This window comes from Pteronotus mesoamericanus, unplaced genomic scaffold (assembly GCF_021234165.1).
Source record: "Pteronotus mesoamericanus isolate MK-2021 breed Mesoamerican mustached bat unplaced genomic scaffold, CSHL_Meso_final scaffold_582, whole genome shotgun sequence".
NCBI classification, from domain to species: domain Eukaryota; kingdom Metazoa; phylum Chordata; class Mammalia; order Chiroptera; family Mormoopidae; genus Pteronotus; species Pteronotus mesoamericanus.
In genome coordinates, this window is record NW_026555323.1 from 4,311,587 (window position 1) to 4,372,545 (window position 60,959).

The 60,959-nt window shown below is 43.7% G+C and overlaps 2 protein-coding genes across 3 annotated transcripts; one reads left to right on the forward strand and one right to left on the reverse strand.

Moving 5' to 3' along the window:
• Positions 1–497: 497 nt before the first annotated feature.
• On the reverse strand, positions 498–34,118 carry ASB7 (ankyrin repeat and SOCS box containing 7). Its single transcript, XM_054561961.1, has 6 exons — positions 33,818–34,118; positions 33,555–33,651; positions 26,069–26,190; positions 24,050–24,311; positions 12,890–13,495; positions 498–805 (listed from the first exon to the last, which is right to left on the reverse strand). The coding sequence occupies exons 4-6, from the start codon at positions 24,258–24,260 to the stop codon at positions 666–668; spliced, it is 957 nt and encodes a 318-aa protein (XP_054417936.1). The 5' UTR covers positions 24,261–24,311; positions 26,069–26,190; positions 33,555–33,651; positions 33,818–34,118; the 3' UTR covers positions 498–665.
• A 560-nt stretch (positions 34,119–34,678) lies between these two features.
• On the forward strand, positions 34,679–50,799 carry LINS1 (lines homolog 1). Of its 2 annotated transcripts, XM_054561895.1 has the most exons (8): positions 34,679–35,504; positions 39,831–40,391; positions 43,599–44,084; positions 44,196–44,285; positions 45,131–45,272; positions 45,694–46,284; positions 47,455–47,626; positions 49,474–50,799. In XM_054561895.1, the coding sequence occupies exons 3-8, from the start codon at positions 43,701–43,703 to the stop codon at positions 50,348–50,350; spliced, it is 2,256 nt and encodes a 751-aa protein (XP_054417870.1). In that variant the 5' UTR covers positions 34,679–35,504; positions 39,831–40,391; positions 43,599–43,700; the 3' UTR covers positions 50,351–50,799. The 2 variants fall into 2 exon arrangements, with proteins under 2 accessions (XP_054417870.1, XP_054417871.1); XM_054561896.1 differs by lacking the exon at positions 39,831–40,391 and having other exon boundaries at positions 34,684–34,740.
• Positions 50,800–60,959: the final 10,160 nt, after the last annotated feature.

Below are 60,959 nucleotides of genomic sequence, written 5' to 3' on the forward strand. Positions count from 1 at the left end.
TAGTGTACTACAGTTGTTAAAAAAATAAGTTAAAAACAAGAGCACACCATCGGGAAAACGGAGGTACCGGATTTCTGTCGCCCGGAAGCTACGGTCATTAGGACTGTTGAACAGTCTGAAGCAGCCAATTTGTTTTCATTGAAAAGGAATGCAGTGACAGTAGTCTGTCTGAAGGCCTTTTCCAGGGGCGCCCAGGCCCCCCAGGTTGGACCTGGGACTCCCCACTTTACCACGTGCTCTGCTGGTTTATGACAAGGTGCACGCCCGTGACACCATACGATTTGCAAAGGGTAAATTCTCCACGCCAAACCTGCTTAAGTCACTTTGGAAAGACAATTTTTGTAAATGCCATAGCGGGTAGAAAGCTTGGACCTCTTAAACCTGGACCAAGAAACCAAATTAAGACCTTCAAGCATGTGGTGTGTGTGTGTGTATATATATATATATATGTATGTATGTATATATATATATATATATATATAAAATAACCCTCCCCGACAATGAAAACCAAACAACCAACCAAACAAAAATAAACCTAAAGGTGTATACCTGCTTTCTGACTTCACGGCAAATCAGAAATTGCATAGGATATACTTTGTGCAAGGCAAAAAGCCTTTTAAGTATCTGGAATATAACTCCTAATCTTGCTCACAGTTCGGTGTCTATCAGATATCATCGAATTTGTGTTTTAAGTAGTCTTTTATGACCTTGGCAATTGGTAGTTCGTCAAGTAGCTTTAGGTTTTGAAGGCCTATACACTGTCGAATTTTAATTCGGCACAGGTCCTGCAAGTTTCGGGGCTGCCCTAAAAAGACAGAAAAAAAGAAAACGTTACAAAGCTACACAGTAGAATATTTAAAGCAGGCTTTTAGGTTCGGAAAAGAATCGCTTATTTCACTGGCTAAGCGTCTTTCTGTGGACGTAATAACATGCACATGATGAGACAGACTCCCATTAAGACAGTGCATCCTGGGCACCTTCCTGCGAAGGCTCATGGGATCCTTTTCACATCCCCGGGATGGTCGATATTTATTTTCACCTGCACTTTACAAATAAGGACACTAAGTAGCAACGATTTCAGTACGTTGATCACTGTTAGATGACCAGTTGAGCGTTGTGACCAAGATTAAAAGCGGCTGTGATTCTAGGCGCGGTGTCTCTGCCAGGACAAGGCAGAATGCCAGGCTGCACCGTGGCGGGGCCCCTCACAGGCTGGGGAGCCGCGTGGGCCGGTCGCTCTCTGGGCTTCAGCGTCTCCATCTGCAAAGCCAGGGGACCCAATGAGATGCTCTCTGACGTGGCTCCTCCTTAGGACATGAGGTTCAGACACGGACGACAGTTTCTGGGGACCATTCCCAGATGACACCGGCCCAGCTGTTCACTGTGATTCTGGACCCAGGGGAAGCTTGGCCGTGGGAGTGAGGGCGCAGACCGGGACGGCAGGAAGGAAGGTATCAAAGGTACCCCCAAGCTCTCCTGATCTACATCTCTTCCAACATCACACCGCGCCACCTACCCACGGAGAACCCTAACCCTAACCAATGAGCCAACGCAGAAGAAAAATTACAAAACCCAATTTCTTTCACTTTGGAATACTGCGTTTTACCAAAACAATATAGAGGACCACAAGCATTAAGCAAAAACTCTCAGTTTCAGGAGCGTTTCGATTTAGGCCAATTCCGCCCTCACATTAATCAGCGGTGATAATGAAGGCAGCACACGCAGCCCGCTTACACATACCGGCCCCTTTAATCCTTTTATGAGGCTGGTGCTTTGATCGTCACCCCGGTCTCAGACTCCTCGTGTCTGAGAGATTAAGTCACGTGCTCCGAGTCAGGGAGAAAGCTGTACCTCAGTGCTTCTCAAACTTCTCGGTCTAAAAACCTCTTTATACTTTTAAAAACCATCCAGGACCCAGAAGAACTTCTGTTTTCAGGTGGGTGATAGCTATGGACAATTAGATGAGAAGCGGAGAGCGAAGTTTCAGAAATACAGGTTCATTTAGAAGCAATACAAATAAACCTATCCCACGCTAACATAAGTAACATTGTTATGAAAATACCAACATTTTCCAAAAACAAAGTGAGAGGCTTGGCATTCTTTTGCCTTTTTTCAAAGCTTCAAAGCGTTTAAAGGTCTGGCTGTGTTCTCCTCTGTGCTTCTGCATCCAACCTGTTGTGACAAAACCACATCAGCTGGGTTCTGGAAAAGCCCACTCACGCAGCAGAGAAGGAATGGGGAAAAGGCAAGTCATGCCTCAGCGCTGCTACGCAAAACGTTTTGACCTCAGCTCCCCTGGAAGGGTCTCGGAGAAGGCTAGAGGTCCCCAGGCCACACAGGGAGACAACCATCGTTCTACTTAGCACCTGAACTGCAGTTGTCTGTAGCAATCCCCATTATTCAAAATTAATTAACTCTTCATACACAAAAAAGGCTCCTCAAAACTCAGACCTCTGCTCAGGCAGGAAGGCCTGCCTGTAGGGACAAGGGTTTCCCAAGAGTCACTAAACGTATGGGCTCTTAAAAGAATCACAGGAGAAGCTACTGATTCCCTTGAAATGCCTGTCAAGTAGGAGCATGCGTGTGTCTACAGAAGTCTGCACAGGGAGCCGTGTGGGGCTGTGTCCCTGTCCCCTGGCTGGGGCGTCTCCTGGCCATCTGCTGAAAGGGCATTTCGTTAGGGGAGATGAGGTCAGGCTCCCAGCACGTCCGCCGGGAGCTCCTCTCGCGCGCATCAAGACTGCGATCTGACGTCTGTGTGGCGTTGCCCATCAACGCCCATCTTCCCCACTTCACGGCGCGCTCCGTGAGGACAGGGACCCCCTGGCTGCCAGCGTGGGCCTGGCGCCTGACACTGCACTCGAGTACGGGCTGAAGGAACAAACACTTCACAGGCTGTCCCTGCAGGACAGCACAGCCAGCTCTTTGCAAAACACACCCGTGTCAACAGCAAATCATCTTCGAAGCTGTTTTGAATTATTTTTCATCGCCACGCATAAGCTACCATTAGGAAGGGAATAAATTATCACTGCCATTTTTCAATAAATGCTGACAACACTTGATCTGCACTGGCAAGCCAGAATATGAATTAGATGTGAACCTCCTTCCATGAAAGCAAAGAATGTGATTTTCCTACGAGATGGCAGGTTTTTATTAAGTACAATATTAATTAAAAAAAAATATCCACAGTGTGTCCTGGCAAAAAAAAAGATGAGGATCAAGTTGACGTACAGAAGTATCCACGCCCGCCTAAAGGAAGACGTACCATCCAACCAAGTGGAAAAATTAAAGACTGGGATTGCTACGTTATTGGTGAAAAAGAAGGGATTGAGAGGCAAAGGTCCCGTGACAGGGAGCTTCGGATGGTCTCACTGCGTGGTACACGGGTCCCCTGTGCCTCCCGCTCCTTTTCACAATGTGACCGGATGCTCCCGGCATTAAGAGAGGGGAGTCGAGGTCTCCGCTCCTTGACACTGGCTGGGCTTGTCACCGCGGAGGGAGTGATGCCACGTGACCGTGGTGGCTAAGTCATAAAAGGCGATGCCGCTTTCCCCCCACCCGGGGACATCTGCTCTGGAACACGGCTCCCACCAAGCCACAGAGCAGTCCGAGCAGCCTATAAAAAGGAGCTGCGGTCAGTGCCCAGCGGCTGTGGCCGCGGTCCCAGCCCATGGCTGCCACCGACTTGCCCGCCACCACCTGAGTGAGTGGCTTTGGAAGGAAAGGGTCCCAGACGAGCAACTCCAGATGAAACTGCGCAGAGCAGGGCAGTGAAATAACCGACCAGCACTGTTTTAAGCCGCTACGTTTTGCAGCATTCGATGGCCTGGTGAGAGCCTGGGCCCTGGAACCAGGGTTGCCCTGAAAAAAATCTGAAATATGTGGCTTTGCCATGGGGCTTGGAGAAAACTGCTGGTTGGGGCCTGGAGGCGAGTTTGGTGACTGTCCCCTGTGGCGCCATGAAAACTGGAAAGACTCCTCAGGCAGCATGATGGTGCTCATCTCCTCTGGGACAAAGTGCAGGAAGGCAAAGATGAGCTGAGTTTAAATCCAGGGACATGGTTACAGAAATGCCGCCCTCCTCAGAAGTGGTCTCCGCGCGGGCCTTCCCAAGGGTAGAAGGAACTTTCTATGCGTCAATATGGGAAGGGTTCACTCAGTTTGCTCCTGACTCTTCCTCTCCTTCAGCACTGTGCTGTGGCAATCCTTTAGTATCTTGGGAGAATCTAATTTTTTAAAGGTTTCGCAACCATGTGTAATTCCTGTCTGTAGAATGAGCTCGAATTCCAGAGGCACATACTGCAGGTGTTCAAGCGGCCAACTTGGAGCCAGATTCCCCGGGTCTGACTCCTGGGCTACCACTTCGAACCCATGTGTCCTGGGCAAGTCACTTAGCCTCCAGTCTCTGTGTCCTCGTCCGTGACCCGAGGACAACGTCCCCTACACATCACAGGCTTTACAGGCATAAAGAGAATTCATTTTGGTGACATGCTTAGAATAGAACCAGACACACAGCAAGAGCTATATAAGTAGTAGGTAAATAAGTGTTGACACAGCAATATTTAAATAGTTGTAAAAATAATGTTTGCCTCTGCTTCCCAGAAAAGCAGAAGGCGCCTTCTTGGGAGCTGAGGTCCCCACCCTCCTGGTGTTAAGAGCGAAGAAGCTAGTTGAGAGCTTCACAGTCAAGGAGCGATTGGTAATCCATTCCGCGGCAAGGGTCCTGGGCAGACGGGTGGGAACCAGACTGGAAGGCGCCGCGTGGCTGGAGCCGGGTGTGCCAACGGTAACTGTCTGAAAAGACGGGCAGAGATGGCGCGAACCCATCACCACCCCACGGCACATAGAACTGCTCTTGCCAGGTAGTAGCCCCGTGAGAAAAGCGGGCTAAGTAACAGGGTCATAAGGGACTGCTCACTGTAATTACGGTTCTTTCTAAGGCTGAGGAGCGAGTTTTATTTTTCAGGAATACCATTTTGGGACTAAAGAGGGCAAGTGAAAAGTAAGTACTTATTTTCCTGTCAACACATTGCCCAGAAAGGATGTACTGAGCACCTACTATGCACTGAAAAGCGCACTGTGCCAAAGATTCAAGGGAAGAGAAGGAGGCAGAGAAAGAGAATACAGGAAAGAAAGAGGAAAAATCAACACAACACGTGTACACTGTTTATGAGGTGTCTCAGAAAATTATTCCTTCCCCGTAACAGCATGGAATTGTAACTGAGGACTGTCCCCGGGGGGGACATCACACAAAAGAGTATAATTTAAGGAATTATAACACTTTGGGGATGCATAAAAACTACAAGGTATTCATACTAATGAACTACAATGGAATTACGTAACAGTTCAAAGGGCTATTAGTCGTTCCTTTTGGTAAAGAAGCCCGTCATTAGCAATAATTGGGCGGGTATAAAAACAGGAAATCAGCTTTTGAAGGGTCTCATTTAGTGTAAATTACAAAACCAGGGCAGCCGCGTAATTTGGAAAATGAAATATTCTAACCCACCCCCCTACTTTGGATATCACCATTACTCTGTTTAAGAGGCTAAACTTATTTATTTGGATAAAAGACTTGTGAAAGTAGAGAGGCAAAAACACTTTTACGTAACCAAAATGAACAAAATAAAAGCAAAACAGGTTTTTCTTTGGAAAAGAGGTAGGCAGAGACTGGAGGTGGAAGGGAGGGTGTCAAAATAGGGGGGAGAGAGGGAGAGAGAGAGAGACAAAGAGAGAGAGAGAGAGAGAGAGAGAGAGATTTAACTCCCTCTGGATGGCTTTGTAGAATCTGACTTTTCCTTCAAGCACCTTGTCCTCGTCACCATCTGGAATGGGCACCCAATACCTCTTTCTTTGTTTTATCTCAGCTTCCCAGTTTAAAATCCTACCATAATCACATTGTATTTCTTTGTTCTGGCCTCTGAATATCCTTCACAGAGATTTAGTATGAAATTTGTGAAACAAGTCTTATTTGTAAAACAAAGGCAATTTCTAGCTCGCCTTACAATAAAAGCATGATTTTGTAAAAATAAAAAGTCTACTCTGACGTAACCCTTAAGAGAGACTCCAAAGGTGCAACGTCAGCCTCGATGACATTTGTCCATTTGCACTAAAGCCAAACAAAACCACGCACTGCTTCCTAACAACTGACTAGGACTCTCCAGAAGCTTACATATGTTAAAAATAAAAAGTAATATGAATATGATGAAAAAAGTAAGAAGACAACAATACTTTCTACATCAAAAAAACTTAAAATGTGGTATAATTAGACTTAAAACTGTGTACCACGTATCTGTTTTGAAATTTCAAAAAGTGATTTTAATCCTTGAGACAGAAATGTAGGTATTTGGCAAAACCCCCATTAGAAGGAAAAAAAAAAATCAAGAGTGGAAAAAATAACCTTAGTTAAAACGTGCTCCATAAATTGTTTCTTCAAAGAGTTAAACTAGGTTGCACTGTTTTGATAAGCCATCCTACCAAAAAAATTCAAAGAAACCAATTAAAGAATCGTTTGAAAGGAACACAGGAGCACAGGCACCTGGCACAGGAGCGATGGTTTTATGTGGTCACCTGAGCGCAGGCCTGTAGCTGTCCTGGACTTGGCGGCGAAAGCCGTTGCTGAAATACATTTTTATAAAAACGAAAAGGCTGCTTTCTGAAATACAAAGGATTTTGTGAGAGGAGCGGCGCTGTTTTGCCCCTTTGCAAATGCCTCGTAAGGTCTGGCTTTGTGGGAGGCAGCCGCTTCCTCATCCCACCTGCTGCCTTTGCTCTCTGGGCTGAAACAGGTGAAGGAAACACAGCCTCGCTCACAGTTATGTAGTTGGAAGAAGAAGGAATATTTTAGTCGTTTTTTTAGATCATTGTGCATCTTCTTTCATACTCCACCAAAACTTGACAAGTGGCATTTTTTTAAAGGTTATTTGCAACATGGGATCTGAAACCAAGTCAATGAATCAATGAGTTTTCTGTACGCGTTCACGTTAAAATCCGTTGGCCTATCTTGCCCTCTGAAAGAGTCTTCTACCCCCGGGTACTTGGGAAACTGTCCAAGTCACTGTGGCAGATACAGGATGTTCACAATTCTAATTTTCACTGAAAGCTCAAATTTTATGACTCATCATAAATACTGTCAGTTGTTTTCCTTAAGGTGATAAATGAACTTTATTCATTTTTAGGAAATGCGTGCCAACTGCCCAAGACTAAAGAGCCATGATTTTGCTGTCAGCGGATCATTCGGGTAAAAATCGTGTTCCACGAAAGAAGGTGCTGGCTCGGCTCAAATAAATCGCGGAGGTGCTTTCCCTCAATTCCATCACTTCAGGACGCAGTGAGAATGCTTTCAAACTGCATCCGCTAGAATATTTAAAAAGGTACGCAATCACAGCGGTACGACTCCATTACATTGCTTTTACTGCCTCGTTGAAGGCGTTCATAAACGGAACTGGGAACTCTCTCTGGGGTTGGCTGCTGGTGGACAGGGCGACGCCCCTCTGGGCCCCCTGCCGCCCACCACGGCCCTTACGGCGTCAGCACCGTCATCGGCGCAGTAAAAAAGGCAGATGGCATCTTTGGATTGTTATGAAATTAGCTTTGACCTCACAGGCACCTAACACATTCTCGAGGACCCCCAAGGGCCCACACTGCGAAACCCGCCACTGTTCCGCATGAAGCCTTTCAAAACTGTCCAATCAAATCAAGTCACAAGAGCAGGAAAACAGCCCCTTTCAGAGCGGCTACTGGTGAGGGCTTTAAAGAGAGAGGGACCAGGAGGAAACTGAGAACCACAGGGCGGGGGCGGGGTGCACACTGGCCAAGATTATTAGGCGAGTCAGACGCAGGTCCCCGCCCGGACGCCGCTGGGTTAGGGGCGCCTCCCACCCAGGCCCAGCCGCAGAGCTCACCAGGAGGCTCCCGGGGCCACATGCCTCTGAAGCCCAGAGGGCAAATCACTGCTTAGCCCAAGGGGCTCAGAGGATGTTTCTCACATGGTCAGTCAAAGTGATAAAATGAACCAACAGACTTTCAGTTTCAGCTCCAACACGTGAAGAGCCTGGAAGTCGGCACTCCCAGCCTGACTAGAAAGAGTGGAATAAACGGGAAATCACCGAGAGGGTGGATCAGGAGATCGAGGACCTCGGGCTCCCCCGCCCCCACGTCACCACCCACCAACCGGGCTGCGACGCAGTAACAGTGCCATGCAGCTGACAGGGCTGCAGACCTGGGCTTTCTCTGAGCAGCGAGGGACAAGCAGCCCACAGACTAGAGCCCTAAACCATGGGCTCTAGGGGAGCCTGAGGCCTCTGGCACTACAGCTGCAGCAAACGAAACACACACATAACCTGGCATTCAAGGCCTATTTATCTCAGTTCCTATTACCTAATACATCATGTCTGGCTTCAATAAAAAATTACAAGACATGCTAACAGGCAAGGAAAAACACAGTCGGATGAGACAGAGCAAGCATCGGACCAGGCTTAGATATGACACAGATGTTGGAATTAGCAGACAGGCAATTTGAAGTAACTATGATTCCTACGTTAAAACTAAAGAAATTGTTCCATGGTAATAGCAATCTCTTGCCTATCGAATGCTTTCCTGAAATAGCAGCCTCTACACAGGTGGTTTCCACACATAGTGAGGACAGGTGAGGATGTTACTGGCAAAGGTGACAAGCGGACCCCTGCCACAGCACTGGGACCTTGCTGCTTGCACGAGCCTTCGAGTGCACTCTGCCCTTGGACTGCTCCCTGCTTCTCCTGAAGGGTGAAGCCTTATTACAACAAAAGGGTTTCCCAGGCAGGCGGTGCCATGCGGTGCCTCTTCTGCAAATAATCTAGCCCGTCTGACGTGGAAGCGGCCGCCACCCTCAGCGTGCTGTTCTCCAGCACGGGCCGCCTCATCTGCTGCCAGCTCCACTCTGACCTGCGTCCTCTGCTAACGCTTTCCTCCAGCTTCCATACCATCTGCACCGGCACTGCAAGTGGCAGCTCTTTCAGCCCTGCCCCACGCCTGCCGCGGTGGCGGCAGCAGCGGAAGAGAGCCCTTCCCAACCACGTGCCGACTCGCGGGAGCGCTCGGAAGTGGGCTTCCTCCCCAAACTGCGGGTTCCCCACGACCTCTCTCTGAACAAAATTCCAGGCGTGCAGATGATTAAAATCCCATCTTTTATCCTTCCCCCAGAAGATGAAAAGTTCCTCCTGGTTGCCACCTGAGGTTCGGCTCTCTCTGAAATTTCTCTTGCTTTCTTAAAAGGTGTCACATTCTGAGTAACGCCTTCGTCCACAGGTGACTAGGAGAGTTCACACCATGGAGCGGGGAGACGACAAAGGAAAAGAAGCTTCCGAGGTCCAGGGCACTTTCTATCATCATTTAACCATGCCCTCGGGGTAAGCCTGACTTACGAAACATCTTCTAGGGATCGTTACTGTTTCCTTGTACGCACATGCAGACTTTCTCGTTTGAACCGGGCAAACACTCCGGTAATCTGCTCTTGGCCTTGGCCAGAGAACTGGCGCCTTGATCCCATATGCCAGAGCTGCCATGATCCTCTTTGCACCGTGACGGTGTCCGTGAACATGCTGGGTACAAATTATCCTACTTTCATCAGCTGTGTGCATTTGCAAGACCCTGAGACAAGCGCCTCCGTAACGCCGGTGTTGTAGGTACCTCGCCTGCCTCATCCGCGTCCCGGCCCTGGTGCCAGAAGCTGACCTGGGGAACCCTGCCCTCAGGGGACCTCCATCAGCACGTCCGCTGCTGTGTCCTCCCTACCACTTCCTCCTGTCATCCGTCAGGCCTTCACTGTTCTCCTGTTGTTGTCCCTTTAGTTTACTTGTTCCACTTTTATTTTATCTTTCAAGTAAAAGCACTAAAAGAGAAGAAAGTGGCTTCTTATAAACGCTACCAACGAAGCAAGAAACATCTTCCCCTGTGCAAGACAACGCTCATTTTTCACGTAGGGTCTCTGGCCCTTCTCGATGGGTTCCTGGTCCCTGGGCACGAAGGCGCTGCGCCGCCCCTGGCCTGGCTTTCTGGAGGAGCTCCGGCCATTCTGGAAGGCCGAGGTCTGCGCAGGCCCGGCTGCAGGTGAACAGGCAGCCGCTCTCCGGCGCTTCTCCCTCCACCCCGGGCCAACGAGACACCAGAAGACACGGCTTCGTAACTCAGCTGCTCGTCTGCCCGTTCTTATGCAACGTGTATCCCAGCCTTTATGGCAAGTTTTCTAAAAACCCACAGTAGCTTCTACATTCCAGGATTATGATTTTTGTGAGCTCTTCCAATTCAAACAACCTGCTTCTAGTTAAATGGTGCAATGACGGTAAAAGGGCCCCGACTGAAGGCCACTCCAGCCGTCCTTGTACCTCGGGAGCCGGCCTCCTCAGATCAGAAGCCAACAGCTCGGTGCCTGGAGCTGCGGGCCTCAGGGGCGTCGGAGGATGGAAGGCGCTCACGGCTTTGACTAAATGCCCCCAACTCCCCGCCTCCTCCCTCTCCGGCTTTCAGTAGACAGCGCTCCAAAGGCAGCCAGCACGGCTGGTTCTTCTGCCGCATCGTTATCCACCAGGCAGAGAGGCCCGTAAGAAATACTGAACCGCCGAAGCAGAAATACTCCCTTCACTTTTGGCAGGAGACACCGCCGAGAGTCAAGAAGTACTGAATTCTGCTGAGGCACCTGAACACGGTGACTGACTAACTGCAGCCTTCAGAAACAGGCAGGCCTTTGCGTCCGAAAAGCACTCCACGCCTCTGCTCAGCTACCATCTTCCTGAGTCACTCAGCCAGGCCACGCTCGCCGAGGCCAGCTCGGTGCGCGGGCTGTCCTTGTGCACCAGGGAACTCAAACTGGAGCGGGGGGGTCATTCCCGCCTGCCCCGAATTTTAAAGGTACATGTGCATCTTTTTTAACCCAACAGTCTCGCTCCCTGTCAGCATTCTGAGGGCTGAGGACAAAGGGACAGCTCCTTCCATCCCACTGGCTGTGTCTCCGCAGGCAGGTGACAGAAGAGTCTACAGAGTTGAAAACAGGAGGCTCGGGAAGAATGAAGCTCGAAGGGAGTCGGCCCTTGCTGTTCACCCACCCATGTTTAATTACACGTTTTATATAAAACAAACACACACATGCACACAAATATAGCGCTTAAAATGTACCACTGTCTTAAGTACATTATAAATATTAACTCATTTAATCCTCACAGCAAGCCTACAGACAGATATAATTAGCTCCATTTTAAGATGAAGACACAGGCACAGAGCAGGTGCCCGCCCCAGGTCCCAGTTACCCTGTGGCGGAGTTGGGGGCCTGAGCTCACACAGCCTGGCTCTGGTCTGCGCTATTAACCACGAGGCGGAAGGTGGAACAAACAGGGCCGCGGCATTTACGGACGGAGCACGCCTTCCTGCAGGCAGCCGCTCTAGCCGAGGGCCTCTGGTGTAGAAGTTACAACGGCAACAAAAAGAAGCCCGGGAGGTATAATGAAAACGCTGTACGCCATAGGCTATCATGCTTTCTGCAAGGGACCACCTACCCAGCAGCCCCTCACCCCCTGGGCAGGCAGAGCTGCGCTGCTCAACGCGGAAGCCGCTGGCCAGGCACTGCGGCCTTTAAATGTAAGTGAATACACTTAAGGTTCCGTCTCCCAGGGCCATCAGCCACCTCCCAAGTGCTCAGCAGCCACGTGGGGCTGGTGGCCACCATGCTGGGCCCAGAGCAAGACCATTTCGAACAATACAAGGTTCTGCTGCACAGAGCGAGTTGGGCCCTCATGTGGTTTCTTTATATGCTTTAGTCTGAATGCCCTTTATGGTAATAATTTCATCTTTTCTCCCACACGATAATGCTAAATTCAAACGACATTTCATTTTTTCGAAAAAGTCTTACTCCTAAGTTCAGCCCCAAGGGGGAGGGTAGATTATGTATAAGCAGGTAGAGCACACTCCCGACCCCTGAGGACCCGGCGTCCAGAATGCACCTCTTCCCTCATGTTAAAAACCAGGTGAGGAAAAGGGAATTCATTTGAAAGCAGAGCAGACAGCAACGTCTAACATTTTTTTAAAGGCAGACCTTAGCTTTACGTTGGATATTACATTCTGAGACACTCACTCAACTAGTCGCAAGGAAGCTGGGCAAGAGGGTGGCCCCATCCACACAAACTAACGCTCCCATCTCAAAAGCAATCCAGGCACACGTACCACAACAAAGGTGGGCCGACTCTGGCAGGGTTTTTTAGGAAAAAACAAAAAGGCGCCCACACCAAAACAGGTCAGGTACGACGGAAGCTGGCACCTCATTTTCCACCGAGAGCCAATCTCTTCTCATGACAATTTCTAACATCCTTAACCTGCTTTACTGCGGCACCTAAATAAATAACACGCTGCTCCTCTTCACGTGGGTTCACATCGTAATGAATCAGATAGAAACAACAGCTTAGCAATTAAAAACGAACAAATAAATAAAACACAAATACCAGGAGACTTCTATAGGTATGGAATCTAAAACCCAACAAAGTTCTCCCATTTCCTCAACCTGAAGCCTACGGCAACATAGAGAAAACTACGTTTACGACCAGTAGGAACTGCCTTGTTCTAACAGAGATTGTCATTAACTGAAAAAAAACCCACAAAAAAACAAAAAAAGCTCCCCTCTTTCTGTCCATTTCTTCTTTCACCCTGACCTTCTACCCCATCACTTTTAGTAACACAACTGAATTTTTATGTGATCTTGTGATATAGAGCTTTCTTTTTATTTCGGGCGAATGAAGTATTACTTACCAAGCAGCGCTAAAAGGAATCATTAATATCTGGTTATTTCTAGTTGTAAGAACACCTTAAGCTCCTCAGAGGATGCAGACATTTTAAAAAATGCAATAATGGTAATAATTATATTACATACTTGTGACTTCTTGTAAGAAATCCAAACACGGCCGGCCACTTCCAGAAATACTTAGAGAAACAGCCAATGGGGTCTGCCCTTCGTAGTTCCTCGTGTTCGTGTCTGCTCCATAATTATACAACATCCGTGCACAGAGTACGTCATCCCGAAGGGCAGACAAATGCAAGGGAGTCTGTCCGTCTTCCAAGCGACCCAAGTTTGTGTCTGCTCCTCTCTGGAGAAACATTCGGCAATAAGAGTGATTGCTTTTGATCACAGCGTATCGCAGCAGAAAACCGTTCTGGATGTCGATGTTGGCGTTGTGGTCCAGGAGGATCTTCACGCAGCTGGACCTCTCCCGGATGATGGCGAGCTGCAGCGGCGTCGTCCCCTTGTCGCTGAGCGGGTCGACCTCGGCCTTGAACTCCAGGAGGAGCCGGACAAACGAGTCCCTGCCGTAGTGCGCAGCCACATGGAGGGGAGTCCAGCCGTCATTGCTTTTGGCGTTGATGATGTCGCTCCGGTATTCGGACTCCAGCATCAAGCGTGCAATTCGGGCCCGGCCGTGCATGGCTGCGTAATGAAGAGCAGTGAAGCCTCCGATTAAGTCCTTAACCGTGGGATCGGCTAGAGTTAAAACCAAAATGAAAGCGTTAGCAGACTCAGAGACCAAACGACGCGCTCCTACCGTGGCACTGCACCTTCCGGCCAAACCTCACACACCATGGGCCACGATCAGACATTACAATGCACATCAGGCCCTTCTTTCCTCGGTTTCATTGAAGCCAGGTTTTAATGGGAAATAAAGTTTAGTAGAAAGTCATCAACCCCGGTAAACAGAAAGAGAATGGCTTCCAAAGTGTTTAAAAGACATATACAAACAAAACAGGGTTGAGATAAACAGGTCTCTTGTCTTTGCTAATCGAACCAACTGTTTCTGGCGGCTCAGGCTCCCCCCTTGCCGTATTGTTTCATGTTTCCCTTTTGCTTTAACTTTTTGTTTTATTTTCCCTTGTGCTTCTTGGTCTTAAAGAGAAGCATGTGTAGCAACATCTGCTGTTCTAAATTACGGATGTACTGTGGTCTGGCAGACTGTGTTGTTTTAGGGTGTATTAGGTTAAAAAAAAAAGTTATTCTGTGGTCTGTAAAAATTCCAAAGCATGTAAGATATATGTTAAGTGATCTGGATAAATCATGTTTTCGTAAGATAAAAGTCTAGTCTGAATTCTTAGTTTTACAAGAACTTGGGAATCGGGAAGAACTGAACAGCATGTTGTGCGAAAAGTGGAAAGAAACCTCAGCACTGTACAAATATTATTTTCTCCAACAGTTCCAAAGCCCTCTCCTAAATCGACTGATTCCGGGGGGTGGGGGGTGGGGAGAGAAAGAGAAAAACTACAGTGGTTCCTCTGCTATGTGACTCCTCTGTCAAACAGTCACCTGCCCTAGCCCTGAACGCAGGCTTCTGGACTCAAACCGCGGGCATTCCTGAGAGCTGGAGGCCAGCAATTCCTTGTCAAGGAAAACTGGTCAGACCTGCCCCCTTGGCAGGGCTAAAAAAGGCTTTCTTCTTATAAAAGTCACCCTTCAGTTTTGGTTTGGTCATGGAGAAAAATGTGTGTTTTTCAAACAAACAAAAGCCTCCAAAGTTGTGTGGTGAAGCATTTGTGTGCTGTTTAGTAAAATGTTACTGAGTTCCAAAACACGAAAGGTGAGTCTCTTAGAAAAGTCTATGAGGCAGGGAGCTTCATGAAAAATAGTACTATTCTGGGGAACGAAAGTTTCAGTTAAGAAGCAGTTGCTAGCAAAACCTGTGAAAAAGTGACCATTTTTTAAGGTAAGCTGTATCAGTTACATTTCTAAAATAATTAAACTAACAGTATACAATAGTAATATTACTTTTATTCATTTTAAGAAAATAAGGGTATCCTATCTACCTTGGTCTTCACTAAAAAAAAAAAATAGTAACTATTTACTATGACTAAAAAAAAAAAAAAAAAAAAAGCGAAAGTATTTTAACAAAGCGTTTTGCTGCCATCTGCTGGCAGCAAAATGAGCACACGCTACTGACGCTTCCATCATGACAGATGCTGCCGAGCTTCGGACACTTCACTTACCTGAAGCAGACGAAGTGAAGACAGGAATAAAATAAAAAAGAACCCCTTCTAGTCAAATGAAACAGTAAATCTTGCCAAGACGTCCGTTTCTAATCTACACTCGACCAATCAACTGCTTCCAGACATTCTCTCATAATCTGGTAGTGAAATTCAAGAACACCTTCTTTCATTTCTCCCACCGTTCGTCCACCAGGGTGGCTTTAATACACCAGCCAACATTCTTACATGCATCCTGTACTTGATTTAACAGCAAAATTAAAATCATGTTACGTGACACTGCATTTGCATCTTTGGTTTTCCACTTTAGGTCGTTTTTCAGGTTTTACTTACATTTTCGTGCTACACTGAGTTAGGAAAAACGATTAACACATACAGCGATGATGATCTGATTAGTCTCAGTAAAAATCACTTACATACAATAGCTGAGCACATGCTGAACACCCACACAGAATAAAGAGCTTCAAGTAACAATGCACAAAATCTGCATAGTCACTTGAGAAATTAACAAAGGGGAGATCTGCGGCAAACAAAGATACAAACAAAAATGAATTTAGGGAGTGTTATTAGCCAATACAGTAAGAAAAAGATCTCACCTGAAATAGCAACAGACACTACAAAACACCTAGCTATTAATTCACTAGGAAATACACAAGGCACCTATGAAAAAACTTTGAAGTGAACACACTTCATCCGGGTCTGCTCAAATGTCCTGTCATCGGAAATGCCTTCCCTGAATACTTACGGCAGCCTCATCAACCTCATTCCTTTATTCCCTTAGCAAGCTTTTCCCCTCCAGGTACAAACTATTTAAAACAAGCTGCAGCACAGTCTCAAGGCACCCAATAAAATCTGTGGAAAAATTTATAAGTATCTATAAATAAAAGCAAATAAACATTCCCTATCAATATGGTTTCTTTTTTCCAACAGCTTTATTGAGGCACAATGACAGTGAACTGATTTTAAGTGTTCAGGTTGATGAACTTTGACAGACTGTCTATGGCCCTGTAGTTACCGCCACAATTAAAACACGCCCAACATCTCAGATCGTTTCTTCCTGCCTCTTTACTGTCAATTCTCTGCCCAGACTCCGGGCCCCAGGCAGCTGCTGAAGTTTTTGCCTTTCTAGAATTACATAGAAATAAAACCACAGAGTACGCAGAGCTTGTGTTTGACTTACTTCACTTAGCATGACGCTTCTGCAATTCATCCATGTTGTTGCTGTGTGTGTATCAAAAGCTCATCCCTTGATATTGTTGACTGGTACTCATAATACAGGTCTTCAATTATTATTCTGTTCACCAGCAGTGGGTTATTTCCAGTTTGAGGTTATTATGAATAAGGCTACTGGGAACATTCATATACTAGTCTACATGTAGACGTATATTTCCATGTCACTTAATACCTAGATACCCAGAATGGCTAAATACCTGGAATGACTGGGCCACGTGTTAGATGCACATTGAAGAAGCTGAACTTTTTCTAGTGGCTCTACAACAGTACATTCCCACAGCAACACACAGTGGGGCAAGAGGAGATTTATAGTTTTGAGTTCACAACCGTTTATTCTTGTATTATTATTACTGTATTATTTTCCATATGAACTGGAAACTCACTTTTGCCCCAACTTGTACATGAGTTCAAGTTATTCTTCGCTAACACTTGGCATCGTTAGTCATTTTAATTTCACCTATTCTAGAGAGCAAAAGTAGTAACTCATGGGAATTTAATTTATATTTCTCTAATGATATGGTGATATTGAGCTTACTCATAGACTTTGTTTTGTGATGTGTCTATTGAATCATTAGCTTATTTTTATTGGGTTGTTTTCCTTACTGAGTTCACAGCTCAGCTGTGTATATATTCTGGATACAAGCCCTTTGTCAGGTATGTTTTGTAAACATTTTCTCCTAGTCTGTTGTGCCTGTTCATTTTTTATACTGTGTGTTTTAAAGAACAAATTTTAATTTCAGTGAGGTCAAATGTCCTTTTTTTCCCTTTATGGTTTGTGTTGTGTGTCCTATTTAAGAAACCTTTGCCCAACATCACATCACACAAGTTTTCTGTACTTCCTTCTAGAAGTTTCATACTTTTATATGTTTAGGGCGATGACCCACTGCTAGCTGATTTTCACGTACAGTGTGAGGGCAGATGCTAGCTCCTTATTTCCCCTGTAGATTAGATATCCAGTTGTTCTAGTACAAATTCATTGAAAAGAGTAGCCTTTCCCCAGTGATTTATACTGATGTCTTTGTCGAAAGCAACTTACCATACAAGTGTGGGTCCATTACTATACTTTATTTGTTTCATTGATCATTATACCAAGACCAGACTGTTTCAGTCAAGACCACGGCTTTAGAGTAAGTTCTGAGAGCAGATGGTGTATGTCCTCAACCTTCTTTACAACTGCTCTGGCCGACCAATCAAACTTGCCCATTTTTTCAAACAAGCCTGTTGGAATTTTGACTGTAACTCCACCTACTCTAAAAAAAAATGGAAATCTTCCATAACAGGAATGCGGAATATTTATTGGTTTAGGTCTTTTAATTTCCCTCAGCAATGTTTTGTAGTTTTCAGTGTATAGGTCTCAGGCATCTTTCATTACATTTATTACTAAATATTTTAAATTTTTGGCGACTTCTCAATTTTCATGTATATAATTATGTTCTCTGCAAATAAGACAGCTTTCCTTCTTCCTTCCCAATCCACAGGACTCTTATTTGTTCCGACAGCTAGAACCTACAACAGCATGTTGAATGAAAGTGGTGGAAGTACACACGCACCCTTGCCTTATTCCTCATCTTGGAGGCAACAGCTAACCATTTACTGTGATGCGCGTTGTAATTTCTCATAGGAAACTGTCCTTTGGTTTTGGAAGTTATCTGCTTCTGGTTTGCTGAGTCAATTTTATGATGAATGGATATTTTATATTGTCACGTGCATTTTCTCCAACTACTGAAATGGTCATTTGCTATTTCTTTTTGTGCTATTAAAATGGTAAACTGTTCACCACATTGATTTTCAGATTTAAAACTTCCATTCCTGGGATACTCTTTGGCCATGATGCAATGTATACTGATGGGTTAGGTTTGCTAGTATTTTAAGGATTTTTTTTTTTTTTTGTTAATTTATTATCATGAAAGATACTGGTCTGTAGTTTTCATTCTGGCAACAGCTTTATTTGGTTTTCTATCAGTGCACTATAAACCTCATAAATACAAGTTTGGAAGTGTTCCCTACTCTATCTTCTCCAAGAGTCTGGGTATTGTTGTTATTGTTTATTCCTTTAATATTGGAAATAATTCAACAGAGAAACCAACTGTGCCTGAAGTTTTCTTAGAAAGTTTTAATTATGAATTAGATTTCTTAGATAGAACAGGGCTATTCAATTGTTCTACCTTTCATGGGTCAGTTTTAGAAATATGTGTCTTTCAAGAAACCTGTCCACTTCTAAATGGCATAACAATGTTCATTACATTATCTATAAGCCTTTTAATGTTTGGAGTATCTATTGTGAAAAATTTTCCATCAGTCTAGCCATATTCATCAATATTGATATTTCCAAAGAACAAGCTTTAGTTTTATGGTTTCATCAATTTCCTCTATCATTCGCCCCTTTTCAACTTCACTGATTTACACCTTATTATTTATTCCTATTTTTACTATGAGCTTAACTCTAGCAGTATATAAACTGCCTCAACATAGCCTTCTTTCCTCTCCCTTCTTTTGTGCCATTACTGTTGTATACATTGCATCTTTATACATTACAACAGTATACATTGTATATTGTTGTATACATTGTGCACATTGTAAAACCCAGCAACAGTTTTATCATTATTGTTTTATGTTGTCATTGTCTACGAGATGAAAAGGAGGAAATACAGTCATACTCTCTACAGTAGAATGATTCTGAGGAGGCCCCTCCCATAATGCCTGTCTGCTGATGTTTACACCTCTGTGTGATCCTCTCCTGGACTGTCAGCAGGACAGTGACTTCCTTATAACCAACAGGATCTGACAAGGGCGACGAACGTCACTGCTGTGACTGTGTAATGCTCTGAACGACTCAATCTTGCTAGCAAAACACATATAGAGGGTCTCCTTGCTGCCTTGATGAAACTGGCAGTTGTGGTGAGCAAGCCCATGAGACAGAAATCTACAGATCATCCCTAGGGACCACAACCTCCAGCCTGCAAGAAGCTGGACTGTCAGTCCTGTAAGTATAAGGAAATGAATCTGCCAAAAACTGGAGTGTGCTTGGAAGCAAATACTTCTCTGGTCAAGCCTAAGAACAATCTGGCCAACACCTTAAAACTGTCAGGTACTAAATGTGTTCTATATTAAATCGTACTTCTATATAATTTGTTACACAGCAAGAGAGAACAAATGCACATTTTTATGTGTACCTGCGTATCTTTGCCAGTGATCTTTATTTCTGTGTGTGAGTCTGAACTGCATGTTGTCTTTTTCTTTCAGCCTGAAGGGTTTTAGTAGTACTTCTTGTAAAGCAGGTCTGAGAGCCATAAATTTATCTGGGAATGGCTTTATTTAACCATCATTTTTGAAGGACAGTTTGGGTGGGTATAAAATTCTTGGTTGATAGTTGTTTTCTGCAATTAGAATATGTCACCCCACTGCCTTCTGGCCACTGGCTGTTTCTTATGGAAACAAATCAGCTGTTACTCTTACTGAGAGACATTTGCACATAACCAGTCACTTTTCTGGGTGCTTTCAAGATTTTCGGTTTCCACAGTATGACTATGATGTGTCTAGATGAGTTTATCCAATTTGGAGTTCACTGAGCTTTTCAGCTATGTAGTTTAATGATTCTCATCAAATGTAGGAAAGATCTTGACCATTATTTCTTCAAATATTTTTTCTGTTCCTTTCTCTCTGTCCCTCTCTTTTCTGGCACTCCCATCATATCTCATGCATGTGCCAGGTGCTTCATAGGGTCCCTCTGATCTATGGGACTCAATTTTTGACAAATTCTTTTTTCTCTATGTTCCTCAGACTAGATAGTCTCTACTGAGCAATTTTCAAGGTCAACTGATTCCATCTCCTGCCAGCTCAAATCTGCTATTAACCACTCTAGAGAATTCTTCATTTTCATTATTGTACTTTTCAACTCTAATCTCATTCTCTCTTTATTGATAGTCTCTATTTAATGGGTCAGTGCCATCATATTTTCCTTTAATTCTTTGGCCATGGTTTCCTTAGTTCTTTGAAGACATTTATAACAGCTGCTCTGAAGTTTTATTCTTTTTTCCAGGGCAGGGTCTTTTACTAGCAACATCAAAGATCACTCATCACAGATTACCACAGCAACATTTATAATAATGGAAAAGTCTGCCTTGTTGTGACAATTACCAAATGTGACACAGAGACATGAAGTAAGCCAATGCTGTTGGAAAAATAGCACTGACGGACTTGCTCCATGTGCTGTTACCATGAACCTTCAATTTGTTAAAACACACACACACACAATATTTGCAAAGTGCAATAAAATGAGGTATGCCTGTGTGGGGTTTCCGCCCCCCTTAAACTAGTTGCTCTAAAGATTGAATATATATAGTAATCTGGTCAAAAAACATTACCAGGATTTTGTACAGAGGTACTATTATTTGCATCCTATTTGTGTTTAAAGCTCAACTGCTTTGGACATTACAAATCCTACAAGCAAGGAAGTCATATTTTACAAAATGTATGTGCAAGAACTACATATATATTATGTGTAAGTATATACTATAAGTGTAAGTATATACTATACCTAGTATATAGTATATGCATGTATACATGCACAGTTACAAAATATATGTATAGTGAACTGTACCCTAGTTCACTATTTATGTAATTATTCTTTTTCAAGTTTTGGAAAGCACCAATGCAATTAGCTAAGTAACGCAGGCAGTGATTGAAGGTCTAAGAAACAGTTATGCATTGTGCTGTTAAGTGTTAGCAGAGAAAACAGAAGCGACAGTGATCGAGGAGAAAAAATATCTAGACAAACACCTAAAACTGCTAATAATTCACCAGAGAATAAAGAGCTGGAAAGTCAGATGGTATAATGTTTCCAAACAGGATTTCTCCCAGACTGACTATTTTTTCATTAATGAAAAATAAAAAATTTAGAAAAGCAGCAAAGCAAAAACAACAAAACAAAAAAAACCCCCCAGCATTCTCTAATAACTATTATCAACATTAATGATACTATTAGCTTTTTTCTATACATTTTAAAAAGTTACACATAATTATAATCATAGTCTAATCACTTAACATTTTCTCTGTAGCTGGGCACTGAGAATACCTCCATTTTAAAAGCTACATGCAATGAGGGGTAAAATTTTCGTATTAAAAAAAATCCTGCCTTCAAGACTGCTGCCTGGGAATAAATTTATGGAAGTCCATTTTTGAGCAAAGAGATCTCCCATTTCTAACACCTAGCATCAGACTGCTTTCTACATTGCTTTCATAAATTCCTACAATCAATGTTAGTTTCATGACATTTGGGGTTATCATTTGCAAAATCTTTTACTCTGGAGAAGCTGAAAGTCATTTCTCACTCCTCTGCTATGGATTTCTTTATTAATCCCTGACCTCTCTCCCTCGTTTTCATGGGTTTCACCAAGAGGATTTTCCTGCCGTATCAAGAGGAGCCCTGAGGTGCGTTTCTCAGGGACTGCTGGTAATTTGCTTTATGGATTTAACGTCTAGCGCTTCAGCTGACTGGCCTCCACGTCAGTTTGCCTAATACTGCATCTGAAGACAGATAAAGGCGCTATAAGATAGGGTCTTTTAATGTTACTTTCATAAAATGTCTGGCATGGCCTTAGTATTTTTAGAAAAATTCAACTGGAAAAATGAAGATGATACTAAGAATGGGTTTCTTATCATTTCTACTCTTAAAATATTCCTCTCTGTAACTCCACAGCACGTGAACCTGGCCAGGAGGAACACCAGCGTTTGCACAGAGGGACTCTTATAGGCATCACATTTGTGTTTAGAGATTCTAATGATTTCTTGACATTATAAAACCCTAAGTATTCATCATTTTGAAGCTGGATGTTTGAAAGTAAAGTGGCAAGATGCCATTTATTCTACCCAAGCCAGTGTTTTGTTTCTCTGAGATCCAATATGATAGTTACTAGTCACACGTCGCTACTGAGCATGTGAACATAGCTGGAGGGACAGCAACTGAGTTTTTTATTTAATTTAGGTGTCAAAAGCCCGGCGTGCTGTGGATGACACAGGTTTAGGTTACACAGAAGAGCCTCCCATCTCTTCCCTCTGGGATGCGGACGGGATGCGGACAGTGCCCGCGACCCCAGCCACCCTTGCTCGCCCCCTCCATGACGCCAGACTGTTCCCACAGCAGCAGCAGGTACGGCTGGGCATCGCGGCTCCCCGGCCGGGCTTCCCTCTGTGGTCACATCACTGTCACCATGGCACAGTCCCAGGTGGCCCCCTGGCTCTGAGATGACTCATTGGTGGTCTGACTGCGCAGATGCATGGGCTTAACTACGGTGAGACCGGACCCTTTCATATGCCTGACATAAAGAATTTCTCATAGGGTGAGTGGCTTCTATTAAACATCCGCATCCTGTTTTTTAAAAAATGCATTTGGCTAACTTTCCTCTGCTCATTTAACAAATGGAAGCTCTTTTTCCTCCTTATCCGCAGGCCCATAAGCTCAGCGATTTTTGATTTCTTTCACTTTCGCCTCACATCCAATCCGTCGGCAAATCCGGTTGGCTCCGCTTTCAAAATATATGTGGTACCTTTTCTGCATCCACTGAACTTGACAAAGCATTGGCAGAATTTTAAGTCTTCTGACCCTATACCCACCTTTTCGTTTTTCTCAGATCTTTCTCCTGGCAAACCTCTCCCCCTTCATTAACTACAGACCTGAGGTTTTCAAGAGTTGAGGTAAAATGGGCTATGAGCAAGAAATGGCGGACATGGAGAACAGCACAAAGAAAATGCGGGCCAGGGAACGGCTGGGTTGTGTCAGCAGTCAGCTCTCTCAAGGACACAGTTGCTATCTCAGGGCCCCTAGGATACGTGACAAGTGCGGGTCTCAGGATTAGCACTGCCCTGCAGTTAGTCCGGACTCAGGGCCTTCATGTTCCTGTCTTCACACAAGCCATGTGACCCTCACGAGAGCCGTGAGGCTACTGACGTTGGCTGTACAGCAAGTAAGTTTGAAAACCTGACTCCTCCTTAGCAATGACAATAAATGCTGTGAGGAGCGACTCAGACCCTAGAATGGCACCATGTGGGACCTGGTCCCAACCAAGCTCCTTTACAAAGATCATGTGCATACAAATGATAAAGTACGAATAGTCTGTGTTTAGGAAACTAAAGTAAGTGGAAATCCAACTGGAGAAAAAAGTATATATTAGTTTAGGGCAATTATTAGTTGTTGTTTATCACGAGAATGGACAGGTTTTGAAGCAAAAAATATAAAATGTCAAATGCAGTTTACAGCTGCGTATATTTATACAAAACGAGATGTCAGATAACCAGGCTTCTTATAGGATACCTAGGAACTACGCAGAATTCTGGAAAAGACAAGTACGTGCTGTGACACAGTCATAAAAGCGGCCAAGAGCTATTTTTAAAGGAGGCAGACGCAAAACAGTGGACATGATTAGGCCATGGCACTTAAAGGGGCCGTGCCAGGTCAGCCTGCCGGAGCAGTCAGCACCAGGGACGCCTGTGCGATTCTCTCGCTGTGGGTACCACAGCCACTTCCGCTTCTGAAATACAAGCTGCTGGACAAGCTAAGAAGAGCTGCTTTTACTTCAAACGACCTGGAGAATCCTGGCTCTGTAGAAACTACCGTGACAGGAAAAAAAAGCACTTCATCAAATTTTAGACAAGCTGGTTTGAAACGAAACGCAGCATGATTATAACAGATCTTCACACAGGAGAGACAAGCAGCAGCTGAGCATTAACAAAAGCGAAGCATTGAACATCATCACAGGCACGCGTACATTTTAAATTAAACGTAGGTCTGTGTTAAGTTTCTCCTTGGGAAAAAGAGATGTGCTTCTAGTAAACTCACCTCCGTGTTCTAGAAACACACGAACGCATCTCTCCTTTCCTCTCGCTGCCGAGAAGTGGAGCAGGGTCCAGCCGTTAGCGTCGCGGCCATTCGGCGAATAGCCTTGTTCTAGCATCTTCCGCACTGTGTGAACATCCCCGGCGGCCACCGCAGCCTGAATCTGCAACTCTTCCTGGAGCTCAGGGTTCCTTCGACAGTGGTGGTGTAACATCCTAGCTGCGTCCACTTTTCACAAAGGAGTCATTAGGTCGCAGGGATCAGCCTGCGAGGGGAGGCAGAAGGCGCGACATTCAGGTTCCTGGCTCCTGACAGGTGGGTCTGGGAAACATCACAGAATCTTCCTTTGCTACATGGCATGCCTCTTAGTCATGGCGGTTCACACCGCTACGACTCGTTGCCAAGTATCCGTTAGGACCAAAACTTGTGGCCGTTTCCCTAAAATGGCACAAGATTTCCCAAAGAAAGCCAGGCATCAAGCCCTAAATGGCTGAAACAGGACATTTCTTTCGCAACCTTTTGAAAACTCAAAGCAAGCACCCTATGGACCTAACAGCATGATGTGGGGGTAAGACGGGAGGTGGTGGCCAGCCAGAAAACAGGCAACAAAGGGGTCGTGTGAGTGCGTATGGTAGGGGTTCGGGTTTCCCTGAAGCACACGGAGGAGATTTAGGTTGGGGTTCGGGGATTCTATCACAGATCAGCGAGTCAACACACAGTATCAAATGCACGATTCACAGACTATGCATACTGAAGACCTCTAATTATGAGATGCAGTTAAAAAGAAAAACGCAAAAGCCTTTATGCTGCTTTCCTGAAGTATATTAAAAATATTTTATTTTAGCCCCAAAAGGTGGCAGGTTGAGAAGGGAAAGTGGGTGGGGTTAAGTAAACTAGAGTAAAATGTGTGGACTGAATTTACTTCTCTTTGTTTATTTGTGGCTATTTTTACCCTCCCACGTTGTTATTTGATGCAGGATTTACATTTTTTCCTATTTCGGTTTTCTAGAAGTTTGACGCTAAATAGGCTAAGCATCAAGATCATACAAAATATTTAAAAACTTGTACAAAAACTTTTGCAGTGCACTTTTAATACAGAAAATTAAACTTCTGTAGTGTACTTTTAAGCATTTAAAGACGAACAGAAACCTAAACTAACATTATTCTAGGAAGCCATTCCATCTGAGCTAATTTTAAGGAATAGATTAGTCTCATCTCTTACTTAGTAGGCTTCCCTTTCTTAAAAAAAAAAACAAAAAAAACCCCGAAAATTATGTGGTAAAGTTCTTTAAAGACATTTTGGCCTCTCATGTAGCTTAGACATCTTACGATAATCTTGTCACCAATAATAATTTATCTTGTCAAACTCCTCATACAGACTGTACACAGGCAAACTTAACCCTAACTTAGGGCACATTGCCACAGTCTAAGAGTAGAATCAAAGATCCTATGTTATTTTATACACAGAGAAGGGTTATTACACACTTATAAGTTTCACTACTAAGTAATGCCATTTAAAAATATCAGGCTACTTCTACAAAGAGCTATTTCCTAGAAGAAAATTGGGAAACAAGAAATTTCAAGACAATTTTTCTTAAAAAACATGATTTCATGATTTCAGCCCCCCATTTCTTGACTGACTTACTTTTTTCAACTGACACTAAAATTAAGTCTCTTGTTTTAGAAATTTTAAAACCAAGAATCCTTTTTGAATAGGGTCTCACCTATTGTTAACATCTTAAGAGAAGATGTTGAAGACCATAAAAAGGAATTAATGGAAATTACTAATCCGAGCTCAAAACTACCATCTTTAACAGATTTCTTTTAATGAAATGATTATCTTGGCACGTAAATCAGGCCACTTTGCAAGAAAAAGAGTCAATCAATATCAAAAGAAACCTGGATTTTCTTTTAGCAAGTGCTGTGTTTAGTGTACATGAGCTGATTTGAAGGAGGAAAGTAAAAGCTAAGTGGGTTTTCGTCTAGAACAGTATAGATGACCAGAGACCATCAGCCACTTACCGTCCAGAAGAATGTCCCTTTTCCTGACAGGTGGATTGCCTAATGACCATTGTGCACATACAGCATCGTGGGGAGGGGACTCCGAGGGTGTCCAGACGATGGCGTGGGTCAGCCTTCTTAACCTAAAAACAAATAACGGTCGTGGGAAAGCTCCTAAAAATGATCAAGATTCCCTGCATAGCCTACCTTCTGATGAACTTACATTTCAGCGCTTTCCAACAAACTTACAAAGCAGAGAAAGAGAAAATGACCTCAAGACCTACATTCACCTCCACGGTGGCATAAAATACAGTGGTACCTCGGCACTCGCCTTTCATTTGTTCTGGGACTTGTGGCCAGCGCTGAAACCGACGAGTACCGAACAAGTGACTTATTTTCTCTTGCAGGGTGGTGGCGTGACTCGTACGAGTTCCAGCAAGTGCAAGGAGTCCCGAAACAATTTTTTTCTCATCAAAAGGAGATGAGTACAGGATTTGACAAGTTCTGAAGCTGACGAGTACCGAGGTATGACCGTAATTTATTTTCAGGATTTTTTTTTTACCCCTAAATAGGCAGGTTAAAAAAAAAAGAATAAAGAAAATAATAAATTACACATTTGGAATTGGGATGCAAACAAAGATTCTTCTTTTTGCTCTATTCAGAATATATATTTTCAGATTGGCTTCATTTGAAGTACTTTTTATCCTCACACAAGGACGTGCTTACTGATTTAGAGAGGGAAAGGGAGGGAGAGAGAGAAAAAGAGAAACATCAATTAGCTGCCTCCCATATGCACCCTGAGCAAGGACTGAACCTGCAAACTAGGTGTGTGCCTGGACCAGGAATTGAACCTGCGACCTTTTGGTTTATAGGCTGATGCTCCAACCAACTGAGCCACCCAACCAGGGCTCATCTGAATTACTTTTTAACTGACACTATTAGCCACTTGCTTTTTCTCAACAGGACTAAACTAAGAAAATGTATGCATTCAATACAGTAGGCGGCCAAAGCCAAAATGGAATCTATGACAACTAAAAGGAGAACGTGTCTTTAGAGGCTGGTTCTTCATTACGTCCAAAAGGACGTATTGTTATTCCTTCATGCAAACACCAAAGCAGGTAAAAGATTAACAACGGTCTTGCTAGCTTCCTTATAGAAATTTTGCAAACAATTCTCTCTACAACTAAAAGAAAAGAGATCTTTCTCCACACCAGTTAAATCCTAGGCCTGTGAATTCCACTAAGGTTAAGGACACACGCGGAGTGACCTCCGTGCTTTTCCCCAGAATCACGCCAGCAACTGCTCACTGGGAGAACTGCCCCCCATCCGTGTGGGGTGCGTGTGCTCAAACCCACTTTCCCTTCGACTAGAAAAGGTTGGGCCACCTGGCAACAGGCGCCATGGAGGAGAGTGGCAGCCACAGGTGCTGCTGGCTGCTCACCAGGATTTTCCCCCAGTCCGAACGCGGAGCATTCACAGTGACTCTTTCCTGTTTTCACACCTTATTTTTCCTTGTTAAACTTCTTCAAGGAAGAACAAAGGCTTTGCCAACATGCCCTTGGAAATAACATTCGATTTAAAACTCTGCCCATTATTTATTTATTTTACAGTATTTTTTCCACCACCATTTTTTCCCCCTACACCCTTTCCCACCTCCACCCACCCCCTCCCCCGCCCCTGCAATCACTGTATAAACTCTGCCCCTTGTTTCTGAATTAGACATAATCAGAACGACCCCTATGAGGAGTTTGAGAAATGCAGAACTATCCTCACGCAAATGCTGATTCTAAGACTGGGGCAGGAAATAGACAAGATGAGCCTCCAGCATCTTACAGGAAGGAAGTGCTCAAAAAAAAAAAAAAAAAAAAAAGGGAAAAAAAAACTCCCTAACGATGGGGATATGTCAAAGGGACACAGAAGCCGACTGAAGAGCTGTCAATAGCCAAGACAGCACAAGCTGAACAAGATAATTGGATTATTATTGGATTCTAACCCAAAGTATATAATAACGTGTTGATTCAATCGGTTATTTATTATAGAGGATCCTAAACCAAAGTATATAATAAATAACTGACTGAACCAACAAACAAGGTGGCGGGGGGAGATATCCTGTGCAGAACTCCAAGTAATTGGTGTGGATTCTTCCCTCTCAAGAAGGCAGGACATAACCCGCCATCCCTTAAGCGTAGGCCATGTATACAGTGACTTCCTTCTACAGAGGACAGCAGAGAAAAGAGCAAAAAACACTGCTTCAGCCAGGTGATCACCGTGAGGATCAACAGTGCCAGTCATGTTGTCAGTATTACATGACATGACATGACATGACATGACATGACATGATACGCAAGGACTCCTGTCTAGTCATGAGAAAAACATCAGACAAATTGCAATTAAGGGCCATTCCACAGACTACGTGACCAGTGCTCCCCCCCAATGTCAAGGTCATCAAAAATAAGGAAGCCTGAGAAACTGTCACAGCCATGGGGAGTCTGAGGGGACACGATGACTAAATGTGACGTGGTGTCCTAGACGGTATTGTGGGAACAGAAAAAGGGTATTAGGTAAAACCTAAGGAAATCTAAACACTGTATGGATTTGAGTTAATAATAATGTTCATTACCAGTTCATTGACTGTGACAAACGTATCTAAGATGTTCATAGGGGAAACCGGGTGTGGTGTATGTTAAAAAAACAACGCATCCATTGATAAGCCCCCAGCGTTTCCGCAAATGAACACCTGATTACGCCCCAGGCGAGCTGCTCCTACATTTCAGGACTGAGTATCAGTGGGTGTCTCGGCTCTCAGTGTGTCCTCAGCACCTCCTGAGCCCCGAGAGAAGCGGAGAGGACCCTCCGTGGTTTCCAGCCCTTAACAACTCTTGCTGCTGCTGTTGCCGTCCATCTGCCCGTCACCACGCCCCCGAGGCGGTGGGGCGAGTGGCATGAGCGCGAGTGAGGCGTGGGTGAGAACAGGAAACGGTATTCATTTATTAATATTAGCAAGAAAAGCCTTTGTGTTAAAAAGTGAAGCGACTATCTTCTTTCAACAAGGAAGATGCACAGACGACAGTAACTTGTGACAATCCCATGTGGGCTACATCGATCACATGAAGGTCCCCTGGGTGCCCGCCGTGAACATGGCGCACGGTTAGGCCTCGGCCACTGGCCTTACACCGGGCAGAACTTCAGCAGAGGGATCTGCATCCTTAAATTGAATCAAAGAATCCTAGAGATGTTCTGTCACTTTTCTCTCTTCTGAAAATACCAACCCCTATACGTAATAACCGTAGTTTTAAACCCAAAAAGACGCTCTTTACACGCATCAGCCTTCACAGGAAAGAACACACGGACATGTGTACCGTGCACAAAGGATCCCTGTCGGCAGCATCCCTTAACTTATGAAGGACAGTGACTTATTACCCAGTGTCTTAACAGTCCAAAGCATCAGACAAGCAATTAATTTTATCTTGGTGCTATTTTATGAGAGTCTGCACTTCATAGAGTATAGCTATCCACGTACGTATAAATAAAGAAAAAAGGACTGTTTCCAGAAATGAGACTGAAAAAAAAATTCTATTTCCCCTCAAGAAGTGCAAGTTTGAAAACCTGACGGCTCGGGGAAATCACCTGTAAAAGGAAAGAATATGGCACGGGAGGCGAGTTTCTAAATAAATGCATGTGCAATGTAAGTTGTTTTATATTAATAATGACTCAGAATGGCTAAAGTGCTGGGGGTGCAATCTTTAAAATTCCTTTAAGGCTTCACAGTTAGGTAAAAAAAGAGAGAAAACCATACTTACAAGGAAGGCTTTAGAATTATATACCAAAAGAGCCACTGTTATGTTATTACTATGTTTAAATTTTATGAATTCATCTTTTCTACTCAGCATGGGGTCCAAAGATAACAATATAGGCCTCTAACCTTTTAGCCTGTTGACCATATTCACAACTATACGTTCAGGAATTAAATGTTACCATTTAATTTCCATACAGATGCCAAGTAACCATCAGGTTAACACCAAAACTCCTTGCTGCACATAATTTTTAAAAGTCTAGATCCACAGAATGGAGTGAAGAATAACTGTACAACAAAATATATTTAAGACCTGTCTACAATTACATAACTTTCACCAAATTTGCCCACATGTCCCCAATTTCCTTTAGCACGATTAGTCATTAATGGCTTTCTGCATGTTATGTTCACTGAAACTCACACATTTTTTGATTAAGGGACACAAATTAGAAGTGTGCTTTCAGATTTCACACAAGCTAGAAACAAGATAACAGCTTGCTACTCAAAAAAAAAAATAAAAAAGAAAGAAAGAAGCATTTCTTTGCAGAGTAAATGGAGATAGAGGCTGGTGAGGAAATAAAATGAGCAACTCCAAGGATACTGGCTGAGGGGGAAAAAAAATACCCACCCCCCAAACACCAAAGGCTCACAGTCCTAAGAGGGAAAATGGACACATACATGCCCCAAGGCCCAAAGCGTGCAACAAGGCTGAGCTGTATGTCGATGACTTCTACTGATAGGATCAAGAGCCTGGAACCCCAAATAAGGTAGGCGTGTGACCCTAGTATCACTCAATGTAGCACCCTGTTTCCGCTCCAGAACAAGTGAGGCTCTGCGTATTTCCTCCCAGTTACTGGGCCTCCCTATAATGCAAGGATGTATTGTCATGCACAACTTATCCAAGATAAACTCGCAGAAGTTCCAAGAGAGAAAAACCAACAATTTGCATGAAATGTGGATGAGGAGAGAGAGGCAATTTTATAATTCACTTAACCAGACCTGAGTCAAAATTTAAATCACAAGAATTATAAATGGTGAGGGGTATTGTCAATATTGGCTTATGAACCCCTACCTGGCTTTATCATCGCACTAGACTCATGTTAGTACCTAGAAAGTCAGCAAGAAAGGAGATGATCCTTCAATTTAGGGAAGGACTTGAGTTGAGAATAAAAAAAGAAAGGCTGAAAGTCAGGTATTGCATACGCTTATATAAACTTCATCAGACTTTAGGCTTTTTAAGGGGAGTATGTACTTCTCTGTTACGAAAGTTAAATGTGAACAAAAGAAAGAGATATTGTATAGGCTTTTTCAGGATAGTATGTGGTCTCTGTTACCCAAGTTTAACGGGAAGAAAATAAAGAGATAGTATATACGTCATACTAGTAACTATGAACGGCATGACTTTAGGTATAAAGTAAGTGTCGGCTACAGCATACTCAAGATGCCTCACTGAATATCTTCAAGTAAAATCAGTTATTTTCCCTATGCAATTATAACTCTACATTTGACTATCATATAAATCAGGTGTTCTTTTATTTTTTTTTCCCTTGTGATTGGTCACAGAGTGAACACATAGGTTGAAAAAAATAAACCACATAACTGGCCATGCTGGTGAATAAGGACCCAAATTAAACATTTTGAACGTCTGCCATAACCTAGAGCATGTTAATAGTAGGAGCAGATGCTGACAATTTATATACAGGGTCTGGCACAAATAACACCCCTTTTTCATTACAGAATCTTTTATTACAAAATCATAAGCATGTCATTCTGTAACATAACAATATCACACCCAAGCACACCCTATGACATTTTAGGTGAGTGTTCAAATGAAAACTAGAAATTATTACACCCATATTATTACCCTACTAACCACATTCAAGCAAACGTTACTTCTGCCAGACCCTGTATATTCCCTGATATTAGAAAAACCATTAAAAACTGAGAGGACTGGTGAACGCTCATTTAAGAAATGAGGATGAACTGTCTGAGAAAAAGGAGTGTGCGTTCTTTTCCTTACATGTCTGACTTGCCACAGACATTCCTCCCTTCCCCCACCGAACCATCTTGGGTGGTAACACTTCCGAGCAGCGAAAACATGCTAAAGTCTAGGGCAGAAAAATACTGAACTGAGAGACCCGATTAGAAAATACTTAAATCCATTTTTACCTTAAAAACATACTTCAAATAATTTAGCATTTTTTAGAAGTCCTAAGCATTAGGCATCTCTCTGGTGAGTCACTTACTTAAATAATGACAATTGCCTTTAACTTGGTTGACTTTTGCCCAGCTTTTACCGAAACGAAGCGCACCCTCTGTCCACCTACAAAGGCTGCCCTAAGTGTTCACCACAGAACAATCATTGGTATAAACTGATTCTAAGTTGCTGTAGCGTACAGTCTCCCTTTGGTGTCTCGTTTCAGGTCTCAAGGACATGCAAACCCTCAGGGTACCTTAGAAGTCTCTTTAGCTATGTCTTGACAATTAGAAGAATGAAGAAAGCCATTAATTTCCTTTTTGTGGAAGGCAGAAAGTCCAGTGGAACAGAGTATATCAAAGATTTCCTAACAACTTCTGCTATTTTAAGTACCTAAAATTCCCTAAACAGTCTGAGATATTAAAATAACTCTGAGATTACCAAGTCACTTTATATGTGCATTATTGGATGTTAGAAAAGTCATTCACTTGGCTCATTCCTGAACTAAATTAACTCTTGTATGATTTATCTAATCACATCTCCTCTTTGGGAATTCCACGAATGTCCTAAACTTACCTTTAGTGCATTTTCAGAGGCAGCAACAAAATACAGCCATAGAAACGGGATCACATGAATTAGATGCTTACATTTCAATTGAATAAACTATCTATGAGGGTCTTGAAATGAGAAATCTCATTGATGAAGAGGGCAAAAAGAAAGCCCTAGATTCTAAACACACCAAAACATTCCTTTGTTTTTCAATTCTTGAGTGTCAAATGTTAACGCGATATTATGTAAAGTTTCATAAGCTCTAGAAAATCTGAGGTGTAACAAGTTATTATGTATCTTTAAGTTTCAGAACCCATCCACATCTGTCACACAGAAACACACAAAAGCCTGAAGAGTTAATTACACAGAAGCACTTCAGAGGTGGCTATAGCTTCCTTATGGTTCAACTATAAAGGTACACAGACTCACTTTTTCCTAGGGAAAAAGTCACATTATTTTCTGAAACTCATAAATTTCAAGCCATGAGTGCACCTTCCTTTACCAAACCCTTGCCCATTAGGTAACTCAAAAGATTTTCTGACGGAGGTAGAAGAAAGGTGATAGAAAGGAATAAGGGGAAAACAGAAAACTGTGGTTTACTTAAAAAGCAGAGTCATTCCGAATTAACAAGCAATTAACAAGGCATTGAGGAATTCCTATGAGAGTAAGGGGGAAGGGCTACCAAAAGGTCTCCAAGCCTCAGAGCAGGATAAATCGTACAGTTACCAAAAGATCATGCAAAACACGGAAACAGAAGACAGAGAGAAAGGTGGGAAATAACATGTAGGGGATAGGGAAGTTATTAAAATGTTAAGGAGCAAGGCAAAGGCAGTGGTTTTGGTTTTACTGGGAAAGGGGGGGGCCAGGAAAGAGTTGCCCTCCCAGGTAACCACCCTGAAAATAGAGCACTGCTTAATGAGATAGGGGCCAGAAACAAACAATGGGGGAGGGGAGGGCTCGCTCATTACCTTCACAGAGGATGCTGGTGAGAGGCTCTCTCTGCTACTTCTCCGGTAGGTGGGCAGGCCGCTTCCTGCTCTCTAGGCTCCCCGAACCAACTCAAACCTGGAAATCAGAAACCAGTGAGAGGTGCGGTGCCCCTGGGGCGAGGAGAAGGGAGCTTTGAGGGAGGGGAGCAAAGGAGGGAAGTGATCAGGGCAGGCAGGGAGATGCAGTGATTTTCCTCCCCACCAGCCGCCCCCTTCCCTTTAGGGAAGGTAACTGACTTTACCTGTCTCTTCAGCTGCTGCTTCTCTTCCTCCTTTCTGCCTTCTCCACACTCACCAACTTCTCCATTGAAGAAACACCCCAGGCAGGGCCAGACACGGGTGTTCCTGAGCCTTCTCAGTGCCTCACGGCCCCAGCCCGGCAAGCATCCACACAGCCGAGCTGACGCGGGGCGGCGGTCCTGGCCGCGGGGCAGCCTCGGGGCAGGGGTGCAGGGAGGAAGTCCCGGCTTGGGGAGGGGAGGGGGGAGTCCCGGTCTGAGGGCTCGGAGCAGGGGGCTTCCGCGCTCCGGGCCGGAGGCTCCCGGCTACGGGGGAAACGCGGGAGGTCTCGGGGCAACGAGGTCCCGGGTCGTACAGCCTCCTAAGTGCCAGCCTCGGGGGCTCTAGGTAGGGGGGTTTCTGGATGCACTTTGCACTGGGCCACCCCCGCCCCCTCCCTCCAGCACTTTGGGGTCACTGGGATGGGACCAAGCCTTCAACAGCCAATCAGCGGCCGCACCAGAGCCCGAGCCCGGAGTCGTAAACCAGGTCCGGAGTGGGTGGGGGTGGGGAGTAGGGGCGACTTGGTTGGTTGGTTGCTCCCTTCTCTCCTCCTTATCCCTAGCAGCCCCACCCCTTGCCTGCCGTAAAGCCGCCTGCTCATTCGCGACAGCTAAAGGAGGCGTGCCGATCGAAGCTGGGACCCGTCTCCGATTGGCCTCGCTCACTTTCCCCTCGGCTTCCCCGCGGCGCCTTCCAATGCTCCGCCCCTAGCGGAGGGACTCAAAGTGGTTGCTAAGAAACACTGTACGCCGAATGGGGCCTCTGCGCATGCGGGGGGAGGGGCCAGCGTGTACTTTCCGTGAACTACGGTGGCCCGGAGGGGGCCGGTGTTCGCTGGAATGGCGGTGCGAAGGCAGGGTTCTTTGAGTTAGATCTCTGACAGGTAACTGGGATCTGCCGCTGATCTCGGCGACGGGGGAGCCGTGTTTGCGGCCGACTGAGAGATTGACCCGAGGATTTACGGTTGGGGAAGCGGCAGTCCCGGGAAGCGAAAAGAGGGGCGCCTTGTCCCACCGCCCCTCGGCGCTTTTCAGTCTCGACTGCCGGGTCCTGGGCTTGTCTCTATCCCGTAGGCCCCGTTAACTACCAGGCAGAGCATACTTCGCCGAGCGCGGAAGGGAGGACTGTCTTTTAGGGGCGGTGACGCCTCACGGGCTTTTTCCCAGGAGGATAGCGACCTTCACGGATTCCTGTGAATGAAAGGGGAAAGAAAAGAGAAAACGTGCGAGATGGACAGGTTTATTGAGTGCATGTATTCATTTAGCAACGGTTTGCTGGGCGGACACTGTTCTTGCCGCTAGAGAAACAACAGTGAATAAGGTAGATGCATATACTCGTGCCTTTGGAGCTTTCATTTTGACAGGGGAGACAAAAACACAAAACTAACATTCGGATATATTGTGTAAAGAAAATCCGGCAGAATAATGGCATCGAGTTTGACTGGGACGTGATGGCTATTTTAGGTAGTTGGGGAAACTCTCTTGAGGAAGTGACGTTTCAGCTGCGATCTGAATGTGGAGGATCCGGCCATGCCAACAACTGGGGAAGGAAATGCAGGCAGAGAGAACCACAGCGCAAAGCCTCTGATGCTGGAATAACCTTGGCTATTGATAGGAACTGCAAGAAAGGCCAGCGTAGTCAAGCAGAGTGAGTAAGAGGGAGAATGCTTGGAAATGAGGTTGGGGGTGTGGGACAGGCTGCGATCTTGCAGGACCTTGCAGACCATGGTAGGGAAGTTGTTGTATCTTATGTATGTTTTGAAAAGATCGCTGTCTGCTCAAGGAGAAGACCAACTGGGAGCCGGGTTACTGCAAACACGGAAGACTATAGGCTGGGCAAAAAGCTGACATTATTTTAAACTAAGTCATCCAATTAGACAAGACATTTGGCTATCACCAATGTCCTACCTACTTATATAAAAGAAGTAATTGCAGTGTATCAACTTCTTTTATGTAATAAAAACACATTAAGATGTTGTATGACAGATGGGGGCCACTAAAGGCACTTTCAGTTTGCTCAGATATATATAGAGAGATATATAGATAGATAGATATAGATATTTTGCATTTTCATTTATTCAAGAACAGTCATTTCGGTTCCTTCCCCGGGAGCTACCTATTGGGTTAGGTAGGCAAGCTGGGCTCAGTCCTGCCCAAGGAAGCTCATAATCAAGTGTGAACCAAACCAGGAAATAATTATGGACAAATTCTGTGGTAAAGGCTAGGATAGCATTTGGCAGGGACCCCACCCAACCCCACCTTGGGTACACAGGTGGCCTACCAGACCAGAGGTTTCCACCTTGAAGGCAGAGCATGGAAAGGAGAAAACTGAGTATGATTTAGTCAGAAAGACTGGGCTATGCAAAGCTTGGGCATCCGTCAAGTATACAGTGTTCCTGGAGAAATCAGAGAAAGCCTGGAACTTCGTTTGTGAGGCACTGGTGTGAGGAGACTCCAATGGTCAGTTCTTGAAGGCCTTACTAAGCCACGGTCTGGGGTTTGGACTTGATCTTAAGGAAAGAGGTTTTTAGAAGGAAGTGGGTGTAGGGTAGGCCAAGAAGCACCACTTAGCAAGGCATCAGTTGCAGTTGTCCGGTGTCGGTGTGGTAGGATGCAGTAGTGGCGGCGAGGATGGAGAAGACTGGGGTGAGGAAGGGTCCCGCGGGATGTCTAGGTTTCTGGCTTGGGTGACTAGGAAATACAGATGCCATATACTAGTATATGGGGAGTACAGTGGAAAACAAGTTTCAGGGGCCATAGAGGAGTTGAGTGTATGCTGAAGGTGCCTGTGGGATCTCCAAGTGGCATTGAGATACCTGAATAAGGAGCCCAGAGGAGAGCTAGACCCTGGCTGGGGATTCTGGAGTTGTTAGCGTGGAGGCTACTGTAATCTTGTAATATAGCATGGAACCTGGAAGTGGGATGCCTCCAGATTGTCTGCAGATTGCTTTGGTTATTCAGGATCTTTTGTAGTTCCGCAGAAATTTTAGGGCTGTTTGCTCTGCTACTGAAAAATGCTATCACAATTTTGATAAGCATTGCACTGAATCTGTAAGTTATCTTGGGTAGTATGGACATTTTAACTATGGACTCCTCCAATCCATGAGCATGGACTATTTTCCATTTATTTGTGTCTTTAATCTGTTTCATTAACATCCTGCTTTATACAGGTCTTTTACATCTTTGGGTAAATTTATTCAGAGGTATTTTTATTCTTTTTGATGCACTCGTAATAAGCAAATAAAATTGTTTTCTAAATTTCTCTTTCTGTTATTCATTCTTAGTATATGGAAATGCAAGAGAGTTTTGTATATTGAGTTCGTATCCTGCAACATTACTGATTAGTACTTCTAACAGTTTTTTGGTGGAGTTTTTAGGATTTTCCATATAAAATATGTAGTCTGCATATAGTGATAGTTTTACTTCTTTCCAATTTAGATGACTTTTGTTTATTTTTCTTGCCAAATTGCTCCGGCTAGAACTTCCAATACTGTTTTGAGTAGAAGTAGCAAGAGGGGGCACCTTTGTCTTGTTCCTGATCTTAGATGAAAAGCTTTCTGTTTTTCACCGTTGAGTACGATGTGAGCAATGGGCTTATCATATAGGGCCTTTATTGTGTTGAGGTATGTTGACAGTTTGTATCAAAAATAGTTGTTGAATTTTGTCAAATGCTTTTTTCTGCATTTATTGAGGTGATCATATGATTTTTAGCTTTCATTTTGTTAATGTGGTGCATCACATAGACCGATTTGCAGACGTTGAAGCATCTTCGTGTCCCTGGAATAAATCCCACTTGATCATGATGTATGATCCTTTTAATATATTATTGAATTTGGTATGCTAATATTTTGTTAAGGATTTTTTTTTTCATCTGTGTTCATCAGAGATATTGGCCTGTAATTTATCATTTTCTTTTCTTGTGGTGTCCTTGTCTGCTTGTCTGGTTCTGGCATAAGGGTGATGGCTGCCCTTGTAAAATGAGTTGGCAGTGTTCCCTCCTCTTTCGTATTTTTGGAAGAATTTGCAAAGGCTTGATGTCCATTCTTGTTTAAATGTTTGGTAGGATTCACGCTGAAGCCACCTGGTCCTGGACTTCTGAGTGCCGCGAGACTGATTCCTGATTCAATCTCCTAAGTAGTAATCTGCCTGTTCCGATTTTCTGTTTCTTCATGATTCAGTCTTGGTGGGTTATATGTTTCTAGGAATTTATTTCTTCTAGTTGTCCAGTTTGTGGGCATAGAAACTTACGCTCAAGCTTAAAGCAAAAGGAAAAGTGACATAGCTTTCTAGGCAGAGGGAACCGCATTGCATCAAGGTCCAGAGCCAGGAAGGCACCTTTCAGGGGACTAAAGAGAGGCGTCCTGGCATCCTCTTACTTACATTGTATAAATGTGTTCACCACAAAAGCCCTGCATGTTCTCAAATCTCTGAGTGTGTGCCACTTTGCTGAGATGGGGCAAGTGACCTTATATTCTCAACTGAAAATCGAATCTTATTTGTACAGTGTCCAGAAATCAGGAGCTGAGTATAACGTAGGTAGTCACACTGATGGAGAGTCCCGCCACTGGTCGTGGTTTTTTTTGGGTGGGGGCAGGAGGAGGAGGGAAGGGCGCAGAGATCAGTGAAGGGGACTGAGTGATGAAACTTTTCCTTGTGAAGCACCACTTAAAATGTAGAGCCGTGTTTTAGCAACTAAGGGTGGGAAAGTCTTGTTATTTTATATTGATACACTAGAGGTTCTCCATTTTCCAAAAAAATTAAAATATAAAAAACCAACCCACGTAGCATTACCATGATATACTATAAACCTAATGCTGTCAGGTTCCTTGTCAGTAAAATGGAGTGGATTGATCAGTGCTGATCTTCCTCCTCAGTCCAGTTCTCGGGCCCTCTTCAGACCCACTGAACCAGAGCCGCTGAGGCTGGGCCCAGCTGTCCAGTTCTGACAAGCCTTCCGGGGGATTCGGAAGCTAGTTGGAGAACCACTAGTCTAGATCATCTCTGAGATTTTTTTTTTTTTCCCCTGGAACTAAAATGTTCTGATCGTAATGTTCTCCATGTGCACTATGCAAAAATGTTTGCCTTGGGAGTGGTCGGTTTAACGGCGCTGTCTGGAGAGGATACACATGGTTATTTTCTGGTGATCATGTTTATGTTACCTGCTGCCACCCCTCAATTATCCCAGGCTTCTGGGAACAAGGTGACTTCATTACTTGTCTAAAACCAATATAGGCTCTTCATCAGTTTATCCAGCAGGTGAACTAGGATGGCCCCAGAGGAGTTGTCAAGTTCAGAGGAATGTGACGCTTGCTTTTGCCCGGCTTCCCGTCTCTGAGACTGCATGCCCCCGACCTCCGTCCTGCACTCTCTTAGCAGGTGCCTACTACGTCTCTCATCAAGGATCTGGCATGGCGGCATTATTTACAGTAGCCGAGATACGGAAGCAACCTACGTGTCCATCCATGGATGAAGGAATAAGGAAACAAAGAAACAAACAAAAACCCACCAAACTGATAGATATGGAATAGATACAGAGATGGGGGCCAGAGGAATGGGAGCAAATGGGTAAAGGGGCGGGAAAAGGGACAAACTTTAAAAAGGCCTGGGATTGCAAGGTATAGCATGGTGAGTATGGTTACTAATACTGTGCTGCATATTTGAATGTTTTGGAGAGAATAGGTCTTAAAAGTTCCCATCACACACACACACATACACACACGCTTTTTGGAACTATGTATGTTGATGGACATTACTAGAGTTATGGTGATCCTTTGCCTGAACACCTGAAACTAATACAATATTATAAGTCAGTTATAGCTCAATAAAAAAATAAGAAAACACGAAGAAGAACCTGTAACCAATGTTTTATATTTGTGCCTGCTCTAACTTGCTGCCCTCTTCAAAATAGCGGAGGAGAATTGTTTTCTTTTTTGTTTTTTCCTCAAAATCAAGCCACATTCCTTAACTTTTTTAGAAGCAACCCTACACCATACATAGAAGTGCCAAGAAAGCAAAAGAAGTGTGCGGGGCAGGCGGGTCGTGGAGTCGGTCGTGCCATGTGCTGACATGCTCAACAGAGCCAGCTGGGGCATCGGAACTAAAGGCGGATGTTCACTGGGGGTTATTGCAGAGACAATCGCCTGTAATTGGACCTTGCCAGCACCCTGTGGCCTGGGCACTATCATTATGCCCCTTGAACACACGAGGAGACTGAGGCTTGGAGGACTATGTGGTGGAGCCATTTGACTCACTCCCAGATGGCAGGCCCTTACCAATGGACCAGAAAAACACCTAACCATTGGCCTTCCGCATATATTTGGAGTCTTACCTATGACTTAATTATCAGGCTTTTCCGTCGTGCTAAGAAATAATAAAAACCTGACCTGTATCAGAATCCTACAAGTACGAGTTCAGTAAAAAGGACAATTTACCAACACGTGGAGGGTGGAAGAGTGGACCGTGCTGCGGTAGAAACACAGGAACTTGTTACAATAGAGACACAAGTTACTGGGCTACTGCCGCTGGAATTCCTAGGGTAAGGCCCCGCGGTCTTCCTGGGGACTCTGAGGCAGCTGAAATGTGAGCACCATTGTTTTAAGGAAAAGAGCTAGAGGGATGGCGTACCCCTGGGGCTAGTAACTGCCACCGCCTGCTCTAGGCCAGAAGGTAAATAGGAGGAGGAGTTCCTGAAAGAGCGGCCTCCCCGCCCCACCCCGCCCCCCTTTGCCCCTGTCCCCCCCCGCCCCCTACCCCCCAATCTGCCTTCGGAGCCTGTTGGGCTGTGAGAAGGTGGAGAGTCAAGCAGTGCAAAAGGGGACGGAGCTCAGCACAGGGCGGGCTCTTGGGAAAGTATCCCTTCCCCTCCTTTCTATGGGGAGGGGGGGCGCATTTGAAATCACAGCTAATCAGCTTTGATGGCTCAGGTGATACACAGGGACGATGGGAACCTCTGTCCTTTCCGTTGCTGGGCTTAACCACCCGCGTTAGCCTCCCCTCACCTCGGCCCTGGTATCTGGGCCTCCCCCAGGTCCCTAAACCACCTGTCCAGTCTAACCAGGCAGGGCATCAGGCCCCCCGAGGACAGCCTTGTTTAGAGCACTTCAGCTTCTGCCTGGAGAATCTAGGCATCCTTGTTAACGGAGGGATGCAGATTAAGAAACTACAGGCCCTGGAATTAGATCTTCTGGGTTCACATCCCGACCCTGCCACTTAACCAGCTCTGTAAGCTGATCTCTGGGTGCCTTCGTTTCCTTCTCTGTAAAACGGGTGTGATAAGTGGGTATCCACCTCATGTGGTTGTGGGGAAGCAATTAATCACTTAGAATAGTGTCTCATGTACAGTAGGCACTTGATACCAAGTTTAGAAATTACTATTCCTTAGAGTCAACTTTATGTGAAGGTGCTTGGGAAATATGTTATTTTTATATGAAGACACACGGTTCTGTTAGTAATAGAACACAAAATAAAAGTAGTGTATAGTGCTTAAACAATGCAAGAGAGACCTCAGGCTGAACGCTGTAGTGGGTTCCCCCTGGGGTCCCTGGTGCGGAAGTTCACTGTCCTCTGTCAAGAGGAATTTTCTGAAAAAACTCGGAGAAGCCCTTACTTATCCTAATCAGGCCTCTCCCAACACACTTGTTTCCTTTCCGGGCCGGGCAGTTCGCTCTCCTTTATCGGCTCTAGCTGGCATCCGAGCTTCTCAGCCTGCTGAGCGCCCCCCTCTGGATGCTTTACGTTGTTAGTGTCTCTGCAGGTCTGGGTGTCTGAGGGGTCCCCTTCCTCCAGGTCAGCGAGGTAATGCAGCCTGAGGCCACCAACCTTGTAGTGCCACTTGGGGGGGGGGGGAGTCATGGGTTCAATTCCCTAGTTTTCTCAGAGTTTGCCCTTTCCTTTGATGTTATAATTGGTGACGTTTTTTGAAAACAACAAAGACTAAAAAAAAAAAAAACCCCTGCAGTTCTCAGTTCTCAGTGGGCTGCCCACAGACATTTATTTTGATGCACGTTTCTTTGGGCAGCACTAATGTTTTAAAAGACTTTGTCATTAGGATGTTTATGCTGAGTCACAACAGAAGCAGCCTCGCACCTGCTTGCTTCATTTGTTACCTGCGGGGCATCGGGACCCCCTAGTGGACGCTTGGTTTGTTTCCTCTGTCTATAAAAGGTCATTTTGAGCCTGTGGCCCTTGCTGTGTGGGTGGGACCCAGTGTAAATGGCAGACCTCGGAAGTCTGTTCCAGTGAGGAGGGAGGTCAAACGTGGGCCGGGCATTGATAAGTCAGTCAGGAAACTGCGGATTTGGTTAAAGGATCCATTTTAAGAGGACAATCATGACTCATGTAAAAATGAATGGGTATCCATCATCATATTTAACTCATGAATCCATGAAAGAGGTAGATGTCACAACCACTTTAAAAGCAAAAGAACCACAACTTTACCTGGAGGGAAGGAACGTTGAAATGTGTGTATAAATGTAAGCAAAGCTGGCTTTTCTCCCTGCTGGGCGGGTGGCCCCTCCACCAGACAGCATTTGCATGTCTATAGACAAGATTCATTTGCATGGCTATTGGTTATAGTTCACGGAGGTGTAAAATAGCCCCAAGACAGGGAAAGAATTTGGCCTCGGGATCAGATAATTCCCAGAGGCACCACCATTTTATTGAAGGATATTTAGTAACCTCTTCGCTGATGCCGAAATCTTCAAATTTTCTTTGCCCTGTTTACTCTAAAGTAACTACACTCCCTCTGATATTCCTCTGTACTCGACTGCCGTTTTCTCTACTTCAGAAGCTGTCTCAGACCCTAAATCTCGTTTCCCCTCTCCCCACTCTTCCAGGTCCCCATCAAGCCGGGGGGTTCTGGGACAACCAGACGTCTACATTTGCATCCGGAGACAAGGAGGGTTTACTCACGTCCAGATTACTTTGCTTTAACATCTTGTGTCTTTCTCGGGACGGCATTTTTATAATTTAATGTTTTAAGTGATGACCAAGGTCTCCTATTATTATGTAACTTTAAGTTGGAAATTAATCAGTAATAACCATATACTGTTTGACCACATAGCTACCTAACTTTAGGCTTTCATGTATAAATTGGTTGAAGGTCGAGGAGGCCGATGAGTATGAGTTCCTGGGTGGTTTTCACCCTGGGCGATTTTACCTTCCCAGGTAGTGCTAGTGTTATCTTAGTGGGTAAAGGCCAGGGATGCTGCTCAACTTCCCACAATGCACAGGGCAGCTTCCCGGGCGATGTTACTAGCACTAAGGTTGAGAAACCATGTTGGCCCATTGAAAACAGAGGAAAGCTGTGATAAAATTTAAAATAATTTTGTGGTCTTAAATCTGTATGGAAAACATACATTTTGTTTTTATGGTATTAAAATAGTGTTCTTAAGCCCTAGCTGGTGTGGCTCAGTGGATTGAGTGCCAGCCTGCGAACTGAAGGATCGCAGGTTTGATTGCTAGTCAGGGCATGTGCGTGGGTTGCAGGCCCGGTCCCCCAGCAGGGGGCGCACGAGATGTAACTACATATTGACGTTTCCCTGTCTTTCTCCCTTCCCCTCTCTAAAAATAAATAAAATCTTTTTTAAAAAAATGTTCTTATTACCAACATTCCACTATAGAAGTCAAGCAATCAGAATGGTCTCTCATTTAAGAGACTAAATGACTAAGTGGAAACAGATACCTTTCCTTTATAATACGATGTATTATAAACACAATGTTAAAATTATTTTTCCTATTTTAGGTTTTACCGAAGAAACACCTTACAGATTTGTCACATTTCTAAGTTTAGTATTCACCATTTGGAATTGTCAGTCTTCCTAGAAGATCTATTTTGGCCATCAAAATGAAAGATGTCTTCGAAGTTTTAGAACAATTATATAAGAAGGTGCTTCTTGGAGCCACGCTCGAAGGCGACAACCAGGATTACGTCTTGTGTCTCAGCCCCGCATCGGCAGACCAAGATGGCGCCACTGACCCCTCCTCTGAAGACTCCGACAACCCTGGTCCCCAGGGCAAGCGTCAGCCACGCCCTGTCGATCTGCCTCCCACCCCTGCAGCCCCTGTGGGTTGGAGGAGCAGTGCTCGGGAAACCAACCTTTTTCAGTTAACCGTGATCCAAGTGATGGTAACCAGAACGTTGTCTGTCGAGACCGAGTTCCACGCGAAGGAGAAATACAGAGAGATAATTAAAATTCTTTTACAGGCCTCTGACTTCGATTCTAAATTAGTAAGCCATTTGTTTTTTGTAGGTTATGTATATTTCTTAAGATCCGCATTTTTAAAATACCAGTTTTAAAGACATCAGCAATAGTGGATAAATTTGTTTGTTTTCTCATAGACCTGGATGTTCCAAAGCTCGGATAAATTGTTATCTCACATGGCTGCAAAGGGCCTCGCATTGCTTCTGTATTTCCGATTGAAAGAAAAGGTCAGTAATCAAACTATGTTACTATTCCTTTTCTAGAGTCTTTAAAGTGACTCTTTGGCATTCAGTTTTACCCTTCAAATATTTGTATCAATAACACACTTGCTAACATAGTAACCTGTAAATCCACAAAAGTGTAAGAACGCAATAACATGATGGTGACTTGTATCAAGGATTAGAATCTCAAATATGTTGTGACTCATTACAAGTCAGACTCTCAGCCTGAGGTCTGGGGGTGGTTTCAGGTGAGAGGGTCCATAACTTCAGGTTCTCAAAGGAGTAGGTAGGCTTACACCTCCGCCTTCCTTCCCCCCATCTCCGCCCCCCGAAAAAAGGTTTAGAACTCCTGCCTGAGACCAAGACCAGTTTTACAGGTTTACTATAAATAAGTTCTAGGAATGGTCATCAGCATAATAAAAAATAAATAAATTGAGCATCACATTTTTCTTATCTCTGAATTACTTAATAAACAAATCTAAGCGTCTCCTGACTTTCAGCTATAAATGCTTGTTCCTTTCTGAAAACATTTTTTCCTGAAAGCAAAGAAGGTGGTATTTGCAGTAGAAAAATTGGAAAATGAGAAAAATAAAAAGAACAAAATAAAAATGACATATTTTGCCACCTGGTTATAACCTCTGCTGATATTTTCATGTTCCCTTTTGATCCTTTATTTCAGTGAGTTATTGAATTTTGACTTAAAGAATATTAGGATATTTGTGTCCTCATTTTAACAAATATACTTTTTTAAAAATAAATGTTGTATAGAGTTGTATTGTGTATAATAGATGATTTGTAATTGTAAAGAAAAGATTATAACTTACCACTTTTTAAAATTTTCTCACTTGTAGATAACATTAAGTAATGCCTGGATTGCTTTTTGCCAAAAAAATCTTTCTGGATACTCTGAAAATGATAAAGTAGTATACTGCCTCTACACTCTTACTGTTGTAATAAAAGAAATCTTTAAAGATACATGTTCACAAAAAACAGGTATGGATTATATTCCCCATAAACAATTGTCATTATCTTGCTCCAAAGGAGAATTGTATTTATAACAAACAGTAAAACTTATTTTACAACATCTGATCTGTCTCGAAGTATGAAAAACTAAAGAATCTTGCCCCGTATTTTTTGATTGAGGATACCTTTTTCAAGGAAAATAATTTAAAGCTTTTCATTATTATATATCCCTAGCATAATCTGATGCTATGTTTCTCTGTAAAGTGGATATTAACTGTGGTTATTAGCTATTAGTCTGTGTATCTTCATTCATTCACGTTAGGGGTAAACAATACAAATCCAATTTTTCATCCTGTAACGTGATAACATTTATAAAAATGGAAGTGTAAGCATGTGTTTTAAGAAGACTTTGTTTTTCCTGATGTTTATAATTACTGTTTTTTAATTGCAGAAATCTTAAAGCGGTTCCTGACTCCTTTTGATGCTGTTCTTGAAGTCTTTTACAATTCCTTATTTTCTCAGTATTTTGAAACCGTCCAGGACACTTCTAAAATAGTAAACAGCTTGATATATTTTCTGGAATTGCTTGAACTTCTTATAGCTTCCAGAATCCACCTGGACTTACATTTCACCTGCCAGAGGATTTTCTTTTTGAAACCTTCCTGTGTGCTAGACGTCATTACCTGGCCTGTTCATGCTTTCGTCAAAAGGAAGTGCATCATATTCATTAAAAAGTGCCTTCTGTGGAAAGCAGGTGAAGACCTTTGTCGAGGTTCTGTTGCTGCCTCACGGCCACCAGATCAGCATTTAGGTGTGGACATGCTGGCTTTAGCTGATGCTGTTCTGCAAGCTGTGGATTTGGGCTTATTGAAGACATTGTGTGTCCCCGGGAAACCTTCCTGCTTTGGAGGCGGGGAAGTGCCACCAGGCTGTGAAGGTCTCCCTGGTCCAGATCACGTGATCCTCAGAGCAGTGAGCTTGCTTATTATTAAATCCTTAGAAGTCAAGTTTCAAAATTGTGCCTCAGCGAAGGAAATGAAAGGTAATTCTCCTAACTCCTTTTGTATGCAAAGTAATGCGTAATTACTTACTGAAGTAAAATTATTCGTAATTATCAAATCTCAGAACTGTACTTCTACTAATTGAAGCTAATGTATATGTAACCCAAGTAATAATTGATCAGATTTTCTTTTAAAAAAAAGGTAATTAGAATTACCTTAAGAAACACTGCTTTTGGGGGGCTAAGCTGACTTTGCACAGCATAGTTAGTGACTAAGTTTAAGAAAAGGGAGGTGCTGTTAAGTTACTGCAAAGTAAGTGACATAAATCAACTCATATGCGGATATCTGCAGTCTTTCAAATTTTCCTTAATAAAGTTGATATATCTACTAATATGTGGAAAGTTATATTGATGAAGAAATTGTTGCATATAATTTCCAGCTCGGAGTCCAAGAACAGACATTTAAAGTATGATATTCAATTTAGGTGTTTGGGAAGATGTATTCTCCTTTTCATTTGAGAAAAATGAAACGTAAACATCTCTAAACGAGCAGCACATAGTTTTAGTGAAAGGTTTGACTTGCAAGCAGTGACTTCCCTGAATTGCTTTGGACATCATTTAGCTGGAAGTAACTATTTTACTTGTTATAATTCTGTGCAGTTATAATTTACAGCACTAGGTGGCGTGTGTTATATAATTCAGAATTCTAAATTACAGTTGAAACTTCCCTCTTTGCTTTTTGTGTTTAATGTAGTAATTTCTTCAAATGTTTTAAACAAACAAGAAAAATTTTCTGTTATTTTTAAAACAAAATTACTTTTGATTTGTTGCATTGTTGCCACTCGTAACAGACAGCTGTTGTCTGCTGCTCATTCTGTCGTCTGCTTCTCATTCGTTTACATGCTTTTGGCAAGAATTCATGTAACTTTTAGTTCTCAAAGATAATTGGTTATTTGGCAATTGTAGCAAATAGACAATCTGACAGTACATTTTAACGGAATTCTATTGAATGAGTCACGTTTTCCCTCTGAAGCTCAGTTTCCTAATTTGCAAAGTAGAGATAATCCCTAACTTGCAGACATTTGGAAGTATGAATTATAATAATGCATTTTTAAGTACTTTAGATAACTATCATCCTGTATAAGGTAGGCAGCATGATATGACTGTATTCATAGACGGGTGCCTGTGCTTTAAAATTTTCATTATTTGAAGTTGATTTACAGAGGTTCATGTCGGAGTTACTGGCCTTCTTAAAGCCTCACCTTGAGCCCTCTGTGCAGCCACAGCATCCGTGTGAGTGGTTGTCTAGGGTCTTCATCGAACAAGACGACGACATGCTGGAGGCTGCCAAAGCGTCCCTGGGCATCTACCTGAAGTTGACCAGGTTAGTGCATTTTAAAGTGACTCTACTAACTGCATGCCAGGAAAGCAGACAACATTTTAATACCGTGCTGGACCTATTATTTACTTTCCATCATTAGGAGGGAAAAAAAAAATCCCTAACAATCTTGTGGTTTCCTTATAAGTTCCAGTTCCTTTCTTTAACTCAGCCCTGCATGAAAATGAGCTTGCTCTTGAGTTCTCATTAGAAAACTTGGTTGGCCAGGCAGGCCCAGGGCTGCAGAGCTGGACTGGGGTTCGAAACCACGTGCCCTGGTTCAGCCTCATCTCTGTGCTACCTGTGCGGGAAGGAGTAAGTTAATACCTTGGTCTGACTCTGGCTCCCACTGACGTTTCAGAACTCTTTCTACCTCTAAGACTATCTTTTCTATTTGGAGCTCCTATGAGGGGACTTTTGCCTTTGTAAAGATGAGTACAAACTGGTAAGTCATCGAAAGAGCCGTTCGAAGGCTTCCTCCTAACACACGGTTGAACTGGAGCTGGTATCATCATGAGGCAAGTCTCTGAAATTGATTATGAAGTTATGTTGCTGATGACATTTTCTGCTGATCCTATTTCTGCCTTATTGCAACAGCTGTACTTGGAGTAGTATCTTCTCGTGGCAAATATCTGTAATTGGTTATGAAGTTAATAACCGACGACCTTGTACAGTGTTTCTGCTTCTGCTTTATTAAAACCCTAAAGTATTGGCTCTATTTCCATTTCTGTCTTGGCCCCAGAGCAAGGGCTTTCCCTCCCGATGATCAGCGGCGCAACCCCCCGCTGCTGGCTTCTGCTCGTGACACGGCACTGCTGGCCGCGGCCGCCGCCGCCAGACTGGAAGGGTTTGGGGCCAGTTTTCGAAAGGTTCTCATCAGGAACACAGAATTCCCGCATGTGATTTGAATTAGGCTCAGAAACGGTCAAATACACATTTAATCTGAACGCACATGGCTCTTAGAATAATCTTCGTTGTGCTCAAAGCCGGCTGCTTACTACCCGGGAAAGAGGAAGCCTCTGAATTGAATTCACTTCGCATGTGAATTTCTCACTGTCTTAACCTCAGTTCATTGTGTCCAGACAGGCGTGGATGTATGCCATATGTGTTTTTTAAGGTAATTGTATTAGTTAAGATTGTTCGGCTGTCAGTGATAGAAACCAACACAAACTATTCTGTGCAAAAATTGGAATTTATTGGCTCTTAATTGGGAATTCGAAAGGGTCCAGTTGGTATCAGGCATAACTGTATATACTGGGATTCAAATCATGCCCTTGGTCATTTCCCTTTTTTTCTGTCTCACAGCTCTGAATTCATCCTCAGGCAGGGCCACTAGCAGCAGCCTTATGGTTATAATCTTTAATAACTCCAGCAGAAGTCGCTGGGGAGATCTGATTGGCTGTGTGGGTCATAGATTCACATTAGAACCAATCATGGGGACCAGGAGCATGGGGTATTCTGATTGGCCATCTGGGTCACATGCCCACCCCTGATCGGGAGCGGGAGGAAGGAAAGGAAGGAGACTGGGGTGCAGCTTCGCCTTACCCGCCTTACCACGCGGCATTAGGGGTTACCTGTAGGAATGAGGAAGTCTGGTGTCAGGTGACAGAAGACGGAGTACTTTTGTTTGGCACAAAAACTAGAACTATCAAAACCGGTGGGTTTTGTTTATTTTATTGAGTCATATAGAGTTTGTGGAGAGAGAGATGGGTTTGAAATTTTTTCTCTTAAAATAATGCATAGATTAAAAAGCAGCCTGGTAGGTGAATTTATTATGGGTGACTTAGAGCTGCTAAAACTCATTTTTATAAAATGAGTCATTAATCTAGAGTCTCCATTATCTTTATTTTCAGAGGATATGAAGCTGCGGAAAGTGTGACCCAAGAACTGTGGAACCGTCACACACATGAAAACGGCTATAACCCACACTGCGTTTTTCTATTCTTTTTGAAAAATATCGGATTCGATTCTACAGTTCTTCTGGACTTTTTGATTTCATCAGAAACCTGCTTTCTTGAATATTTTGTCAGATATTTAAAATTACTCATCAAAGACTGGGATACCTTTTTCACCATTTGCAAGGACTTTGATGTCACAGACTCTAATGATAGCACAAATATTTGTGGTTTTATCTCCTCACTTGGCCAAGACCGAAGCAGCCACCAAACAGGATTGAGCCTTTTGGCTGCTCTTGGCGGTGGCAGGAGCGCTCGTTCCTGTGTCTCCTGGGCCGCTGGTGCCTCCTCTGAACCTCAGAGCCAGGTTGTGATGTCCCCGGAGGCCCGTGCCACACCCCAGGCTGGCCGTCGGCCGTCCTCTCAAGCTTCCCAAAGCCTGGTAGATTATGACACCTCTGATGATTCAGAAGTAGAATCCACAGACCCGTGTTTAGCAAATAGTAAACAAACATCTTTACACCACGAAGCAAAGCAGGGAATTCAGGACACAGTGGGAACAAGTCGGGGTGAAAAAGAACTTAGTCTGGAGCCTCAGTCAAGGCCTGTTCCGGATGAAACTAATACTCCTTTCCCTGTTGCTGGTGACGTAGCCCCAAATAACGTCGTCTACGAAGTGGGACTATCTCACAGAACAGTAAAATGCTTTGAAGAGCTACAAGGTGCCATTTCCCGTTTGCAGAAGAAAAATCTTTTCCCATATAACCCAACAGCACTTCTGAAGTTGTTAAAACAGATTGAGGCAATATGTACTAAAAGTATGAACGCTTTGTAAAACAGTGGCATTTCATTTCCCCGAACTATTTTGCCTTGATGAGATAATAGTGAAAAAGAAAACCTAAAAAAACTTCTCTAAAGTACGTCTCTCTTTTTGCCTATTGGAAGCAACCTAGGGACTTAAACGTGACCTGTCAACTGTAGTTTTACACCACTTGAAATGGTTATTGTATTAGTTTGCTAGGGCTATTGTAACACATTACCTCAAATAGAAATTGATGATCTCATAGTTCTGGAGGCTAAAAGTCCCAAGTCAAGGAATGGTATGGCTATGCTTTATCTCAGGACCTGAGAGAAACGTCCTCGCCCGCCTCTTCCTGGCTTCTGGAGGTCCCTGGCAGTGCTGGGTGTTCCTCGCCTGGCACCTGCCTCAGTCACATCTCTCCCCCATCACCGCCTGATGCTTGTTGTCCCTGGGTGTCTATCTGCATCCAGTTTCCCTCCTACAAGGACAGCAGTCACTGGCTCAGGGCCCACTGTCATCCAGGGTGGCCTCATCTTCCAAATAAGGCCACATTCACAGGTGCGGGGTGAACGTGAATTTGGGGGGACACTAACTCAGTACAGTTATTAGTTTTTCCAGACTGTGATATGTAAAAATTGTAAATGTTAGCAATTTTTTTAAAAAAAGACACAATTAGCTTTAATTACATGTATGTAGATGGTCTATGAACAGGGACTACTCTTTTAAAAAAATGTTAATCCCTAGGTAATTTTCCTATTTAAAAATCTGAAATGCCCTTAAATTTTTTTCTAAATGATCCTTTTGTAGAGGAATGTAAGGAAAACAATCTACTAGACATTAAAGACCGGTCGTCTAAACAGGTTAGTATTCATGTGGGTACAAATGGGAAAGATCAGTGGAATTCAACAGAGGACTGCTAATTAAAATAACAATGAGATACTAATGTCAACCAATTAGAAATGCAGAGGTCAAAAAGTTTGTTAACAGAGCTGGGGTATATACTGGGGCAATTTCTACATAAATTAAAAAGAATGTCCAAGACTGTATCCAAGTATGGCCAACACCACATTGTTTGTAGAAGCAAAAGACTAGAAATAGGTAAGTCATAACACATACTCAGTGGACTACTTATGTAAAGACTGGGCTATATCTATGTTTTCAGATATGAAACATAGTAAAATTTGGTACACTGGCCTTCCACCTGTTTAAAAAAAGGTACGGCAGGACTAGTACACAGATTTATATATGCTTTTGTGGTTTATAAAATATGTAAGAATATATAAGACAGTTGTAATAGTGGTTGCTTGAGAAACAGATGGGAAGTAAAAGGTTTGACTTCTCATATAGCATTTTTATTCTATTTATTTGTTTTTAACTGTGTACATACAGTTTTTCAGGGAAAATATCTTTTTAAGGAAAGAAATACAACCAAACTGATTCTGTATATTTTCAAGGGTACATAAATGTTGAAAGCATTAACACAGCCTGTACAGATGTGTGTTTGACGCGTGTTTCTCTATAAGGTTAATAAGGAACCATCAGGCCTCGTTATGTCTAAAATGAGAAAGAGGCAATCTAATGCAGATGCTGAGTGCTGGTGTATGCCTCCACATACGTAACCTACCCTTGGGCGTGAGTCAGTTCGTCACACGCTCATGCTGGTGAAGGTGACAGGTTCTGCCTGTGCTGTGACTACCTTCGGCCATTCAGGGCATCCAAGAGCTGTTCTGAGTTAGTCCACAGAGGAACACAGCCCCAAGGAAATTTGCCCTGTCAGTAACTCAGCCACCTCTCTGAGTTAAAGCACATGTGCGTCTAAGTGAGCACAGTGTAGAGTCTGCGTGTTGCTTTAAACTATAACAGGAGGGTAAAGTACACAAGTAAGTATATAACTTCCAACTTGATGACCTTTCATAGGCAACATACCTGTGGAGCCAGTACCCAGGTCAAGAAACAACGTTACTTGCCTCCCAGAAGTCCCCCTTGCATCTTTCAGTCCACTGCCCGCCCACAAAGTAACTCCATCCTGAATTAAAACAGCATGTTTGTCTTTTCTATAAAAGGCATCCTAGAGTATGTGTTCTTTTGTGTCCGGCTTCTTCAGCGTTATTTGGGAGCGTGTTCTAATTTATTGTTTAAGTAATTGTCAAGTAGCTGCACTTCAGCTATTAAACGTCGGAAAATCGTCCCTGGCACTCCCCATGTGCTCAGATGCTGAAACTGACAAACAGCCTGAAACAAGCCACAGAAGCAAACAGGTTAGGCAGGGCCTTGTGCAATTGGCCCCAACCTGCTTCTCTAGCCTGTGCCCATCCCTCACCCACTGTCTCAGCAGCACCACCTTGGTTTCTTTACGTAGCCATTCACCAAGGCCTGTCTTCCATGTTGGATCTGTGAAGCCTTCCCCATCTGTTTGGAACCATTCAATCTTACTCACTGTGTTTTCTTCTCTGTGTTGTAGCATTTGTCCCAGTATATTTTGATGATTACTCAACAGCCTCCACTTGCCAAGCTCTTTGGTACATTGTCCCTAGTGAATGGTGTCATGTTGTCCCATTAGAAGCACGTGACAAATGCTGAGTAAAGGAGCAGTTCCCTCTCCAAGGATTTGATAACCTACTGAGCAGACAGGTGTGCAGAGACGTAAAGTCTTTAACACTCGTGTTGCACTTCCTACGTGCCAGCCATTGTTCTGGGTGCTCTAATAATCCTCACGATAATGTTGGAGGGCAGGTACTGTTAAGATCCCTGGTTTATAGATGAGGAGATTAAGTGGCTTGCCCAATATCTCCCAGCTCGCAAAGTGACAGACACCAGGTGATGGATCCAAGCAGTCATTCCAACCGCCTCTCCATAATCGATTGTCTTCAAGACAGAGGGCGATACAGTTAAAACTAAAATTATTGCAGCTTTGGATCTGTGCAGCGGGCATCGTGATGAGCCACGCTGGAAAGATAACACTGGGGTCAGATGACCTTGGGCATGGTGCTAAGGAGCTTTGACTGTTCTGTAAGCAGTGGAGAGCCAAGGAGGTTTTTGAGTAAAGGACTGGATCTGCATTTGAAGGAAGTGGCTTCAGTGGCAATAGCGAAGTTGGGTGGCTAGGCAGACAAGCAGAAAGATTGCCAAGAGTCCCGCGTACATCCCATCACAGGGCGCTGGGAGTGGAAGAGGGGAACAAGGCCTTCTGGCTCAATGCTTCCACCAGTCTCTCTCCCTCCAGAGACCTTCCATGATGGGTAAAGGGACCCAAGTCAAGAGCAAGGAGATACACGATGACTGACTTAGCAGCTCAAGAGAGCCAGATCTTTAGCAGGGATTTGCACGGGGGAGCACCAGGCACAGCCAGGGATCATCAGGCGTTTGGGGAAAGTCTCTAACATGAAACAGATTAAGCAAGGAGGAAGTTAATCTGTCAATACACTCAGAGAGCATTGGTTATAAAGGATGCACCAAAGGACATTGAGTGGGAAAAGAAACAGAAATTGAAACTCAATCGACATGTAGTAAAATGAAGTTGAGGAAATCTGGAAAGTGTAGCAACAGGACAAAGAAATGGGAAAATAGGAGAAAGAAATGATGAGAAAACTTGGGGACAGGTCCACAAAGTTCAATCACTGAATAATAGAAGCCCCACAAAGAGAGAAAAGAGGAAATAGAAAGGAGAAAATATAAAGAAATTTAAGAAAATTTCCAGAACTAAAAGGCTCTGAGCCTTTAAACATATAACTGGGCGGGGGTGGGAGGGGCACCTAAATTTTTAAAAAGAGGAAGAGGATCAATCTCAGTACATGTTTTCATGTATGTTTCAGCTTCTGCTGTTTCACGAACTAGGGAAGCAGAAAGTCTTAGGAAGAAAACGAGTTGTTTTCCCCTGAGTGGCTTTGGCAATGTCAGCAGTACATGTAGACATCCAACAGACAGGTCCTTTGTTGCAAATTAGGACAGCATTTGAGGGAAAGGGAGAAGTCAGGAAATCGTGGGAAAAGGTCTGATGGCCTCGTGGCTCAAGAGAGGAGGGGGAAAACCCTGGCTAGGAAAAGGAGGAACAGGAAAGCAATTACATTGGCAGAACACAAAACACTAGCAGAAATCAGGTTAGGGAGGGCTCTGAGGAGTACAGTGTATATGGGGTTCAGTGTGTCTGAAAAGAAGCCTCTGGGTCTTTTGACCGTTGGGCGGTGGTGGCTGACATCTGAGAGCAATTTTAGTTGGACCCAAATGTGCACGGGAGGGAAGGAGAGAAACCACAGAAGGACAATGGTTTTCAACTTGGGTTCTCTGTACCATCTGAATACTGGGGAGTGTGTGTGTGATCTTTGAAATGACAGAAAGGCTAAGGACCACATCATCCAAGTTAGCAACCATCTAAACACCATGCCCGAAGGCCAAGTTCAGGTCACTGAGCCTCAGGCACTGGCCTGTCTTCCTGTTCCTCCCACCTCTTCTAGAAACACAAAGGCCCACTCTGCATCACGCAACCCACTTGAGCTACATTCAACAGGCTTGAACTGCCCAGGTGTTTGGCAACTTGACCTAAATACTGAACTTTAATTGGTCTCATTTATGACAACGTATGAAGTTGTGTCGCTTTATTAAGATGTCCTTTGGAAAACTGTGGTTGATAAAATGCTTTCTCTGACAGTTATCATAGGTCAGACTAGCAAACCGATTCTCAGTTTTCCTGATTATTCTAAGGAAGGGGGACCTGAACAAAGCCATCAAATTCTTTACAGTTAACGCCACATATTCCCTCCTAATTACAAAGGTCACTACTATACCTTTTTAAGACACAGGGAAACCCACAATTTCTTTCTAAATTTGTCATTGAGCTTTACCAAGTAGTTTGAACTATAGTACAGTTACTGCACTGAATAAAATATAAATTTGTATATACTCTTCATTGCTTGCATTTTTCATTTTTGGGACTTCTGCTTTGTTTCTGAAGAAAGCACAGTTCTCTGAGATTTAGAAGAACTGGGAAATAAAAAGGTGATCAGGATATGATTTCCTGTTCAGCGAGAAAGGTTCAGGTGTTTCCCGTCTGGTTGGAAACAAGAGCCTACCTAATTATTGAAAGCTACAGAGATTAAAACGTGGTTTACATTAAAGGTATTTTCTAGGAGTGGCAGTTGGGACTACCTGCGTCCTCAATACAGTGTATATTTTGCAGGTGCTTCAGGCTTTCTTCAGACACATTTCTCCCCTTAGGCCCATAAAATGAACACAGCAGCAACACATTTATGATTGCTTATCACTTTGTTTTTTAAGTTGGTCAATAAATTATCATAAGGATGGGTGCATTTCCTGCAGCTAATTTTTTTTTTGATGAATTTATTTTTCATTTCTAAATTTCTGGGGTTTTTTTTGTTGTTGTTTTTGTTGTTCATTTCTGTAAGACATAAAACTGTAGTACAGCTTTCAAGTGTAAAATAGAATTGGAGTTTGACTGCCTGATTTCCTCTAAATTACTTAAAAATGTTTTTCTGATTTTGCTTTCTTTTTTTTACAATAAAAAGAAATCACTTTTGGTGTCATGTATCATTCTTTACTTGAATGTGGCACACGCCCTCTTAACAGTGTGTCACTTTTAATATGCATAATGAGGGATTTGATGATGACATGGAAGGTAAAATGAGTAGTGAACTGGAAAATAAAATTAATTGCCAACAGCTTTCTCACTATATGGGTGAGTTTTATTACAAACGAAGCGTGGAATCAGAGTAACATTTAGGAGTCACCGCAAATAACCCAATTCTCTGAAAGGTCTGTTTGGGTAAATTAAAAAAACAAAAACGAAAACATGTCAGCACATCATCAGCTGGGGATTTGGAAATGGATCTTGAACACCATGCTGTATGTACCGCCTAGATTGGCAGGGAGAGTGAAGCCACTGGAATTCCATCAGGAGCACTTCTTACAACAACATGGTAAAAAAAGTACATGAACGGTATTGCTCTTTTAGTTCTTCAATAGTCTGTTTTGAGGGATGGCAGAGACCCATCTTCAGGAAGATGCGTCATTCCAATTGTGACAGGTCGGTGGTGACTGACCCGCAGTGGGAGGCTTGGACGCACAAACACAGCAGCACACCATCTGCAGTAGTGACGCATAGAACAGATGATGCTGAGCTCTGTACAGTCTGTGTGGTTCAACCCGCCTGTTGTGAACCCCCGGTGGAAAAAAATCACTGTGTGTCTAAAGAAAGCCCAGCCATGTCTAAAGCCAGCCATGCCCAGGGTTTGAGGTTCCCCAACTATATTGTGTGACTTCTACTCCAATCCTTTTGGAATGATTTCTTTGGTATGATCATGTATAAGCAGTAGATAATAAATAATTACAGTTTATATTATAAACACAAGTGAGTTTCCCCCTTTTGACAATTGAAAACTTACTCATTGTCGTTGACATAGAGTATATGCAATTTTAACTGTGTAAATGATTTTTTAAAAATAAATCACATATTTGCCCTTTTATATTTTATTCTTTCTTGGTATTTCCTTTGTTTTCTCTTGGGTTGCAGGTGGGTTGTTAGTTATTTGTATTTATGTTTGATAGTGATTTGGAAAACACCTACTTTTTTTTTAAAACTATACAATCATTACATTTATATGCTTTCAAAAAACATGTTTGAAAATTCCTTTTTCTAGCCGTCAAAGCCACAACAGAAGTCGTTTGAGTGTAGAGTGTTATGTGCAGAATTCAGGTCACCTTCACTTACCTGTCCCCTCGATCTTTCTGGCCAGTGTTAATTTCATAAACCATATTGATATTCCCAAGAACTTTGTACATTATATAGTTTCTTCCATTTTACTTTTACCTTTTACATTCCATTTCATTATCACCATTACCGTTTATTACTTAGTTTTAACTGTTTCGAATGAGCTAACCTCAATTTTGGTTTCTTTTGGGTAATGTTTCCAGGAAGGATGGCTAGAATATGCCTCTCAGCAACTTTTCTAGGAAGAGAGGTATATTCCTGAGAGTTTGCACTTCAGAGTGTGTCTTTTTGTTGCCATTCCTTGTGATGAGCTGAGTGACAACTTATCTGGGAATAGTTTTTTTGTGTTACGACTTTTCTTAAACTGTTGCCGTTCTGCTCCACTGTTTTCTAGCCTTAGCTGTTCTGGAGAAAAAGGCTGAGAACAACCTCCTTTGATTATTTTCAAGTTAACTGTGATTTTTTTCCTCTGAAGGGTATGTCCCAAATAATTTCTTGCCCTGGAAGTTCAAAAATTTCCTGAGATTCTCTCTAGATCTCGTTCTAAGTATTCTTGCCGAGAACATGATGAGCCTTATGTACTATCCCAGATATTTTTTTCTCTTTTGCCATTCTTTCGATATTATTTACAATTTGTTTTTAAGTCATCATTTGTAATTGCATTTCTGCTTTCTAATCTCCATGCTTCCCCTCTTAGCACGTTCATCTTTGTTCTTTCTTCTGTACCTTCTGGGACAATAGCTGAGCTCTTTATTTCTTCATACCTGATTTGATTTTCTCCAAAGTCAAGTCAACTCACCATCACCTCCAGAGCAGGTGTTAAATCTATGATTATTTTTCTACTTCTTTGCTATCTCCTTTCATCCATCTTTATCAGTCTATTACCTGTATCTCAACTCTTTGGTTTTCTGTATTATCCTGAGCTCTTCTTGATGCATTTTTGTTTTTATTTCATGGAGACCTTATTGAGTTATTATTAAGTAACACTTAATAATTAAGCTGCTTATTATTAAGAATATACTAAAAATTGTGTGCAAATACTAAAAATATCTTTTTCTGAGTGCTGCTTTTTTTTTTTTCTTTTTTTTTTTTTACCAGATGTTATGCTACATACTTTCCAGAAATTCATTTAATCCTCAGGACACCCTGCAAGAAGGAATTATTATCCCCATTTGACACAGGAGGAAATTAGTATTTTAAAGGGCTATTATTAAAAAGCCAGAGGTCACAAATCCCAGAGTTAGTAAATTGAAGAGTTGTTAAAATCCAGGGCTCTGAAGCCGGTTATCCTCACTATACTATACCACCTCCTCTAAAAATGATTTTCATAGGTTTATATTTTAATCAATGCGCTGATTCAGAGAAGCGTAGCCTAGGTCAAGTACCTGCGGCGAAAAGGAAGCTGCTAGTATTAGGGGGCCGCACGGCAGGTGGCCGGCGGGGTCCCTCTGCCCCTGCCCAGCCCCGAGCGTTGCCCCAGGATGCACCGCACCGACCACCGGCCCGCACCGCGCCTCGAGTGTGGTCCCAGGATGCACCGCGCCGACCGCCGGGCCGCACCGCGCCTCGAGTGTCGTCCCAGGATGCACCGCGCCGACCGCCGGGCCGCACCGCGCCTCGAGTGTCGTCCCAGGATGCACCGCGCCGACCGCCGGTGCCACAGCTGAGCCTCCCACTCAGCACCCCGAGGCCCGGGAGACAAGGTGCGGAGTCTGCGGAGTGTGCGGAGCCCGGGCGTGGGGACAGGGACCGCCTCACCGCCTCACCGCCTCACCGCCTCACCGCCTCACTGCCTTGGCCCAGTGCCCGGCCCCACACAGACTGAGGGTTATCCCGAGTCCCTGCCCAGCGCCAGTCATGTCTGAGGCCCTGCTGCCGCGCAGGCCGAGGCCGAGTCCCCGTCCCCGCCCAGGCCGTGTCAGAGACCCTGTCCCCACAGACAAGACTGCGTCCCCGTCCCCGAGCAGGCCTAGGCCAGGTCGCAGGCGGCGCGGCAGCACCACTTGCTGCAGCCCCCTTCTCGAGCCCGGCAAAGTATAGACGCAGCCCAGGGGGCCACAGCGCCAAGCAGTTTCCCTTTGCCTCGATGAGCTTTTGTGGATCGCAGGGCTGGCGCGTCATCCCTGGACAGGAACCCCACTGGGTGGAGAGCGGCCAGCCCAGGTTTCCGCCGGGCTCTGGGGCCCGGGCTTTGGCGGGACCCGGGGGCTGTGCGGGTGGAGCCAGGGCCTGGCTGGAGGCGCCTGGAGCGGGCTTTGCTTTTCTCGGTGCAAGTTCTTACCCCTATGCCAGCGCTTTAAACATTTAAAGCACTCTATTTATTTACCGTAAAATTCAACAAAATGTGTCAAGGACACGGTACGGCCGAGACGCAGGACTGAGGCCTGGGTACCGGGACCTCGGAGATGCAACGGGCACCTGGACCTTTCCGCGTTGTCACAGCTTGGAGGCCTACACTGTCCTCTGAGTTGATCCTTACACACACACACACACACACACACACACACACACACACACACTCTTATCCCATTACAAAATGCCTTTAACTCAACTAGAATGAGAAAAAAAAACCCAACTAAATAGTGTGTAGAGTTGCAGAAAGGGCAAAACAATCTAATTACGTTGGTTTGTGCAGGGTGCACTGGGCCTCATCCAACAATTTAGTAGGTCCAGAATGGCATTTTTTTTCCTTTTTAATCCTCACCCGAGGATATTTTTTTATTGCTTATAGCGCAAGAGGGAAGCCTCATTTGGCTGCCTCCTGTGCACACCCAGGCTGAGGAACAAACCCATAACCCGGGCATGTGCCCTGACCGGGAATCGAACCTGCAGCCTTTAGGTTAAGGGGTGATGCTCCAACCAACCGAGCCACACCAGCAGGGCCGGAGCAGCATTTTTTTTAAGAATCTATATTAGGCTAGAACAGACAATCGAATACATCACTCATAGTATGGATAAGTATTGCTTTGTGAAACTTTTAGTTCTATACTATATTTGTACACGTATTTGTACTACATCATGATGTGTACTGTATTTATTGTCGACAACATTTGAAAAATTAAGGTACGGGTTTAGACCAGGATAAAGAGGTTACGTAATCCGAAAGTGCCTTTGTGGGAGTCATAATCTGTCTCGATACCAAGCAGTGACATGTGTGAAGCTGTGGAAGAATCAAATGGTATTTCTGCCCTAATCAGCTCCATGTTTTATGTTTACTTTGCACTATATTAGCATGGCATCTGTCTGTCTGCTATCTGGTCCATCCCAGCAGTGCAGATTGTTGCTGACGTGTCAGGAATGGAATGGCAGAATTGCTCTCATGTGCGAGATCAGTCACTCTGGTGGCTGTTGATTCTGGAAGCCCCAAGCCATCATTGTTGCTGCGAAAATATGCATGGCTTATAACTTCCTTCTACTATTGTCCTGTGTGGCCGTATGAGGAGCCTTGCTTTACGTTGTCCTCGATGAAACCCAGTAATGAAGTTTTAACAGTCCAAGGGTTTTCTGGTCTGTTCTGCTTATTTGTTATCTTACTTTCTCTGAAAACAGAATTTTGGCATGGAGCATCTGGGACCAATGGGGTTTTTTCATTGAGTTGTCCAATGATGTTCTTTTCCGCTTTGATAGCCCTTAATGCTTATTACAATAATTATTTTTATATTTTGTATTTAGATTTATTTGTTGAATGGTTGGTTGATTTTGATTTTAAGGGTTTAAACCTCTCAAAGTTTGGACTTAACAGTTGTTGGAGATAATTTCCCAGTGAACAATTTATCTTCTAATGTCTAGACCAGACATTTAATTGTAAATGGCTAGTATTCTATTTTCCAAATGGGCCTTGAAGACAGTTAGTTTAACATGATCAAGCAAACTATTTTTACTTTAATCATATTCACTGGTGTCATAACTGCTGTAAGAACT

Coding starts and splice junctions, on each gene's coding strand:
- LINS1 (XM_054561895.1), top strand. CDS start 43,701: ATGAAAGATGTCTTCGAAGTTTTAGAACAATTATATAAGAAGGTGCTT. Junction 44,085..44,195: donor CTGACTTCGATTCTAAATTA/GTAAGCCATTTG, acceptor GTTTTCTCATAG/ACCTGGATGTTCCAAAGCTC. Junction 46,285..47,454: donor CTCAGCGAAGGAAATGAAAG/GTAATTCTCCTA, acceptor CATTATTTGAAG/TTGATTTACAGAGGTTCATG.
- ASB7 (XM_054561961.1), bottom strand. CDS start 24,260: ATGTTACACCACCACTGTCGAAGGAACCCTGAGCTCCAGGAAGAGTTG. Junction 13,496..24,049: donor TGTGTTTCTAGAACACGGAG/GTGAGTTTACTA, acceptor TTTTAACTCTAG/CCGATCCCACGGTTAAGGAC. Junction 806..12,889: donor TTTCTTACAAGAAGTCACAA/GTATGTAATATA, acceptor CTGTCTTTTTAG/GGCAGCCCCGAAACTTGCAG.